Source organism: Calonectris borealis, chromosome 2 (genome assembly GCF_964195595.1).
Source record: "Calonectris borealis chromosome 2, bCalBor7.hap1.2, whole genome shotgun sequence".
Lineage (NCBI taxonomy): Eukaryota > Metazoa > Chordata > Aves > Procellariiformes > Procellariidae > Calonectris > Calonectris borealis.
In genome coordinates, this window is record NC_134313.1 from 124,306,067 (window position 1) to 124,377,081 (window position 71,015).

At 43.6% G+C, this 71,015-nt stretch overlaps 2 protein-coding genes across 13 annotated transcripts; both read right to left on the minus strand.

Moving 5' to 3' along the window:
• Nucleotides 1-722: 722 nt before the first annotated feature.
• NOD1 (nucleotide binding oligomerization domain containing 1) lies at nt 723-47,463 on the minus strand. 9 transcript variants are annotated; one of them, XM_075143327.1, is made up of 12 exons: nt 47,400-47,463; nt 22,318-22,656; nt 20,240-20,414; nt 17,175-18,978; nt 15,026-15,109; nt 13,874-13,957; nt 12,219-12,302; nt 10,088-10,171; nt 7,867-7,950; nt 7,161-7,244; nt 5,007-5,090; nt 723-3,608 (listed from the first exon to the last, which is right to left on the minus strand). In XM_075143327.1, the coding sequence occupies exons 2-12, from the start codon at nt 22,531-22,533 to the stop codon at nt 3,536-3,538; spliced, it is 2,856 nt and encodes a 951-aa protein (XP_074999428.1). In that variant the 5' UTR covers nt 22,534-22,656; nt 47,400-47,463; the 3' UTR covers nt 723-3,535. The 9 variants fall into 9 exon arrangements, 8 of the variants coding, with proteins under 8 accessions (XP_074999428.1, XP_074999426.1, XP_074999427.1 ...); XM_075143325.1 differs by lacking the exon at nt 47,400-47,463 and adding an exon at nt 30,633-30,744; XM_075143326.1 differs by lacking the exon at nt 47,400-47,463 and adding an exon at nt 24,801-24,912.
• Nucleotides 31,249-47,598, minus strand: GGCT (gamma-glutamylcyclotransferase). Of its 4 annotated transcripts, XR_012672607.1 has the most exons (5): nt 47,400-47,598; nt 43,783-43,928; nt 40,516-40,651; nt 39,546-40,058; nt 32,634-32,722 (listed from the first exon to the last, which is right to left on the minus strand). XR_012672607.1 is itself a non-coding variant. In XM_075143334.1 (4 exons), the coding sequence occupies exons 1-4, from the start codon at nt 47,544-47,546 to the stop codon at nt 32,573-32,575; spliced, it is 579 nt and encodes a 192-aa protein (XP_074999435.1). In that variant the 5' UTR covers nt 47,547-47,596; the 3' UTR covers nt 31,249-32,572. The 4 variants fall into 4 exon arrangements, 3 of the variants coding, with proteins under 3 accessions (XP_074999435.1, XP_074999436.1, XP_074999437.1); XM_075143334.1 differs by lacking the exon at nt 39,546-40,058 and having other exon boundaries at nt 31,249-32,722; nt 47,400-47,596; XM_075143335.1 differs by lacking the exons at nt 39,546-40,058; nt 47,400-47,598 and adding an exon at nt 44,311-46,416 and having other exon boundaries at nt 31,249-32,722.
• Between the last annotated feature and the right edge of the window lie 23,417 nt (nt 47,599-71,015).

Here is a 71,015-nt window from a genome sequence, read left to right on the forward strand (position 1 = left end):
GTGCAGCCATTTCTACAGTTTTGCCACAGGCTCCTGTTTTCCTCTGCCAAACCAAGGAAAGGGAACAGAATGAAACTACAGGGAAGCAGGTGTGGGTCTGTCGCTGCCTTTCAGCCTCAGTGCTGCTCCTACGGCATGGGACGGAGGAATTAGGATCCTGCGCTGGCTGTGGTTGAAGAGCAAAGGCTGCGTGGCCTTACGCCACCCCGCGAGTCTTGAACTGGGGTCTGACAGCTGGAGATGCGGGTCTGACACGCAGTTAGCGGCACAGGCTCAGAAAAGCATCCTTTCCTGACGACCTGGCGCTGTGTGACCAGAGCAGGACAGCTCTGCATTGCAGCAAGGCTCTCTTGGGGGCCGCTATTACCTGCCACCACCAGTAAGCGCACACAGCTTGCACCAGCCAAATGCAAGTGTTGCACTTCAAGCCAGCAAGTTTGCCCCCAGCAGTGGGTAGAAACACAGAGTGTGGCAGGAGCACTATAGGGGCACAGCACGGCAGCAGCGTGTCCCTGAGCCACTGTCACGGTTTCCCTCGCTGCCCCTAACTGGCTTGGCACCCGCTGCCGGAAAGGTCCCTCATGGACAGTGGCAGCTGTGAGTGCCCTTCTCCAGCAGCTCCCCTCTCTCGTCTGCAGCCACAATTAGGCTGTCACGGGCCCATCTCGATCTAGCCAAACGTCTGCTTGACAGGGCTTCAGCAAAGCCAAAGCACTTTCAAGTTCTTTAAAAAGCTGTTTATTATCACAGTGGACAAGTGGAAAAAACATAACGCCGCGTACAGAGAATGTCTTAACAAACTACAAACAAGTCTTTAAAAAGTTACAGTTGTCTCTGAATTCGAGTAAACAAAGCACTTGCTGCAAGCTGCAAATGTGCTGCTCTCATGCGCCCTACAAATAGTCCAGTAAGACTACAAAGAACTGCAGCCTGAAATGCTGTTCCAATAGCAGCTCCCAGAGCAGCAACCAGTTTCCCCAGCATGATTCCCAAAGCCGTGACGTGCTCTGTGAAGCAGACCCTCTGCCCTGAGTGAGTTGGGAGCAGGACGCTGTGAAACCCCTCAGTTTTGTCAAAGCCAGACTGACCTCTGCTCAGATCTTCAGCCCAGCCTAAATGAGTACTCGCAGCCCAAAAATCACCTCTGAAATGAGTGGCTATGACTGGCACGGTCACTGGCACCGTAATCAGTGCCAAACTCTGTCCTACGTGGAGCTGGGCTTGATCCTGCCACTTACTCTGAGGCCATGTTTAGCTGCTGCAGCCCCTTAGATGCTCCTGTCCCTGAAAACACTGCCCTGGATGCCTGGTTTGTAACTGTCGGGCGTGTAACGGGATTTGCAACAGGGTTGAGGTTTTTGTCATGCTACAAATAGCTCCAAAGGCTGCTCTAAACTAAAAAAGGGGCAGAAGTGTCTGCATTGGAAAGCTTGGAGGGAGCTGTCAGGGACACGTTGTACTGCTTTAGTCTATCAATGAAATGAGGACAGGAGCTGGAGTTTTTAACTATATTTTCTGCCGGTAAATGAGCAAATAATTCAGTGATTAGAGCAAACTGGGAGCACACTTCTCTCCAACACAGGCAAATGACATCTCTGGTGAAGTCCCTTCCTACACGAGTGTCTCCTCTCCTCCGTAAGGGCAGGCTGGCAAAACAGGAACATTTTGACAAGGTGTATGGGTGTCCAATTTGTTGAAGTCGCTGAGAAGTCTTTAAAGGTCTTGCTTTGGCAGATGTTTTTGCAATTGAAATCCAGCTCATCTGTAACTGTGTGCCCTTTTGCTTCAGTAAATAAAAGGCCTAGGTGCAGAAATCATTCGAGTTAGCTGACTTTCCTCTGGCACGGTCTAAAAGCCTCATCTGTCTCCCTGTGAAAAATCAGTGCTGATATCATGGACAGGGAGGAAAAGCCACTGAAAAATCATGAACGCTAAGCTGGTTTTCTTCTCTTTTTTTTTTTGTTTAACTGCTGGTTTTGTGAAAAGCTTTATAAGTATTTTAAAATGTGTTAGTGAGCTGAAGTGAATAGACAGAATTGGGGACTTGGAAAGGTCTGCTACCACACAGGAAACAGAGAAACTCTGGCCTGCAAAGCAAGCCTTTTTTCATATTTTGCTTTATGAAATGGGAAGGTGAGGGTTCATTGGTTTGGCATTTTAACTGGAGATTCTTCTTCCAGCCTACCAAGGTTTTGTGGGTTAGTCAGCAACTGGAGAACTGTTTCTCAAAGTTTTGGGGAGAAGGAAGGAAAATAGGTCATGCTTTTCCATTTTATGTTATGTTCCTTGTACACACTGTGGGGTAGAATTTGAGTTTACCTTTATAAAGCATGCCTAATTTGTACACAAAAAAATAATCAAATACCCCACTCCTTTGCAAACTGGTTTCTTTTAAGGGCATCTAAAGTTACACTCCCTAAACACTAATTATTTTGGGGGGGATAATGTTTTCTTGCTGGTCCTTATCATTGCTACCTGTCTCTTGCCTTCACTTTCCACTAATTCAAGCATAAAATAAAAGCTTTCCAAGCAAATCTCAATCCTTCTCTGTGCTTACATGTTGCTGGGAGAAGGGATTTCTACTTGACACAATTGATTTTCAATCGTTCTTTCTCCCCACTGAAGCTAGGCAACTTAATATTGGTGTATTGCCACCAGCACAGTGTCTAGGCCAAGAGCCAAGGCGATGAACAGCCTGCTAATTAATTTTTCACATTTATCTCCAGACCCCCTCCTCAGAATAAACACTGTGAAAACAGGAGGTGGCAGTTTCTATGCAACCCTCAGGAAATTTTAAGCAGAAGTGTTTTACTGCCAGTTTTATGTTTTTACAGTGATGGCAGTAAGGACTTCTGTTGTATAAAAGAAAATGTATTGGCTTCAATATGGAAAAAAAGATTATTGAAAGTATAATCTGAGCCTGATGTATCCATTTCTCAAAAAAAAAAAAAAAAGTAGTAGTCAGAGAATTAAGGGCCTAATTTCTAGGCAGGAGAAAGGTATTCATGTTGAAAACGTTGGTACCATGCAACTACTATAGACGGATCATGTTTTCAGTAAAGCTACATATGTTCATTTTCAGTTATGAGGCAAATAATACTGTGAGCTTGTGGAGTTTGTTCATCTTGCACCCTTTCTTGCATATATATGGGGGGGTATGTGTGTGTATATTTATGTATATAAATAAGTTAGAGATTATTTACACCAGTGTACAGAATAAATCTAAACTCAGTTATCAAAATGCATAGACCTGCCAGTGGATTTGGTCTGTTAACACCTTGCATTTCATCTTCAAAGCACCATACAAACATTAATTATTTTACCCAGGCAACTTCCCACTCACCAAAAGGATTAAGAATAACAGACAGGTTAAGGGATGGAGCCGAGGGAGCGCAGCATGTTCATTACAAGGCAGCTAATCATGTATCTTTCTCCTGCCACGAGCACTGCAGATTTACGCCTTTATAAACTCTGCAGTCCACATGCAGAAGGAACCTTTGTAACACGAAGCTTGTCAAAATGGGAAAGTCCTCATTCAAAAGCAAATGATCCGTTCTTCATTTTCAAAAGCTTTGGCCTCTTCTTGGCTTATCAGGTTCCCGTTCAAACTGGAGAGGAAAAATAAGAGGGATATGAAAGTAAGGTATTGACTGTTGCCCATCTTCTATTTTTCCAAGGTTTTGGAGCGGAGATCACAGCTTTGCAATGCCGTGTGCTTTTCAAAGGCACACAGTTGGGAACTGGCCTCAGACAGGCACTGCTGTTCCCACGGCACATATGAGGAACAAGGCTACTTCTTCAGAAATAAAAAACGAACTTCATTGAACTAAAATCAGTGCTGGATACCCAGCTGTTTGCATTTCAGCAAGCAGCATATAGCAGACGAAGGTTCTCACCATGCAGTGGGCTAGTTTAAAGAAATTTAAGTAGTCTTCAGAGCATTTTGTGTCTTCCATGACAACATGGGAAGAAAACTCTGTTAAGTATTCAGGCATTTTTAATGTGAAATTACTTAAAGCAAAAATTTTCAAGTCTGGCCACATAAAGTTAATCTACATTGATATTTACACCCCTGAAAATGAGCAGCCTGGTAAGTGCAGCTTTCAGAAATGTTGAAATCTATTAAACCATTTAGATTTATGAAATTATTGGGGTTAACGAACACCTCTAAAAATCCAGGCAAGAATCAAAAGACAGACTTTGGTCTGAAGATTCGAGTGGGAATTGATGCCTCTTCCATAGACAAAAGCTGACAGTGGCCTTTGAAAGAAGCATCTCTTCCATATCTCCAGGGAACCCACTAGTCAGTGAGTCATTGTCTTTCTAAGCAAGAATTCAGTGTCCTTTCACTAAAACATATATATTTAAAAATAAATTTCATGTTCAATAATAAAGAAGCAGCAGTGCTAAAACCAGCACAGTTCTATTGACTCCTGAGCTCCCCGAGGTGAGGGAAGGAATGTGGTATTTGGCCTTACAATGCACATGTCTGACTATGTGATGCCTACCTAATCTAAAACAAGCAAATCTTACAAAAAGGTAATCTTCTTGTAGCTTAGCACTTTCAGTGTGTTTGGAGCACCGCCCAAAGAAAAACCAAGCACAAATTCTATGAACCAAATTAGTAATGCTAATTAAATTTAACCATCTCCTGCTTGTTGGGATTTAGCTCCTGAAAAGCATAAACATGTTCAAAAGTTTAAAAATAAATCAGGATACGCAAAACTTAGTCTATAAATTTAGGCCCCAACTCTGTGAACATACACGTCCTGCGAGCCAGTGGTACAGACAGATGTGAACTAACAAAACTGCTTGACATTCATAACACACAGGGAAGTGTTTCAATGACAGAGGCTTTTTACCTATTTGAAACCCGGAGCTGGAACTACAACCCCTGCCTCACATAAACTTGCTCTGAATTTTTTAGGCTGGAAAGTAGTAATGTCAAAAGTGTTTTAAAGGGAAAGAAAGTTTACAAAGTGAGCCTTTGAGGAGGGGATCTTTACCAGACTTCTTTAATAGCTGTGTTCTCCTTGAGAGCTTCGCTGAGGTACTTCACCCCTTTGGCTGTAATTTGATTCTGGATAAGCCTAAAAAGAAAGCACATCATGTCAAACTAACATGCAAACTAATTTACAGCGCATGCACAACCTGCGCTTAGCTTGATGTCAAGGAGCAAAGCTGTCTGCCACAAGACAACAGTTGTGATTTCTATCTCTGAGGATGGTACAGAGTATTGGTCAAATGCCCCACATGCACTTTCAGAAACAGAGCCCAGAGTATCAGTCTTTTCCTTTTAATCTTGCATGTGGTTGCATTCTGGAGATACTGAGCTTAATTACATAGCTGACAAATTTCTGCTGAGAACCGTTTACTATTGGTATGGGATTGGGATATTTGGACTCCGAGACAGACTAACCTCTTAGCTCTGTTTTCTTGTTAAGAACACCGTGAGACATTTTTAAGTGATGTACAGAAAATTCTGAGTACAGAACCTGTTTAGCAGTTATGATCTAGAGGTTGCCAAATCCTCCTGTCTTGTTTATCAGACCAGTGAGATCTTTGAAAAATAAGGCATTGAATTTGACTCTGGTATGAGCAGGTGCAAGCCCCAGTGAAGCCACCTTAGCAGCTATAAAGTATGTCTAATCTGAGCTGAGGGGGGAAAAAAAGAAACAAAAGATCCTCAAGTAGCACAACTGAAGAAGCATTAGGTAATTCTTATTAACCGCTGTAGACCATGCCCCTAGCTAAAAATGAACAAAGCCCCCTCATCTGCATGAGTATGAAAATGCTCATCAGCCTAGCCTAATTCAATACTTACCTTTCAAGTCTACCATAGTGTGCCCCATACCATGTGACCGCCTGCATGAATCCCACAGGATTCAGGATGAGGCTGAAAACTGGAATGAATTGAATGATCTCTTAAGGGAGGGAGGGAACGAAGGACGCAGGGACGCATTCCTATTAAAGGACTTTCTGCGCTTGGTAAATTAATCAAAATGCAAAGGGATCCAGTAGATTCTTTCAGCTACTGGAAAAACACTTTAATTCTGCCTCAAGTTCAACTATCTGTATAGGTCACCACCTTTTGGGGGTACCCACTGGTATAACCAACAAAGTAGGATATAAATTTGTCTACTGGCAGAAACCCTTGGACAATACTGAGCCATGGTAAAGACATGTATCTGGATTACTACGCCTGCTTTGGATGGGGAAAGTTTTATTATGAATTCAAACCAAACTGCTCAGTGAAGCGTATCTGCAGCTGTGCGCAAAGAAATCAAGCCCTCCCCCGCCCCTCTTTTTATTTTCAGGGTGATGGGCACCAGAGCTTCTACTGCTTTCAAAAAGGCTACAAGTACTTGGCACCTCTGACAACCGGCACGTTTCCTAGGGGCGGGAACTATGGTTAATACAGGGAATGCTAGAGCGTGGTTAGCAAAGTCTTTGTATAAGCTTGTAATGGGACTCCATTTATTATGTTCTCTTGATCGCTTGGAATGAATGGACGGCTATTTGTTTCACAGCCCACATCTGCCTAACCCCATCCATGGACAAATTCTTCTGAACCTCTGGATTAGAACAGCCAATGCTGTGTTTTCTTAGAAGTTTAACAAGTCTCTTTGTGATTGCTAGAAATAATCTTGGGTTTCCTGGGGATTTATGTCTTATAGATGAGTACCTCGCATGAGTGAAAGTGCTAGCCCTAGAAGAAAACACCAGGAAAACGGGACATGCATTTAAGTGTCTGTCATGTGGGTTCTTGGTTGAAGAGTAAGAGTTGAGCTTGCTACTTTCATAGTATGATGATAAATAGTAAGAATCATAATAAGGTTATTCTGTTCTAGCTGTCTGCCTGTATTTTTTTTGAAACTTTTGTGTTTGAGACCAGAACTGTTCCCCCTAAGGAGAAATGAAATCAATTAGTAGTTCGAAAGTTACCAGGCCACACAAACAGCGTAAACTTTTCCCTGTATGAAAGCAGGTTCAAAATGCTAGACAGCAGCTTTATTAACTTTCCATTAGAACTGTCTACAACCAGTCAGCTGCATCCAGACCATGCACAGAAAGCTTACTGTGACCTACATAGACTTGGAAGGTGAAGCTTTAATGCAGTGACTGCCAAAGAGCCTGTGCCTCTGTGGAATGTAACTCACCATAAATGCACCAGTTTCTTGTTGACCTTCAGCATCTCTGCAAAACTCATTGCTGCCTCATCATCCAGCTCATTTTTAGTCAACCTAAGTGGGAAAGAAAATGTTCACTTCGGATGTTATCATTATTTTTCAGCCCCCTGTTTTTCCAGCTTGTCTATGACTTAGCTTTAGACAGCTGAACGGGGATGTGCTGTTCCTGCCCTGAGCAATTTCTAAAGGCTGGGCACAAAGAGATACTGAAGAGAAGCCCTGGAGGTAAAAGAGACAAGAGAATCATATCTTTATTTCTCAGAGCAATGTTCCAATGATACTTTCTAATGATGTTTTAGTGTCTAAAAGATGGATGGTGTGGTGGAAAAAGGTAGAGAGGTAGGGACAACACTGAAGAGGTGCAAAAACTGAGAACAAAGAACTTGACTTCAGATGATGGAAGTGAGAGAAGATGGGGAAAGCAAGATGGAGGGAGCAGAGCAAAGCATGACATTGGGACATTGGAATGTGTCCTAAAGGACACAAGTGCTGCTGATCCATTACTCATGTCCACATTCTTCCAGAGGGATATATCTTATACCTTGCTGGTAGTGAAAGCACAGGGAATGGGGGGAGGGAGATAAGGAGGAGGCAAGAGGATTGGAGGAAATAAAATTAGGCTGCAGCTTTCTCTGGAGAAAGAAGAGGAGGAAAAGTAGACCACACTGTCAATTACCAGAATATTTTCACAGAGTTGTTGTGTTGCATAGCTTCAGCAATACTTTTGCCTCCCTCTGTCGTGATGCCATTGAACGCGAGACTGTGAAGTAACGATACAAAGGTGTAAGAAACAGCTAGCATTGCTTGGCCCTTCCGCTGCCAAATACTAATGAATATCCTGGATAATCTGTTTCCCAGTTGTACAGTTCAGCATTTGGGTGTTTCAAAGGCTCATGTTCTTTGCAAACCAGTAAGTCCTTATGACTTTTACAAGTGAGAACAGTTCACAGGCTGCAGCCTGAGTGCAGGTCTATCATACAGGCCATAAGGTTTGCTGGCAGTGAGTTGTACTCCTGGGATGGACAGCAGAGTTGTACCCAGTGATTTGCGAGTCGAGGCTTTTAACAAGGACAAAGAATTGTACTTAGTCGTACACAGGTTTCTACATGCATTTGTCATCCCAACTCCCTGTACAAACTGGGCACTTTGTCCTTTAAGTCCTTCAGACGCCTGAATACCTCATTCTTCTTCCAAACACAACACCTTCTGTTGTGTATCGAGAGATGGGCTTGTAAATGCATGCTTTCCATTACAAACCACAAACATTTCTTAGTCTGCCCTTCATTCTTTGAATAGACATTGGCAAAATCATCCAGCTACAGTTATGCTCCGGGCTTTGAGAGTTCAAAAGCGTTTCCCCCTTAAAAGCCAGGCCAGAGCCTGAAAATAACGGCTGCAAAAAAAGGTAGAAAGGGGGGATCAAGTAGGGCAATGGCACAAATATGTGTTAGCATGAGTCCCTCCTAGCTTCAGCTGAAACTAGATATTCTCAGTCCATCATGACTAGGCCTAAAAATGGCAAATATGCTGAAGTAAACTGATGTAGTAGGGACTATCATCTTCCCTTAATCTTCGCCTAAAGCTACCACTGGTGCTAACTATAAATTCAAACCATGAAGCAAGATTAACCAGTGGAAGATAGGAAATGAACCCAAGTGCAAGTACACTGCAGAGCAGAAGATTCACTCTGCACAGGTGCCAGCAAAATCTAGCCCTAGCCAGCACAGTTACTCCTCCTTATTTTTGCAAGCACATTCATCAGCACATTTGTTCCCATCTGAGAATCCCCGGTGTAAACCAGTTTGGATTCAGGTTCAAAATGTTTTCTTTCAAGTCTGATGTGTCTGGATGCATTCTGCAATTATGGGAAGACGGCTATGTCAGATAGCTTTTAAGTTTAAGTATATCTAGGTCACTGCACCTGTTCAGCTTTTAATTTTTTAAGCCCGGCTATCCACTCGCAGAAAGCAGGACAAGGCACCAGCTCTGAAATGCCTGGGTCTGAAGTGGCAGCAATAAGCTCTCCAGACATCCCCAAACTCCCCGAGTACCGTACTTCTGAAGAAACTAGTGCCATGTGCCACCTTGTGGGGAAACCAAGGAGCCTTGTCTGCTCTCTCTTTGTGGAGGCCAGTGGAACTGGGAGACAAATCGAAAGGATCACCATGAACCCAGTGCTCCAGCTGTGTGGAGGAACTCAAAACAGCACCAGCTGCCACAATATGCATCTTTAAATCCCTAGCCAGCATTTGAAAGTCTGGCAGGGGATGGACTGTTTTACACTGCTGGCTTCTCCCCGAGCTGTGCTACCAACTTCACCCATGCTAGGGCTTCCAGAAGGCTAGTTTGACATGAATCACTGAACTCCAGTGAGAACTATATCTCATTAGCACTGAATGTGTGGTGGTGTAGCTCCACTGGAGTACAGGATGAGCCTGAATTTAAGAATGCCCCAGTCCCTACCCAAACAGTTTATCATCTTAAAATTACTTTGGTAATTTCGTACCTTCGCAACAAAAACTGTTAACACTGAGCTCACTGGGAGCCTGATTCTGTGACAGCTGGTCCATCCTTCTGCTAATGCTCCCAGATCAAAATGGCACCCACTGACCATGTGCTTTCACAAATGCCAGTAACTCTGTGCAGCATGAGGGGAGGAGGTGCAGACAGAGGAAAGGATGCCAGCCCTGCAATATTTTTAACTTGCTTAATGGCTGCACAGGGCTTTTTGATTCAATCTGGCCTCTTGCTTGCACCAGGAGCCTGTCGGTTACACAGCGAAGGCTGCAATACCAGATGGCGTTCCAAGCTAACGCTTGGTGGGAAGAGTCATCACTTTAAAGCACGATGGGAAAGCCAGCACTACGCCGAGCTGCCTGGCTCCGCTGGTGTTTTACCTCACGTTTGTTAACCTGGGGTGGTTCCTCAGGGCCTCTGCAAATGCCTTTGCTCCTTCGTCTCCAACTTGATTACCCCACATCCTGGTGAAGAGAGGAAACCAGGAGATATCAGGTGTGCTGCCCTGCTGCCCCTCGGCATTGCCTTCTCCCTTTTTCTCTTCCCTCCTCTCCCCCCAATTACTTCACATTCTTTCAGGCTTGTGAGAAACCTGGCGGGTGCCCTCCCCGCTGCGCCAGGCACGTTCCAACTCCCAGCGCACCACACCACCGGCCTCTGCCGGCTCACCAGTGCCCTAGGGCCACAGCACAGAAGCAGCTCTAGGAGACAGCCTGCTGCAGCAGGAATGCTTTTGGGATCACCTTCCTGTGCTGGGCAAACCCTCCGCAGCCCTGTACCCTTATGGGGTAAAGGAGTCTTGTGGTCCTGTAGAGTGAGCTGCCGTGGGAAATATACACCAAGTCCTAAATCCTATCATTTTACTGCTCAGCATTTCCTCCCCATACCCCCGCTGCAGTTTTCCTGTTACCAGTTGGGCACGGACTGGCCTTTACACTATGCAAAGTACAGGTCTTGGGAAAGACTCCCCAGATGCACAACTGCACAGGGACCCACACCCAAATGGGTGACTTTCTGAAGGGAACTGCTCTACAAGCTCCCCCTCTACTTCAGAATAGTCTGGCAAAACCGTTACAATTCCTTCAGTGTTACACCCAAGTGGTATCTCCTCTCTCTCCAGCTGCCAAGAGAAAGATCAAAATCTCACAGTATGACCCTGGGCTCTTCCACACATTTGTAAGGAATAGTATTTCCAATGGCAAAACAATCCACAAAGGGTTAGGAGAAGGTAATGTGGTAAAAGCTGCAGAGATTTGATCAACATTTAATAGCAGTATCTGGTCAAATCTTTTCTATGCAGACCAACCACTTCGAAAATTCACCCTATATTATGAGGCTTGAAAGCGCCTCTGCTGAGGTATAACTTTTTTTTTTTTTACAGGGATCACGGCTTGATGACTCAGAGCCACACTCAGCTTGATGGGTAATTAGTTGGCAGCTCTTTTAAAATCAATTGAGCTTTGTGGTATAAACACATCCACTTCCAGTAAGTTCCCTAGAATTTCCTTGTCCTTCAGTCTCAATGCAGTTTGTTATGTAAATGCTGAACATATCTGTTTAAGCATTTCTGTCCAAGCTATCCTAAATCCATTTGGAGTGATTATTTCATCCACAGGAGAAAACAGGAGTCCTTCGCTGAAATTACAGCAAGTACAGCACAGCAGACCCAGCTATATGACAATGGAAGTGTGCATGCTGTTGACTGTATTTGTGAAATGTTGTAGAACAACAAAATTAAAGGCTAAAAATCTGATTGTTCAAATCTGATTTTCATATTGCAGGGTTATTGTGATATTCACAATGGCAAACCAGAGGTTTTATTTCCATGTATTTGAGTATTAGATTCTGAGAAAAATGTTCTTCTGTAGAGTGGAAACAGAAACTGGGATTTGTCAGAGGGGAAAAAAAAAAACAAAATCAAACCCTCAAGTCTAGCATCTCTCCTGAGAAAGAGGACAGGGATTAAAGATTTACAGTACATTCAGACCTCTCTCCAATGATGGCAGACTCTGCAGTTTGGGACAGACTAGAGAGAAGGATGGTAGGAATTCCTTCTTATGCTCCCAGCTCACAATTTTATCAGGACTTGATGCAGAAGATTTGACAATTATAGCATGACACTCAATAACCAGGTACATTGCCAGTAGTCATAAAACCACCCAGACTCTTAAAAATGACCAAATATCTCTAGAACAGCTGTGTTGCCGTGAGGAAAGTGGCTATTTTTACATACTGTCCTCTTGTTAGTTTGTCTCTCCTTTAAGGTTCTGTCAGAACAGGGGGAAAAAAACCCAAAACAAACATTGTGTGAACTGGAGAACAATAAAGCAGCCCTCCTTTTCCCTCTGAGTGGAAAATGTGGCTACGCTTCTGCACCAGTTTGTTCTAATGCCACCATGGGGAGGAATGGCAGAAGGAAAGAAGGTAAGAATGAAAGAAGGAAGCCTAAGGGATTTACAGATGCCTTGACAAGACCAAGCCCTGAGCTCTGCTCCTTAGCACTGAACTTACCCAATTTCAAACATTGTCTTGCTCTTCTGGATGGCCTGGGCAAGGCACTTCCCTCCTTCGCTCGTTATTTTGTTTGCTCCTATTCTGCACAAAATAGATGGATTGATGAGGTACATCACTTACAACAGTACAGCTATTAGAACACCAGTTCAGAAAGCAATACAACTATTTAAGGCTAATTAACTCTGGAGGTTAACTACAGTTATCAAAGATTAACCTAGAGTAAAAAAATACGGCAGGCATTTGACCTTTGACTACAAGACATCATTTTATGTTGTCTTTTACATATTTTGCATGTCAGCCCTCCAAATCAGCAGTATCACTGTAGAGTCTTCACTTTTTGATGCTCAGTATGTCAGAAATGAGCTTTAAGAACTCATCCTCAAGACAAGGACCCCTGCCTAGTTTTTAATATAGTTCATAATATCAGCAGTTGCTACAGAATACATGAATTACATGCAGCATATTTCATGATGCCACAGGGAACAGAGTATTTCTTGGTTGTGTGGCTCCAGAGGAGACTGCAGCTGATAAGCACAGATTGTAATAATTTCAAGTCTTTCTGTTCTAAGCATAGGCTATAGGTAGTGGCATAGGTCAGTGCAGCAGTGAGTGTCTCTGGCTGGCACTCTACAGAAGACCTTTTCTTTTTTTTGGCCTATGTGGGGATATCAAATGGCTGGAGTTCAAGGAAGAAATGAGTCTCAATTGCATATACAGTGATGTAAAGAACAAACCAAAACCAAAACCCCCTGAACCCACTACATTTACATAAAGTAAAACTGGCTTGTTTGACTGACTTCAGGCACATGAATATGCAGTCTACCTCAAAATAATCTCTGGGGTCGCTACATAGCCTGAAAGTAACCATCTTCCAACAGGCTTTTTTGTGAAAGTTAGATTAAGTTAAAGCAAAGCACTGTGTCAAAGCAGTGAAAGAACCAGAGTGCTCTTGGGTTTCAAAACTCTGCAAATATTTCGAGTGGGAAGGATGTGGCTAGTGTGGGGTTTCAGGGCAAGTTAGTGGTAGAACAATGACTAGAACCCAAGAGTCCCTGGCTGAATGGTTGCTACATTCATACCAGCAGCTGACGTTGCTGTAGTTACCTCTATTTTCTGCTATGGTCACAATTAAACCATTGGTTAATGATCTACCTTTATGTCAAACCAGGGTTGTGCATGGCCAGACACTCTTATCTGGGGAAGTTCCAGGAATTAAAGGGAACAACTCACCAAGTGAATTTGGGGAATTCCAGAGTTGAGGTATGACACCAGCACAGTCTGACTCCAATGGCCCGTAAAAGACGAGATGTAAAGAAGCTTGGTACTAAATCTAAGTGAATTCGCCTATTGCAAGGGGCAGCAAGGTTCATGCACCACTTAAGCCTCACTCGGGTGCTCTGATTGGATTTAGGTAAAGAACAGGTCTCATGCTCTCCTTTTGCTTACTACTATATTCCAGTAAAGACTATGGATTCAAGAGTTTCACCTGCTGCCATTCACTGCTAGACTACTGTAAAAGAATATATAACTGCAACCTAAGTTATATTTTATTTGAAACATAATTTTTGTCCTTTTTCCACTCTCCCTCCTGTTTCAAGTTGCTTTACCTTAATTAGGATACTGAGGAAGGGAAAAAAAAAAATCCAACATACTTAACGTATTCAAGGCTTGAACACTCTTCAATTAGTTTTGCAACATATTTGGCTCCAACGTCAGTGATTTGATTGTTGTATAAGCTTAAAGAAAAATCAGATTGGTAAAAACAGGTTATTCCTGCTGTTACTTTAATATTTACAACCTGAATGTTTTATAATGCACACATAGCATCTATCTTTTTTGTATGGCTTTGCACACAATCACAGTTGCTTGTACTTCTTTTTTGATATACAATTCATATCGTGTAGGGCTAGATATAAAATACACGGAGACCAGACAGTAAATCATGGGAAAATATTTATATGATTTTTTTAATAAATGCTCTCCCCAAGCAAACAAAGCTTCCCTTTATTCCTGTGTTAGTACAGAAATAATATTGCCAGAAGAGAAGTCAGAAGAGAAAACACCAGAAGAACGTATTTTTGGTCTTCTAAAAGTCATAAAATCCCCTTGCAAATATTACTGAGGATCAGATACCTGAGCAGATGTACTTACATTAGGGCACTGGAGGAAGGAGGCGATTCTTGATATTCATGTTCATTTCTCAAAAAGCCATTTTTATGTAGCTACTTAACCAAGAGCAGGAAGTCAGAGCTAACATGCCTTCCAGCTTCAACATCATTAAGAACTAATTAAGGTCTTAAAGAAATTGGTATCATGAACATGACACTTGAAACTCTATGTTTCTAATACTAGTCTCTACCAAGCTGTATCTGCTTTGCATAGTTGAAATAACTCAGTTTACAGCAGAGAAAACAGGAGGCTCTAGCCATAAAGCGCACGGTCTCTTGCTCACGCTCTCTCTCCCCGCTCCACAGCTAGCAGAAGGCTTTAGGTATAAAACTAGCATGCCCACACAGCTCAGTAACCTGACAGTGGTCCGCACGGTGTTACAGAAGGGCTTGATGTCAGCGGAGGCCACCCTGTGAGGCAGTGCAATGAGAGAGGAAGCTGTGGTCCTTTTCCCAGTGAACTGTTACAGGACGGCAGCTGAACCATTTCTGACACAAAATGCTGCTTTGCTTATGTTCAGTAAATGAGGAGGTGACTGTGGTTTCCACCCCACCTTTCCTGTGTCACTACTGTCAGCATTGCAGTTTTATTTTCTGGTATCAATATCTAGTGTTTTGCTCCCAGTTGGTACCTACCCCAAGAAAGTCACAATTTGGTACTTGGAGAGTTCTTCATACAAGACCCTTACTCCGTGATCTGTGACTTGATTTACACTGAGCCTGGAATGAAGGGAAAGAAAAGAAAGTTTGAATCAATACAGATTACAAGTGTTCATCACCCATGAGTTAACGAATAACAGGAGGTCTATGCATTTTCCTCTGATATTTTAACAGGTCCTTATGTCATATATTAAAAGCTATTAAGGGAAATGTGAGCTTAGCTTCGTAAGGCTCACTTCAAAAACAATAGAAAACAAAAAGCCCCAAATCTCCAAGGTAATGTTCTGGAAGCTGTCCATAGAACTGAAAACAATAAAATGTAGAACTCAGAAACCAGAGACAAACACCTCATCCTCTTCCTGTGTTTACTGTGATTGCAGGAAGAAATTCTGCTTGACACCCTAGCAAAAGCAAGCTTTCGAAACTACTCTTCTTGCAACCTTCTCTCCGAGTACCTAGTGAAAGCCAGGCATCTTGAAAGTCACAACACATTCAGGCTCCACTGAATAAAGGTTGTGAAAAGCCCTGGCCAGGAAATAGAACTACAGTCCCATGGGTGTGCTAGATATTTCTAATTTTATTGTCCCAACTAAACACGAAACAAATCAATGTCAGTCATTCACAGAATAAAAATACTTCTTTTCACAGTTGTTTAGGGGTTTTTGGAGGGTTTTTTTTGTTGGTTTTTGTTTTGTTTTGTTTTAAACTTCTCAAGCTTTTTCACCTTGCCTAAATAGACAGATTCCTGTGAAGCATTCCAATTCTGATGAATCACATTTTCTGGGTAAAGCTGTCCCTGTGAAAACATTTTGACCAGCTTTAGTTTCTACACAAACTCTGAAGCTGAACATTCACTGCTCAGAGTCCCTTATCACCAACAGCCTCCCTGACTCTTGCTAGTTAGTAACTTGGTCACTTTGGAATGCACTAGCACATCGGAAAAATCGGAGCCGATTTCTACAGGTCAGAACAGTCTGCTTCTTTGAAAGGGATGGTTAAGTTGTTAGAAACAACGTTTCCTGACCGGCAGAAATTGGTCATTAGAAATCAAAGTCCTAACCTCAGAACAGCCATAAAGACAAAAAGGCAACCTAACAGACAGGTTTGGTGCTGGGGATGGTGTTAAGATCATACTGCGTATGGCATGATCACATGATAGGCACAAAGAATGAAAGTCTGTCCTTTTCTTCTTTGTTTTGTCTTACATACTCATGCATTTTCCCCCCAGGTTTCCGTCTTGCTTTCTCTTGGGAGGTCAGTTGATTTGCAACTAACTGGAAAAAACAAGTGTCACTTGCTTTGATTTAGTCCTAGAGGAAAACAAGGCAGAGCACAGCCAATCAGGAGGAATAAATCCGTTCATTAAAAAAAATTCTCATGAGGCTGAAGGAGCTTTAAAAAAGGTGTATTTGAAGTTCCTGGTTTTCTGCACCTAAATGTTTGGACAAATAAGGTATAGCTACATGGCACAACCTCAAAGGACTGGAGGTGGAACAATCTGGCCTGTGATGTTAGAGGTGGAGTTAGTTCTCCCTGATCACAGCAAGCCATGTCCTCCCTCCACATCACCTCAGGGAAACACCACATCTAAAGACTTCAACTACATCCTTTCATGGAGTACTACATATTAGCTTTTGTCCTGTGAAAGCCAGACATCTTGGCAGGATGTAAAAGCAAGAAATTCAGAGCTTTTGATCAAGGATTATTGTGAATAGTAGATCCTCCCTTACCCTGTATGACCAAGGGCAGAGACAGGCTCAGGCAATCTTCAGATAATGGAGGAAGCACTTCTGTTTCCTTTCTTTTCCATCAAGCACTTTCTCCCATAAAAATCCTCTTTCGAGACAAGACAGTTTAAGATGTTTAAGGAGTTTAACTAAACCTACAGGTTTAAACAGACCTGGCTTCTAAGGACTTCTTATCACCCTTTCCATCTGGGTTTCCAAATTCACAGCTTGTCCCTGCTCCTGTGACTGGCTGAACAAAGGTTTCAGAAGATCTGAAATTAATTTCCAGCAGCAGTAAGAATCCTCATCTTTCTCCACTTTCAAGATCAATTCCTCCAGCCCAGCAGTTTATGGAATAAACCAAGGATAAGCAAGGACCTGCTTGAACAGATTCCTACCTGATCACTGCAAGCTTGCTGAAACAAGGTAGCAGCTCTTTTACTCCATAGTCATTGATGTTGTTGTTGTCCAAATCCAGAGCCAGGCGCTTTTGAAAGTGATGCACAACAAAGGAGATAGCACTGCAGTCAGCAGAGTAGGCATTGCAGTATGTGAGCTTGATGTAATTGGCATGCATGCGTTTGGCAGCCAACTTCCCCACTTTCTCGCTCTGAGTCTCGTAAAGGCACCTCAGCATCCAAACAAAATTGGGCTGGACCTGGATCTGATTGTAGTTTGGAAACCTGGACCGAGTGAGGCCTTTCAGGTGGGATTTCATGCTCTCCCCAAGGTATGTGATAAGCGCCTTTCTCTTCCTTTTAATGACTGCAGGCAAAACTAAATGTCTGAAGAGCTTCTGCTTGGATCTAGAAAGCAGGCCACAAAGAAACAGGTTGGTAAAATGAAAGTGTTCATTATTTCGGAAGGGATCCTTCCCTGCTAGTTGTTTCTTCAACCAAGGAATACGAAGGCAAGTAGGCTGGGCAGTCTCAGTGGAAGAACATTCATTGAAAAACTGAAGCAACTCCTTGGCACCCACTTTCTCTTCAATAACCAGGAACAAAGCTGTGAAAAAAGACTGAAGGGTTAAGTGCAAGAACTCATAAGTGGACTGATTGTCACAGCCACTGTAACCTTTAACTGTCCTGAGAAAGCCCAACTGCAAATCTTCTTCAGAGATATTCGCTGATGAGACCTCCTCCTGCTCAAAGATAAAGAAAGAGTTCTCCATCCCCTTGTATGCCATTTTACCCAAAGCTAGAAGAGTTTCCTTTCTGGATTTGAACATCTCTGCTTGGCTTCTGGTGTCGTTCTTCAGCAAACTTGTTTTCAGAGATCGGTTCAGATGGACTTCGATCATGAGCAAAAATACATCTGTCAATGTAACAGAACAGTCTGGAAGCTCGTGGCTGTCAAACATGGAATGGAAGTGTTCATAGCATTTAAAGATAATCCAGCAAAATAAAGGCACTGAACACAAACTGCAGAGATTGGGGTTAGCTTCCAACTGGTTCAACACCAGTGTTCGTTGCCCCTCGTCTTTGAAAAACATGGCAGTGTATTCCTTCAGGTTATTGCTGGAGAAACCACGGAGCAACACTTTCTTTCTAATGATGTTTCTTTGGATCTCAGTTCCTGTCCTTGCTGTAAGAATTTTCTTGGATCCCTTAAGAAGCTTTCCTCTGAGAAGGCTTACCAGCAGCACCAGGGGATGGATGGGTTCATTGGGTGAACACATCTCAGGAACGCTACTGAGATCGAAGTTGGAATAGATCTCATCGAAGCCATCAAATGTAAAAAGAACGGTATGAGGGAATTGCAAGATGTGATGGAACACCTCTGTGGGGTCCTGGTCTGGGTAGCAATTGTATTTGAAGAGTAGGTCTTTCAAACATATGGCTTCATCTTCCTTAAAGCAACTAAACATCCTACATTTAAAACGGAAGAAAAATTTGGCCCCTATGTCCAATTCTTTTCTGGCCCAAAGGCTTTGTATCTTTTGCAGCAAGATGGATTTTCCAATTCCTGCATCACCAAAGACATAAATAGTCTCTCCATCTTCATTAATTAGCCCAACTGCATCATCAAAAAGGGCTTCTAATTGACACACTTTGCCTAAACTCTCATTGGTAAAACTGACCAGCTCCATAATACTGTTAGAGTAGATTTCTTCAAGCAGCATCTCTTCCCTTTGAGCGTATGACATAACAAACTTGGAGTCACGTCCCAGTTCATATCTGAGTTTCTGGCAATACCTGCTAACTAGAAAGACAGTGAACTATTATTAAAAAGACTACTATTAAAAAGCCTATGTATATGATGACCCACCTCTTTGGGAACTGAGAGGGGGTAATAAACTAAAAAAATTCTTATGTAAAATTGGTTCTTTGGCAGATTACTTCTATTTATTTGTGCTGCCATCATCACTCTGCTGGGAAATTCAGGTGCTAATGAAAGAGGTAACGCGGGAGCCACCATTTCCTGAAAGCCAGTACTGACACTGCATTGCTTTAAGGGGCTGCTATCTTTCAGCTGAGACTCAAAGCCAAGCCCCTGACCTTTTGTTAAAAGACTGTTTTACTCTCTGCAAAAGCAGGGATTGGTAGTTGCTGATTAGCTTTCGCATCTGCCTTTTCATTATATTTATATTCTACCTGCAATTTCTATCAGGTAGGTGGTTATTCTTTCCTAACTTGTTTGGTAATGTTTATTATTGTAAATAGAAGTAAATAGAAGTCATGCGTTTTAGAAACTGGGTGCCAGGCACTGAAAAGATTTTTTTAAGGTGACAAAAAAAAAAAAAAGAGTGTCTCAGTTGTTGTGCCACGTTGGCTTGTGTTTTTACTGTAACAGAAACTTCGCTTCAGATGGGGGCAAAGTAATTCTTGTATTTATGTAGTATGAAAAAAACCTCTCAAGAGGAAAACATTTATTTCTGCAATACTTTAACTCTGACTTTTGGTATAACTCATCATTTAGGATCATAGAATAATTCAGGTTGAAAGGGACTTCAGAAGGTCTCTAGTCCAACCTCCTTCTCAGAACAGGGTCATTTATAAGATCAGATGAGGTTACTCAGGGCTTTACCTACTTGGATCTTGAAAACCTCCAAGTATGGAGACTGCGCAGCCTCTCTGGGCAACCTGCCTCATTGCTTGACTGTTCTCATCATGAAATACTGGCTATTCCATTGCCAAAACATCACAGTGTTGCCAATAAATTGTAGCAGAGGCCTAGAAAATACTACAGCTGGCACAAGGTGGTTATGCCATTATGCTACATATCCACAAACAAATGCAGAAAGAGCTTGACGTTAGCAAAACAAGATGTAATATATTAACATGACTGTTGTGTTATACAGTGCGCCTTTTAATTATCTGGCTACTACTGCTAGCAAGCACAGCATGTGCACATTTATTTTCCGTGGCTGTGCCTACCTAGACTCTCTTACTCTCACAGCTGGTTAGAGGTTCCTACATAGCCAGGTAGTTCTAAGGAAAGGGATACAGATGCATGACCTTACCTGGATCTGTATTTACCACAGGTTTACTACAAATATTCTCTGAAGGCTCGTAACCTATTTCATCCAGCCAAGGCTGAAGCTCATAGTAAGCGTCAGTGACTTTCTGCAGGACACGGATGAAATATTCTGAGACTTCTTCTCCCTTGCTCTGAACCAAGTCTAGAATTTTGCGAACCTGAAAAAAACCATGTGAAAGATCATTGATGCACAGCATTTTATCACAGTTACCATTGTAGACAGCTTTAGGATCCTTTTTGGACTGGAACAGGGCACCAAAATCAAAACTGGTGCTTTAAAAACTTGAATTCAAAATCTAGCTCTGAATTTGAACCATCACAAAACTGACTTTCTATTTGTATTTGGATGTTGCAAGAAAGTTGACTCTGCAAGTTAAGGGCTGAACTTGTAGCTAAATCGTACTCTAACCAGAAACAAAATGGATAAATACTGCTTCTCAACAGGGAACCCAAAGGATTTCCTCAGCCTGGCTAGACAGTATATTTTAAATCTCGTGCTGGTTAAAATAAAAAAGAAAAGGGTGGTTTCTCAATGCCCTAAATTCACCCTCTGGTTTGTAAATATTCCAGACACGTTTAGATTTACCTCAGGACCCAGCCAGATCCAGAGCAGGGTAGGCAGAATCTCTCTCAGATCTTAATGCGGATCCAAAACCTACAACTCCTCCTTTTAACACAGCGACCCAGTTCTGCAGGCTCTCGCTGTACAACGGACTCGTTGCCTGCAACTGTTACTAAAACTAATGGCTACCAGGCAGTGGCTGGAGCAGTTCAAGACTAAGCGTTACCTCTAAAGGCAAGGCAGAATCTGATCTCTGTGCAACCAATACAGGGCAACCCTAGAACAAAACCCTCTGCAAGACAGAGCAATCATCTGGAGGCCCATTTTGAATGTCTGGATCCTCTTCTTGTGGGAAATGAATGAAGAATTCAGTTCTAAACCAGACAAAGGTTTCTAGAGACTGTGGTCTCTTGTGAGCTTAAAGCAGGGTGAGGTACACACAGCACAGCAAAAGCATGGTATTTTTTGACAATGTGTATGCTCTAAAAAGCATTTTTAAGCCTTCCAGAGAAGCTCCCACACAGTCCACTTCAGTTACTATTGTGGCCTGCTCTCTGTCTCTGCTTAGACTCCTGATGCACTGCCTCCCCCTCAGCTTTGTTACAACAATCACGTATATTATGCTGAACAATAAGAAATGGAGATGATCATACAGCGTGCATTTATTCAGCTTTGACCCTATGCACAGAGTGAGCACTGTGTTACCATTTCAACTTGGCAGCAAGGATTACTATTTTATGAAAATCTGCACTGTTAGTGAAGTCCAAGGTCTCTGAATTTTTTATGGTTTGCCTGCCCCTAACTGTGACACTGTTCTGAAGCTGCATGACTGGTTGGTCAGGGAAACAGATCAGGACTTTTTTTTAAGTCATGATCCAAAGAGCAACTGTGTACATGTGATAATTTTTTCCTATCAAAAGACCAGGAAATAGTTTTTGCTACCGATGTCCAAAGATGAATCAAAACACCAAATGTGTCAGGATATATCAATTTTCCATACAAACTTTTACAATGTACATAGGTCTTTGAAGAGAAGGGAAGGTGTGCACACGGACAACACACAATCATTAGCTTCTAAAATAATATTTAATTTCTGTCTCTCCTCCTCTAAAGCAGGATGATCTGTCCCACAGCATCCTGAAGCAGATTTTCCTTGCAATACTCTGCAAAATAATGAAGGCTTGCATGTAGCAAGCTGCACTCTAACAGCCACTGTGGTCACCTCCTTATCAGAGGACAAAGCTGCAGCTGGGGGGACAGAACAACAATTATCACCCTGCTCGTACTTACAGCTGCCAACGGGCATTACAAGCAGTGCCAGCCGTGCCGAAAGAGATGTGCTGGAGACACTTGTCCAGAAGGAACAGGGTGGGGAAACTCCAAAATAACAAAGATTAGAAAAGACACTAGATGTAAAATTGCCACATAAGCCCATAAAACCCAGTGGCAAATTGAAAGTAACAAAAAGCTTATGCTGGCTAGCGAAATAAAAAGAATACCTTATCTGCTTGAGTTGGAAATTGGACAACAATCTCTGCATCTTCAGTGGAGAAGTAGTCATTCTTAATCAAGTTGTCAATCAAACACTGCGTGTTTCTTATTCTACTGACCAGAAGTTCTCGGTATACTTTCAGCAAAGCAATGAAGGACAGAGGACTTGTTCCTGGAGGTTTTTCCACAGAAATCTCCAAGTTAGCACAAAGTTGGCCTTCCATAGTTGAGATAGCAAGAAGCTGCTCCGCCTAGCCTCATCTTTGACAAACTGTCCATTTGCAGCGTGACGTCAGCTTGGAGTTAACTTCGGGGAAACAGGCAATCTGTCCTTCACATCACCGAGCCTGTAAAAAGCAATTGTATAGAACCTCAATTTAAACCTTATCCTATGCAGATACATCCTTCAATTAGCCATCAAAGAATACTTCCAACATCTGCATAATATCATGGCCAACTTTATTAAAAGGTTTCTGCCTCAGGTACTTCCATTTATTTGTTCAGGTTTTGGAAAAAAAATTTCTACAGCAGGCAGTCTCCCTTCTGTACCAGTACTTTACTGTAGCTTGCCTCAAACACCACCACTGGCATCTGCCTTTAACTGCCTCTTCTTAGTGCGTAATTTAATATTTTTTATTAGCTTTTCGTGTTTCAATAGACAAAGCAGGGCATCTGTCCAAACATATCTGGACAAGGAAATAAACAGAATAAAATTATATTTCATAGCAATTAATTTTGTAGGAGGAATTAATTTATAGTAGCAATTCACTTTGCTTTTTCTTTGTTACAACAACAGACCTTGTAGAAAATGTTGCCAATATGATAACTGTCCCTGTAAGCGAGGCCTTGTGAACTCCGACACAGTTTTAGCTAAACTAGGAAAAAGTGTTTAGCTTCAGGACACCAGGTTTGAGAGGCAGTAGTGAGACTGTGGGAAAACCACTGATCAGATGTTTCTGTTAAGAAAGCCAAGAGTAAAACGATGCTAACAGTGAAAATGCTGCTGTAGATTTCAGAGCTAACACACCACTTAGAGGCATAGAGCACTTCATACCTCCTAAAGCTATTGGTTCAGACAGCATGTAAAACAGGGAAAATATCATTGCATTGGTTTAATTTGGTTAATCTTACCAAATTCAGGTGAGTAACCATAAAAGTTAAAAATACAGTTTTTCAGAATCTGAAAAATAACGTTATAGAAAGGACTGAAATAAGTGATTGTAAATATACAAGACTCCATCTCTAGTGATTCACACAAAAAATCTGGACCTCTCCTTGAGCAGGAATTGCACAGAATAACTGAATTCAGACTCTTTCCTCATATGATGAACTAGGCCTGGAAGATGGCATCACAATTCATGTTCATTACTGGACTGGGCATCCACCCCACCTCCATCTTCATAAAGGGAAAAGATTGCACACAATATAGCTTGTAATGAAGATCTGGATTTAAAGCCTGTGCAAACACTTTGGCTTGAATGCCTGACCTCAGCCCCTGTATGTACACCTAGAGACACAATGTGATCATTAACTCGGGCAGCTACAGGCTCAGGAAAACCTCTCATTGCTGTAGAGATGTTGTTTAGAAACTGTACTCTTTAGCATGAACGCTCTCTCCTTCTCTACAAATATATATGTTGTGTATGCCCTCGTTCTCTATACCAGCTCTTAAGAGATTTTTAGATGGCCATTTATTCCCATTTTTCTTTACAAAGCATAAAGCAGTAGGAATCAGGATCAGATTGCTCTCTATTGTATTACTACAGGTCTTTTTTTCATTGCAGTTAATATACCATATAGCAGGCATGAAGTTATATTGTAATTACAATTCAACAGTAAGTTCATTTAGGTACTATTTAGGTATGAACCTTGCACATATGATTTCCCATGCCAAAAGCAAAAAGCATGGGAAAAGCAAAAAGATTTTTTGCAAGATCACAACTGAATCACCTCCACATAGACAATCAGAATTTGCATGATCAATACAAATTACTGGCACCCTCCAGATAAGATAAGATAAGATAAGATAACAGATAAGATGTACTGTTGCTTCAGCAGGTCAAGGGATATTTGGAAGAATGTTCTTACATTCTTATTACAGTCATATTAGTAAAAACAAAAGACAAAGCCCTTCCTCAACAATTCGGTAAAGGTGCCAGTTCTGCTGCTACAAGATTCTCACAATTTCCCAAGACAGCAAATTTTCCAAAATGCTCCCCAGCACTCTCCTGACAGCTATAACTGAGCCCTGCCAGCTCACAAATTCTTCTAGGTGACCGCTACTGGAACAAACTCATTTCTATATGAAAGGTTTTCCATACTGGAAGCTGCAGTCTGCATCAGTGTAGCTTGTCCTGCTTGATGCTGGAGAAAGACACAGTTTATACTTCTGCATTTTGGTAGATACTACCTATCTACACTTACACAGGGCAAACCAGTTTAGCTCCTCTGATTTCAGGAGACCAGTAGGTCCTAACTTACGGTTGCTGACCTGCACACATGCAGATAACCGCATTAAGAGTTGAGCCCTCCAAAGGCTGAGACCAGGCAAATCCCCAGCACAACTGCTTTGGATCACAGCCAACTCCAAAACTGCAAAACTCTTTCAACCAAAGGGAATGTAACCAAGTGATCTGACTTTCTTACCACATGCGTAAGTGACTGCATCTACTCGGACAAATCAACCTTTCATTACGCCATTCACATGACCCACCAGATGAAGTGGGTGATTTCTGAGTCACTCAGCTTCCTAGAAGCCACACTGGCAAACCTCTTTGTTCAAGAAAGCTCATTCCATAAATGAACTCTATCATGAAGACCAAACAATGTTGAAAACATCATTTACTCTAAGGCTTTTGCAAGCTTGTAGTTAAAGAGATAGAGTCACCTTAAAACACATGCAATAGAAATATTAGCCCTTTTCTTTCAAGATACTGCATCTACCCAATGTTCCCTGCTTGCATTGGTTATTCTAGGACCGCATTACCCCAGTGCATTTTCTTTCTTCCCACTTTGTGAGAAGAACTGAGACAAACATCCAGGAAACCATAATAATGAACCAAAGTGCTGTCATGTGTACAAAACGAATAGAATTATTTTCTTCACTCTTTCAGATCCATCTGCAAAGAGGATAAGAAAAGAAAGAAGAAATACAGCAAAAGGACAAGAACGTGGGAAATATGGAAAGATCAGAAGGTCTCAACGATGCCTGCCCTGCATCTGACTAAGTCCAGTTCAGTACAGAATCTGGTTGCTATTGGAAGAGGAGTGCATATGTATGCTGCAGGAGAGTGCATGTTCCCTTTCACACAGGGTGATCTGCAAGAGAGTGGAGAAACAAGAGAGCAATCAAAAAAGAATATAAAGTGAGGCTAAGCATCAGGGGAGAAAAGGAGAAAGAGCAAAAATGCCGAGCAGGGAAGTCAGAGCTGGCAATATGAATTCTGTGCATGATGACGTACTCAGTGATATTTTCAGTGGCAATATTAACTTTAAGGCAAAAAACCACAGCACCCAGTACTGGAAAAACAGTAATTTTCATCAGTCTCTCTTAGTAAGAAAAAATTGAAATTTCCACCATCCATAGCCTAAGAAAATGTCACATCAGATGAGCGGCTGAACACCTTAAAAGGTGCCAAAACATTAAGAGTTCCTGCCACATGTAGTTTGTAGCAAAGTGTATCAGCTAGATGAAGAAACTTCAGGTCCTACTCAGACTAAAGTAAACAGAAAAATTTTCTACAGTAGCAGTTCTAGGTGCAACAGTAGCTAAAAGTCCTGATCAGCATGCGAAACATGCTTGTTCTCTTAGAGAAACACGCTGTGTGTAAGATTCTGGCACACATGAATCTGTTTTGCTAGGGCGGAGTTTGTTGTTGGTTTTGGTTTTTGTTTTTTGTTTCTTTTTTTTAAAACACGATGCCAATGTGTTGACATCATGAGGTCTCCAACCTATCTGCAAGTCCATCATTCTTTCTGGAAAGATTCCCAACTTCCATAGTGCTTTAACATTAGTCTTTTCAGTGAGGGATCACAGGGTTACAAAGTACTAAGCCTCTTCTTACAAGAATCTGTTAGTTTTACAATGCTAGGTTACACATCTGGTATGTTTAAAGGTAAATGCTTATGCAGCTTATAAATATGCATTGAAAGCATTTGCTTGCTAGAGTGCATATAGTGTTCTTTGCCTTATTTTGGGCACTCCAGATGCTGGATTCAATTCCAGTGCAATTCTTGTGACTGATGTGGCATCAGTCATGGGGATGCTGGTAGAAAAGACTGAGACATACATTAATGTGAGACACGTCAGTGCACTGACCAAGGTCTAAAAACATCCACTGTTGAGAACTACTGCCTCATTTCTGGAACTGTTCAATTTCTGGAAGGGCTAATGAATAAAATCATTTCCCTGAAAGCCACCTTGAGGCTTTTACAATCCTTTGTAAAACATTACTAAGTTATGATAAAAAGAGACCACCTGTTCTAATAGCAACAGTTTGTGAACACATCTATTTAGCGAAATGAACATTAGCATTGAGGTTTATACACAGAAAGCTATGTACATGGAGAGAAAGGGAAAGACTTTTCAAGTCTGAAACAGCAGAACACCTAAGGAGGAGTGGAGAGGGATGAGAGAGATGATACCTGGGCAAAGCAGGAGTCTAGTATGGGGAGACAACGGGAGAGATGCTTATGGGAAAAAGCTTCCTATCTGGGAACAGAATGGACTTCTTGTTCCTGAGAGGAAAAATAAAAAAACATGGTTTACTCAAGAGGCTGCCAATGATGTTGGAGAGGAAACTCACTTAGCCATTTTGAGGATAGCAGCTTCAGTCAAGTAAAGAAGACAGAAAACAGACTACGAGGAATTAAAAAGAACCAGAGAGCAGAGTGCTCACCCATCAATTGTAAAGGCAAGGAAGAGACAGAAGACAGGGCCTTAGCCAAATGAAGCGTCAATAGGGCTTGAAGGGATGTGAGAAGCAACAGCAAGTCTGGCAAGACATACATATCACAAGCCTGCATAACTGAGAATAAAGAGGAAGCAAGATGGGGATCAGGCCAGGGATAAGGAGGGAAATGAAAAAGGGAAATTAAATTTGTCATAAGAAGAGGCACAGCGAAAGTATCAGTGCTTACAGCAAGGTTTTGTATAATCCATGCCAATAAGCTGCAGTGGCACTGCTGGCCTCTGCATGAAGGCACTGGCATTTTTATCTAGTGATTCTTCTGACTTCCCTCTATTCTCAGCATTGTGCAAGCATGTATACATTTGTATCTTTCCTGGCCCTGCCCTTCTCACATCCTCTTTTCACTAAGATCTTCTTGCTCTTCTAACAAAACTGCTATGCCTGTTCAACTTCCAGTGCTGCAAGTCCTCTGGCAGTGAAGAATACTCTGGTTTATCGGTAGCACTAACATTTATCACAACAAGATCTTACTAAATGTAAATGCTGTAGATAAAGGGGCTGAAGGATCTTAAAGAATAGCTAAAAAAAGTTTTGGGTAAACTACAGAATTCACTCCTCATTGAGCTGGCTGCTCCCAAGGAGACTGCATAGGATGAAGCAGTAAAGGCAATGCAAGGAGCAAATTAATTAACAACTGTCCCTTAAAGCAGCTGATTTAAGAACCAAGTAGAATATTTCTGAAGAGCTGAAAACCCAGCCAATACTACTTCTTCTGTAGTCTTGCTCTTCTGACAAAAACTGTTCCTCTAAATTGCCTGTGAAAAAAAGTCCTATGCCACATACCTAGCTATCAGCAGCCCATAGCTGGAGTATCTTCGGGATTTTCACAGCACCTAGTAGCCAGCTCTGGCAGGACAACAGCAAAGCACACACACAAACCTCAGTGCCAGCCCAGGGCTAGTGGAGTCCCTGTTGGCACAGCCTTCTGTCTGTAGTATTCAAAATGCCATTACTCTTAGAGAGGTGGCTGTTTGAAAGTAGTGCCCTGTTTCACATGGAAGTCTGTGCACTTTGTGTCTCCAAGTCAGATTTGTTTCCTGAGAAAAGCTGAGGAAAAGCCACCCAACTGCAGAGTCATTACAGCAAGAGGAGAACTGGAGACTTCGACGTGCTTTTTCATTAATAATGGTAATCTAGACTCAGTCAGGCCAGTCTAAACTCAACTATTTGCTAACACCAGGAGAGACAGAAAAGAGACTGATTTTCCACATCTTATTTCATGTGTGCCAGAGGAGCCAGTCTTTGACTATAACAAATTAATAAAACAGAATGTATTTCCATACAGCAGCTCTCACCTTTAAAAGAACCTCAACTATTTTACATAGTTCAAGAACAGTAAAAAATGTGTAGAGATTAGAAGCAAATGGACACATATACTACACAAAAAGTCTGCATGTTTTGATGAGAAGCGATGCAATGTGTTTCCCAGAGGTAAGAAAAAATAGCCTTTTATTTTAATAGCACAAATGGTGCATGAGTAGAGCTCGTACAGAGTCTCTGTGCTGATCTTAAATGATATTCTATATGAGTTAAAACACACTTATCATACCCCAGTTTACTATCGTCATCGATACTACATATGTCAATAAATGCCCTGGGAGTCACATGTTAAAATCACACTAGTGTAAAGCTATTACAACTTGTGATTTTGCATTGCTCTGGGGTCACCGAGATCAGCATCTTTCAGTGATTTTTCCCCCCTCCCCTCTCTCTCTCTCTCTCCTTTGACTCTAGCATAAGCTTTTGTAGCCATCCCTAGTTGTTTGAAGAACAACAGAGATAAAATAACACAGAAGAAATTGTTTCTGCCTCCACCTGGTAAACTGACAAGCTTTTGTTTAAAAGGCACAGGCTTTTACAGAAATATTCATATCCCTCACAGGTTTTGCTGCTACACTTCCTAACAGCTCACTTTTAAAAAAACAGAACTTTATATATAATGTTTGGATGAATTAACAAGCCCCTGTCGAAAAGATTTTATGTGGCTTCCTGGTAAGTCCTTTCTGGTGGGAAAAGTTCAATAAATAAGAAGGAACCACTACTAAAAAGCAAAGAAGTTTTCTTCAATCAGAGAAATCTTGGGGATTTTTTTTAAGAGATGGAGGAGGAGGGGAACAATTTACTGGTATATCTAAAAAAATAGAACTGCTTTTCTACTATTATTTACTATTTTCACATCCAACCTGCAGTGAATTCTACAATTAAAATTGCAATTGTTGGAATCGCATATTCACAGCTCTCCTAATTCTATCTCCCAAGCTTTGCTCCGATCATGAACAGCAAACCTACTTAGCTACAGCCCCTTCACCTGCCAAAGACCACCGCTCGGTTATGCCTGCGCATCCATCGATCCAGCGGGGACTGCCCAGGTATCAATGGGGGAGAGCCTTAACTGCTGGTGCCAGCAACGCCCTGGCGTGGAGGAAGACCACCCTGCCGCCATGCCATGCCATGCCATGCCATGCCATGGCCTCCCCGCAGCCACGGGGCACCGACTCTGCCCAGGCAAACCGCTCCCGCCTCCCTCCCTTTCAGCTTCTTTCGCGTTCAGTGAGGAAAGCACCGAGGCCGAAACGACTCCCGCGTGAGTCAGCGCGTGGATACGGATCCTCACTCAGCTTTGCGCAAGTAAATGGCTTTTTTTTACTCTTTGAACCGTCGCTCACGGGAAAGGCGAGGCGGGCCCCACGGCAGGCAAGCGATGCCTTCCACCCGGCGCCTCCCGCCCGGCTGCGGGGCGCTCCCTCCCACCTCCTCCGCCCTTCATGACCTCGCCACCCTTCCCCAACGGCCTTCAGGAAAATGACATCACCGGCCAGCATCTGTAACAGTATTTATTCCTGGTAGCGTTGCTGTCTTTTGTATGAAGGCGCTGTTTCCCTCGCCGAGGAGCTGCGGGAGCACTGCTGCCTGTCCCGGCCCCGGCCCCGCTCCTCACTCTCTGCCTAACATCGCCTGTCACACGGCAACCTCCTCCCCGGAGCCGGGAGGGGCCCCTGCTGAAGAAACACGAAAAAGTCCCAAAATTTTCAATTCGGGAGGGTGAGAAGTTCACCAAGAGGCAGGCGCCAGCGGGAGCCCCCGGGCGCAGCCCTTCCCCTCCCACCCCGCAGCCTTTCCCAGAGAAACTTGGATATACAAGAAGCAGAAACTTTGCTTTACACCCTCACTCCCTCTCCCGGCGCCAGCCGCTGACCTGCTGCCTCACGCCCCCCTTCCCGCCTGCCCCGACCCTCCCCCTCCCTCCGCGCCACCCACCCCTCACGACATGGCGGCTGCCCCCGCGAGTGGTGAGCGGGGCGGGCAGCGGCCCGGCGACCCTCCTTCGCCCCTGGCCCTTTCCCTGCACTCACCGCGGCGGCGAAGGGACGGAGGCGAGGGGAGGAGCGGGGCGGCGGCCGGCCCACGGCTGCTTCCCCCCACCCCCGGCCCGCCGGGAAGGCGCTCCCGCCCCACACACGGTCTCTCCTCCCCGGCGGGAAGCGGCTCCTCCCCACACAGGCACGGCCGAAGGCCTCTTTCACGAACACCGCCTTTCCCTCCCCACCACCGGCATGGCGGAAGGCCTCCTCCCCCGAGAGTGGTGCCGGGGGTCCCGCGTCGGGGTAGGAGGCCTTCCTCCGGCCCTCAGGAGCTCCCACCATTTTCCTCAACAGGAGGCATCAAGTACCTCCTGTCAACTCCCTCCAAGGAGGCTGTCAGGGTATTATTTTCCCTTTTCTTTCAACAGTAAAATACCTATTTAAAAGTTCAAAAGCCCAAAGGAGCCTGGTAAGGGTAAAGCAAAAGAAGTGATGCTGGTGTTGAAGAGTGTGTTCATGCACAGTTTTGCCCTCCATACCGAAATTACATCCATTAAAAATGCAAATAGCCAATGGAAGTTTCAGTTGCATTTCCACATTGCCAGCTTTTGCTTACCTAAGCAACACTGATATTCTTGAAGCATGCATTGAACGGACACACGAGAGGTTTGGTAATCACGATTTTATTTACTCAGTTTCAGACTAGACAGTGCTAATACAGAAAGTACCATGTTTTACTGCAGACACAGTGCCCAGCTCTGGAAATCGGGCATATGACATCAGGACAGCACCTATACATCCCTGGCAGAAGTTTACAGAAAAATTTTATGCAGAGAAGACATGGTAGGTCTGTTACTTTGTCTATCTAAGCATTCATACAGTGACACCGGTTATGTCTTACACCCCTCTGTACATCAAGAGAGAAAAAAATACACCATACAGAAGATAAGCCAAAGTTTTGTTGTTTGACATCTTCCAGGTTGTCAAATTTTCCTTGTCTCCCACAGACTACCTACAGGGGTTGCCAAGTACCATAAAGTTAAGTACTCTAAACCTTACGAGAGCTTCCAGTTTTGCAGGAGATTGTCAAAGGTGGGGGGGGGGCGGGAAGAGGCCAAGTCTGTTCACCTGGGGTTTAATAGACAAACAAAACCATGAAACAAATGCGCTAGGACTCATAGCAGACTTCCTGATTTCTTGGACATGAGACCAAGGCCTAGATAAGCAACAAGCCAGTCAAAAAGGTAATTTAAAAAACCTTGGAATTATCTAACTAAAATGAATTCTTTAAAATCTGTTGGTTATACCTAACCAGTTCATCTATGATGATTACTAGACATTGAAAGGAGCAGGCCATTATGCTTTGAATGAGATCCTTTGCTGAATGTTGTCTTCAGGCCTTGGTTGCCTTTTGGACTAACACTTAAAAACATGGAGACAGTTAAAAAAATATTACTCTGCTTTCTTTACTAACTATATAAACAGAAACAGGAGCTCCATAGCTTCAGATAGGTTGGGCTTTAAACCATTAATAGAAGCAGCAGAGAAAAAAAGTTTAGTCTTGGTTGAGAGTCTTGAGTCTACTTTGCACTCTAACAAATCTTTGAAATTCTTGATAATTGTGTATACAAAATTTAAAAACGAAGGCCTGATCCTGCAGCCCTTATTCCTCAGAAGGCAACAGATGCCAATACCCAGCAAGATGGCCTTTTTCTTTTAAAAAGGTCTACAAACAGGACATGAAGCAGGAATGACAATTACAAAAAGATAATTTCCAAATCTCCAAAACCTTCAGCATGTACTCAATCTATACATACAAAGTGAAGAAGTTACCAATGTCAGGGTGTCTTCAGACTGCAAATTATGTCTAATGGCTTACTGTAGATGCACAGCAAACTCATCTTTTCTTGATAAATAAAGAAACTGCTGATCAGCACAGTGAGGAGAGGTATCTAAATCAAGGTGAACGGCCAAGCAAGTGCAGAGGTATTCTATGCAGAATCTATTTTCTTTGCTTTAATAGCAGCTTCAATCTCTTCCATGATTGGCACCGGCCCTGCATAGTTATTAGTTTCAATAGCTTCTAATTTCTTCTGATAGTCAGTTGGCAAGCCATTCTGTTTTGCACCCATGCAGATTACCTATAATCAAAAGGGGAAAAAAAAAAGCCTTCAATAATAGTGTTAGGAAGGACAGACCCCCTCCAAACATTTACTCGTACGGGAAGACCGATTTAAGGTAAAAGAGAATTAATCCCAAATAATGCTGTTTGTACCTAAAGATAGCTTCTGGAAGACCACTGAAGACCTTAATAGTGTCAACAAAATTACTCTGAAAAGGCTTCTAACTACCAAGGCATACCGCTAAGATTCTGAAATGTTACTAATGTGCACAAGACCGTACAATTAAGCTGTTGCTCAGTTATTCCATTCTTTCTTCCAGCAAGGATGAGAACTACTTTTTATGCCTTTAGCCAGGCTTAGTATCTCATCTGAGTGAGAAACAGCGTATATTATTGATGTTATTTTTAAAAATAAGCTGTTCAAACCCAAAACACAACATGAGTACGTAGACAGGTTACAGGAGTAACAGACACAGATACTTAGCTTAGTGAAAAAGCACAGATTCCTTAGAGTTTGTTACTGCAGCTTTCCTCCTACATAGAAAATAAACTTTATTGATGCAAGAGAAAATAAGTGGCAGAGAGAGGAAAAGAGGAGGCTGTAGGGGCTGAGGCTTGAAAGAGACAGCAGCAAGCTCCCATATAGAAATGAATAGATAAACACACAGATTTTAAAAGCTGACACTATTGTAAATATTCTTTCATGCATTCAACAGCCAGGAAATTCAAGGATGAGGTGTCTAGAAAGGATGAACTTTGCCACAAAAAGTACACAACAGTAGATGGATGTAGATCACTGTGTGCCAATGCAGTCACCTCTACTAAACTTTCAGCTCTCCTGCCTGGTTAACTTAAACAAATAAAACTAGGGGCAGGGGGGAAGAAGAGAACTAACAACTGACCCTGACAACAGCAAGAGGGAATGTTTAGCTAGATAAAGTTGCCAATATTGGAGGTCTGCTCTTACAGCATACTGGTGAGAGCTGACACACAGCAGCAGACTATGCGTTAACTCCCTGAAAAGCCCTGAAGATCTGTCTTGACAGGAAGCGGGTTGGCAGTGTGGCAGTCTGCTCCCCCCACCACGTAAGCAATAAGCACTAGTGGGGGCTTTGACGGCTGCATCCAGCTTATGCTGGACTTTGGGGCTGCCTGGAGCAGTGACCCAAACGTCTTGCTGGTATGCAAATATGACTATAAGTTAATCATCTTACTCTATAAATAGTGGACTGCCCAGGGCCTGTTGAGCTCTCCTGCACAGCAGCGGGCTGCACGCCAGGATCTCCCCTTGAGTAGGGACACCTCTCAAGGTCACTCTTCGAGGTTGAGAGATGCCTTGCCACAACAGATTCTCGGAAAGTGACCAATAGCATGCTAAACTTTGAAATCTTAGCTAAGTGATATAAAGGTGTGATTGCGCATATCTAGTCCTTTAGACATAAACCGCTGACCAAGTCTGGGACTAGGACTGGATCCAGCCGCACCTAGACTCCTCTCTGAGAAGGAGTTTAGAAAGCAAGGGGGTCCTTTCTGAACCTCGTGACTCAACGGGAGGGTCTCCCTGACAGTTTTGTCTGACCCTGTCCTCTATGCAGTAGATCATCAAGTGTACCTTGCCATCAAATCTTGTTAAACCACTGTCGCATTTACCATTGAACTTTGTTAACTCGCTGTTTTATATCAATAAAGTATATTGTTCCTTCGCTCTTGCAAGTGAAGTACACTTTCACTCCATCTGTGACAAATTGGCATAGTCAGCAGGATGGCAAGTAGTATCACCACCTATTTACAGAGGCATGGAGTGAATGAGTCCCAAATTCTCAGAAGAATGGGCTCAAGACAACTGGCATACTTGAGAAGCGGTTGAAGAGCACCTAAAGGTATGGAGGATGCGTTAGCCTTAGGCACTCCCAGAGCCGAGATTCAAGGTCAGCCTACTGGCATTATCTTGAGTCTGACTGAAGCATTCCAGAAATGAGATACGGTGAAAGGAAGGAGCGTATTTCAACTCCTCGGCACCAGTCTCCAGAGGGGAGACAACCCCTTCCTCCCACTTAGGGAGGAATTGCAGGGCATGAAGCTAAATAAACGAGTAGTGTCCAGAAGGCAATTGGGCCTGCTTGTCCGGAAAGTGGAGGCTTATCAGTGGATAAGTGATGATGGCCTATACATTTCAATTCCAGTTGGTCCTCGAGGACAACTGGTGAAGTTTTTAATAGATACGGGAGCACAAATTTCAATACTAACACAACAAGATGCTGAGAAGCTAGGTGTGCGATCTGGACGGCAAAGAGTTAAGATTACCGGTGTGAACAGAGCGAGTGTTGTGTGCCATACTGCCAAGGTCAATTTATGGCTCCCGGGCAAGAAGCGCATGGTGACTACTTGCTTTGCAATTAAAGATCATCGTGAAAATATTTTAGGTTTCTATGTTTTAAATGGACGAACCTGGCACCTGCTGAATGGCAGCTTGTCATCCTTTGGCTCAAACATCGACCCGGACCCCGGTAGAAATAGGGAGGCTCCAGTGGGTGCGCTTTGCGCAGCCCTTGCCCTTCCTGAGTCAAAAATCATTAACGTACCGCAATATCCAATTTCTGCTGCGGCACAAAATGGAATTTCTGAAGTCATAGTTGATTGGGAGAAACGACAAATTCTCTCCAGAACCCACTCCCCATATAACTCACCTGTCTGGCCAGTTGGGAAACCAGGCAGGAGGTGGCGTCTGACAATTGATTATGGCGCCTGAATGCCAATGCGGCCCTGTGAACAGCTGCTGTACCAAACATTGCAAACTTACAGCTACTTTGCAAACAGCTGCACACTGATGGATGGCGGTGCTAGATGTAAAGGATATGTTCTTTATGGTTCCCTTGAAAGAGGAGGATAAAGAGAAGTTTGCTTTCACTTGAGAGGGAATACAATATACCTTTAACAGACTCCCTCAGGGATGTGAACATTCACCCACAATTGTTCATGCCGCACTTGCTGAACTTTTACAGACAGGCTCACTCCCCCAAGAAGTGAAACTGTACCAATATATAGATGATACTCTGATTAGAGGAACTTCCCCTGAGAAGGTGGGGGAAGTGGCTGCAGCAGCATGGCAAGCGTTAAATAAAGCAGAAATTGAGATTCCACCTGGAAAATGTCAGGGACCAAGTAAAGAAGTAAAATTTTTAGGTACTTCGTGGAGAGCAGGCAGTGCAGTGATTCCTCCAGATACCTTAAGAAAATCCAAAGAGCTGCAAATGCCCCAATCAAGGAAGGAGTTACAACAATTAACGGGAACTTTAGGATATTGGAGGAAGTATGTACCTGGATTTTCTATCATTTCCCATCCATTATACTCACTCTTACAGAAAGGCAAGCCCTGGGAGTGGAAATTAGAACATAAAGAGGCCGTCAAAACTCTGATTGAAGAATTAAAAACGTATCAGTCACTGTACGGGACGAGTACACTCCTGCGACCCTATTATAGCCGAATGGGGTTTCGCACTACTTACTGTAACCTGTTCCAAACTGGCCCTGATGGGCCAAAAAGACCTTTATTCTTTAGCTCAACTGCATTTAAATAAACAGAACAACGATACTCTGAATGGGAAAAGGGACTTTTATCTTTAGTCTGAGTAGTTAAACAAGAAAATACATCAGGGACAACCTGTGCAAACTAGAGGACCATTTAATTTACTAGAAGCAATCCTAAAGGGGACTGCTCCCCTAGAAGGAGTTGCGCAAAAACCCGCTATCAGAAAACAGTATGCCTACCTAACAGGAGTTGCAGAAAATATGCAATTAACTGAAAGACACACTAAGGTTTTCAAATTGCAGATGCCCATAAACACAGACCCTTTAGCATTACAACAACCTTTAAAACCTTCACCTGTTCTGGATGCACCGCTCCTCACTGAGGGTACACCAACAGAACACATTTGGTTTACGGATGCTTCAGCAAAAAGGGTAAACAGTAAATGGCAATATAAGGCCTTTGCGTTAGATATTACCACCGGCAAACAAGTAATAGAGGAAGGTGAAGGCAGTGCACAAGTAGGAGAAATAAGAGCAGTTGTTTGGGCAGCACAGAATGGAGCAAAAATTATATATGTAGACTCTTACGCTGTGTGGGCCGGTGCCTCACAGTGGCTCTGTCAATGGGAAACCTTGAATTGGGAAGTAAATAGATCCCCAGTTTGGAGAAACAAAGATTGGCAATTATTACTAGATATAGCCAGGAAAACACCTTTCAAGATGGGATGGGTAAAAGCTCATGCTAAGGATAACCGATCAGCCACAAAGTAAATCAAAAGGTAGATGAGCTAACTAAAATTAAGAAAATCACCTTAAATCGTGAGTGGTATCAATTTGGAGAATGGTTACATCAAAACCTAGGCCACACAGGTAAAGAAGTACTTTGCTGCACAAAAGTACAGGCTGGCCTATAAACAGAAGAACTTGTGAAACTATTCTTACAGAATGTCCTCAGTGTAGATTGAAAGCACAAGCAGATCATCCTGCTAAAGCACCACTTCTACATATCAATGAAGGGAAAACTTTATGGTCTACATGGCAAATTTATTATATTGGACCATTCAAATCCTCTGCAGGATATCAATACATCCTCACAGGAGCGGAAGTAGTCTCAGGCTTGCTTATCGACTAAGTGTCCGAAAGCTGATGGGTGAAATACAGTGCAAGGGCTATCGTTTTGGTTCTCAAATCTACCTACTCCTGATGTTATCTAAAGTGGTAATGACTCACATTTTTCACGTAAGGAAATGCAAGACTGGGCAAAACAAGAGGGAATTAAACACATATTCCACACCCCATACTACCCTCAATCACATGGGATGGTAGAAAGAGCTAATGGCTTATTGAAGAGGAATCTCAAACCACATGAGGCTCAATGGGATACATGACTTCCCAAAGTACTCCATCAATTAAATAATGGATTCGGGCCCATTGGAAGCCCTGTAAGCCGAGTATGCTTTGTAAAAACTGAGTACTCATAAATAAACTGAGCACAACAACCAGTGATTTAACCAAATTAGAACACCCATTGCGATCTTCTCCATTAGCAGTGGGAACTAATCAATGGCTCTTATCTGATATATTGCCTCAGTGGGAAAGAATTAATGAAAGGGACCACCAATTGATTGTGGATGCACTTGGTGTAGCCCAAAATAATGTTTCTCTAGCTCTTAGTTGTATCTGAGTTGCATTTTGGATACAATCTATGGTAACAGCAATTATAAGGGAAGGTGAAGAGGGCACCTTACCCACTGAAATTCAAATGGTAATTTGGGATAATGCAACGAAGTTTGAGAAAGAATTCCAATCCTGGTGGTATTTAGTCAATTTCACTTACGACCCCACCACCAACAAGGCCACAGCTTTTGTCTTAACCATATGTAATGCTTCGGTATATACCATATTCCCAATCATTGCGTTAGGATTAAATCACAGTGGAGCTATACTCTATCCATTAGAAGATAGAGCATGGGCCCAATGAAACGGAAATAAATGGCAAACTGTTGATGTTAACGCATGCATTGTACAGGAACAACAAGGATTTATTTGTGAGAGTAACGCCATCAAAGCCCAAGACATTTGTCTTGACACTGAACAAAACATTTGTAATTTTGAAATACATCCTAATGAAGCCCCTGAAACCGTACTTGTGTATATTGGAAAAGGATGTGTCTATATGAGAACCTTTGTGATTTTATATTTGTAGATAAGGTTACTGTAGATACAAGCAATCACTCAAATATTTGTGTCTGTAACTTTACTGAAGTTATGGGATGCGACTTTAATTATTCAGCACCTGTTACGTCTTATCAATTGTTATAATGTAATTATACATTGAGTCAAGATTTATTGGCTACTCCCATTAGAATGAATCTTACATTGGTGAAGAAACTACTACAACACGATGACCTGTGTGCTGATTTTGGCTGAGATAGAGATAATTTTCTTCATAGTATCTATGTTTTGGATTTGTGCTGAAAACAGCATTGATAACACAGGGATGTTTTAGTTACTGCTGAGCAGTGCTTACACAGAGCCAAGGCCTTTTCTGCTTCTCACCCCACCACACCAGCGAGCAGGCTGGGGGTGCACAAGAAGTTGGGAGGGGACACAGCTGGGACAGCTGACCCCCACTGACCAAAGGGATATTCCACACCATAGGACGTCATGCTCAGCATATAAAGCTGGGGGGAGAAGAAGGAAGGGGGGGATGTTCAGAGTTACGGTGTTTTGTCTTCCCAAGTAACCGTTACATATGACGGAGCCCTGCTTTCCCGGCGATGGCTGAACACCTGCCGGCCCACGGGAAGTAGTGAATGAATTCCTTGTTTTGCTTTGCTTGCGTGCGCGGTTTTTGCTTTACCTGTTGAATTGTCTTTATCTCAACCCACGAGTTTTCTTTTACTCTTCTGATTCTCTCCCCATCCCACCGGGGGGAGTGAGCGAGCAACTGTGTGGTGCTTAGTTGCCAGCTGGGGTTAAACCATGACAGCATGCTAAACTTTGAAATCTTAGCTTCGTGATATAAAGGCGTGATTGCGCATATCTAGTCCTTTAGACCAAGTCTGGGACTAGGACTGGATCCAGCCGCACCTAGACTCCTCTCTGAGAAGGAGTTTAGAAAGCAAGGGGGTCCTTTCTGAACCTCGTGACTCAACGGGAGGGTCTCCCTGACAGTTTTGTCTGACCCTGTCCTCTATGCAGTAGATCATCAAGTGTACCTTGCCATCAAATCTTGTTAAACCACTGTCGCATTTACCATTTGTTAACTCACTGTTTTATATCAATAAAGTATATTGTTCCTTCGCTCTTACAAGTGAAGTGCACTCTCACTCCATCCACGACAGGCAGGGAGGAGGTTTGTGAAGTAGCAGAGCCTGCTTTCTAAGCAAGCTTTCTCTTCAGAAGCCTTGCAGCAGCTGGCCTTAGCTATGGTCCTGGAAGGTGATTCAGAGGAGCGAGTTCCTCAGTTAAGAGAAGGCGGCACACTTTGGATTTAACAAGCTCAAGTCCTGTTTCTTTGCTTTTGGTAGAAAAAGTCAACATGTTACAGTGATGTCTATCTGCAATTGCTAATAGCTGCACAGTTCCAGACATGCAGTCATGCCACCCGAGGCTAGGCCCGCATCGGATCTCACAAGCTAAGCAGGTCAGGCCTGCTGCGTGACTGGATCACGTGTCTCTATGGAGTCAGCGTGTTGCAGAACAGTGTTGAAATGCTTCTGCCTCACCAGCCATCAAGTGGGAACCCTGCAGTGCTCTGCAATGTTGCTGGAAGTCCTGTGATATACTGATGATGCATCTGGTAAAAGGAGGCAGGTGGACTCCTGTATTAAATGATAGTAAGATACTTCATAAGACAATAGGGATAATCCGTGTCCTTGAGACTACAAGCCAGGTGCTGTATTCTCCCCATAGAAGCTTCCCTCCGTCTTTTTAGTGGAGTACGTTATTTTTTCAAACAGAGAATTGCTGCATATATATAAACAACATCCTTCAGAAATCCTTGTGTCAGTCATAACTAATTCACAAGTTAAATAGAGGCTTCATGTAACGCATAACTACGCCAAAAAATAAACCTGACTTAGTAGGCCTTTCAGAGCTAGCAATCTTTTGCGAGCATCATTACACTATTACATTGCACAAGGATTAAGTTATACCTTTACATTAGAGTTACTCACACCTTCCATCCACTGTAAATAAAGTGCTTATTAAATAGGACAGAAGTACTGCATTATATATTTCTGTTCATTCTCTCCGAAATTACAGTGATGCGATACCTACCCTTTTATACTGAGGAGAAGGGGGACCACAGACATAGTCCTTCATCTGGTAGCTTCGACAGGTCAGTGCCTCTCCTGCTTGAGTGTGGACATTAACTTCTATTGGGACATAAATGCCATCTTCAACTCCCTCTTGCCTGCAAAGGACATATATTCCTTTCATGCCAAATAACTGATGCATCTTTCAAACTGTGCAATTACACATATGCATTTATTATAACAGAATTCAAGGCAGGACACTGGTCTGCGCTGTTAACAGACTTAAAGAAAAACAAATAAAGCAAAACATATGCCAGTGCTTTTTGTGCAAACTTGTTTCATACCCAAAAGCAAGTTTCTAAAGAAGCGGCAGCATTCACTTTTATCATTTCAGCTCTGTAAGAAAGATGACTAGTAGCCAACTTGCAAGGTTAGAGAGAGAATATTCCTTGTGAATTAACTACTGTCCAAATCTGATAATCTACAAGAGAAATACAACCAAGATTATCAGAATTAATGAGCCAGGCACATATCATTTATTGCCTTCTGCTCAGATAATGAAACAATTGCAAGGTTTTCTCTTGCCCATTGTGTTACATTTGAATAAGGGGAAACTCGCACAACTCTTGCAATGCACATTCCAATGAATAATCCAAGACACCCTTTAATTTGCGCAAGACATGTACATCAACAATGAACTAGATTAGGGGCAAAAACCATTTTGTTATTTTATAAGTGAAATCATGCTCTCTTAGGAAAACAAAACCAAACTCAAAAACAAGGCTACTTGTTGTCTTTAACCATTAGCATTTAGCCACCGATAAAAGTCTGAGGAAATAGTGAGAAGTAAACGAGAAGCTTAAGCAATACAAACAGACTTTATAGCACAATTAACTTTAGATATGCTTTAGATATGAGTGATAACATGGGTTTTAATGCTGCTCATCAAAATATCATTTTTGACAACTTATCTTTCTTTTAAAGACTTTACCATTTCAAGTTATTTAACGTACATAACACAGGCCATGTTATGTGAGTAACTAGGTTAAGTGCAAGTAGAGACTGGAAGCTAACTGCAGATTCAAGGCCAACAGACTGCAAAATAAGTCACACGGGTGTATGAGAGAAAGAAAAGTGTTACAGTTAAGTAATGTCCATTGCTAGGATATATGAAGACAAGTCATGATTTAGTCTGTAACTTACAGATTTGTGAAGTACATAGGACCTTGAAACACCACCAAAATGCATTTGAAGCCAAAAAGTTCAGCCATCTAAGCAAAAGATTCCCCTCCCATATTTGTTTTCTATATATTACATTGTTTTACTGGTATTTCAACCAACAACATGCAGCATCAATTACAGATTCCCTCCTCTGCTTCTGGATAACAAAGCACAGACTTCTTTATCCAGATTAGGGGGGAAAAAAGGGGCGGGGGGGCAAATAGTGAAAATTTTTTTTCTTAATACATGGAAATTCCAGGAAATAACTTGGTTGAGAACTTACATATCTGCTTACACACAGCCAAAGAATCCCAAGATCTTCAGCAGGAACACATGCAAGCTCTTTCGAGTTGCTTAGGAGCAATCCTTAGAAGAACACTATCGACTATCTTTAGAAAAGCCAAGAACACATCCTGTTGCCTTCCATTTCCAGTCCACCTTCACGGCATCAGTGAGGACCGGGAAGAAGCAATCTTTAATGCTAGTGTCCGTCCTGCAGTTTTTGTTGACGGTATAGCACTCAAGTCTCTAGCATCTTAGCCAGCATTAGTCAAACAAATGCCAGGGGTTTGCAATTCTATTGTATGTAAACAACCCTTTAGAAGTTAAAATTCAAAATGTTGTCCCCATAGGGCGAACACAGTGTTACTACCAACGCAGATGCTGCCAGACAGCATCTTTATACTTCTTTAGGAAGAGGACATGCTTTAGGACAGCATGGTAAATTAGGAGATTTCAGTAAAGGTCAGCAGAAAGGGGACCAGGAGGTAAGTGCCAGTGTAAGCAACAGTGGGGGAACTGAGGAGATAATAAAGCAGGGACACGTGAAGCTTTCCCCAACCAGAAGCATACCAGCTAGGTGCCCTCCTGCTTGGGACTAACACTTCCAACCAGGACTTGAGAGTGCTGAGAGTGCCCATTCCCATGATGTACTAATAGAAGTTGGGCAACAGTTTCTGTTGTATTTCAGGCTCACTGTAGGCAACGGAAAGCACAAACTTCAAGTTTCTTGGCTAAGATTATAAGGACATGTCTACACGGCACAGTGCAGCCATAACCAAAATTGCAACAGTACCAGAGGCAGAAGAACTGTATCACTGTAATGCTTTCCACGGGTTTAATATGCCCTGCTTCCTTCGCCTCACTAGCCCAGATTTCTACTGGAATTAATTGACAGTGATGAACTGCTCTGAACAAATGATCCTTGTGTACCAGAAGCACCATGCAGTGCAGGCGCATCCCGAAAGCTGCAATAAACACATAACACCAGCCAAAGTTTTGGAGATTAAGTTCTAAGCCCTGCCTCAGTCCCTACAAGAAGTTATGCTACTCCTTGATTTGTTTACCTAGGTATTCCTCCAGACTTCAGCCTAGAAACGACTTGCTCAGGTTGCCTTAAACTTGTCTTAGTTATCAGGCACAGGCAGAACATTCTCCGCCATGCATTGTAATAGTGCAGGCAGCCTCCCCTATTCAAAGGGAAAAACAAAACCACTCCAGCTCCCCACTTGGATCTACCTCAAGTTCACAAAAGTTTGAATCCTTAGAAAAGACGACATGCAAAATAACCTCCTCAAAAGGTCCCTTTGCCTGTATTAAAGATCTCCTTCTCTTCTGCAAAGTCTCGTCCTCATCTCTTCCTTTTCCACTACAACTGGAGTCTACAGATGTATAGAGACACAAGTTGATGTCAGTCTCAAAGGAAACTCTCCCTAAAGCAATGGAAAAAATGTCACAGGACAAATACAGAGTTTAGGGTAATTTAAGGGACAGGACATTGTGAAGACAGGGATTAAGAAAAAGGAGCCTGACCAATATATCGGCTCCAAAGCAAGGTCCACACCCTATTAAAATACCCCTAAGAAGCTGTAGCTTGAAGACAAACCCATTTTAATCACAAATGTGTTAGAAGTCAATATATGTACTGTGAAGTGAAATTCACATATTAAAACCCAAAGCATCTTCTTGATTCCAACACCAAAGCTTCCACACAGATCTTTACCAAAAATTAACTACTTTTCAATTGTTCTCTAAAACAGTAGAAGACAGCAAAAGTTAAGTCACCTACTTATCCAGTGAACTTAAATTGCTAGCGTTCATTTTCCACACTATTCCCCATACTTCGTCTCCAGGGCTCTGAACAACGGTAGCTGTACCTCCATGCCATACAGAACTTGTCCTGCCTTGATGATGGCCAAACTCGAGCTTAAAATCCTGCAAATGAAACCAATGCAGAGAATCAATTTCCACTTAAGATAAGGGCCGTTGGCTATTCTTGACATGAAAGGAGCAGCTAAAGGAGAGTCTACAAATAGTCAGTTGGAGCCACAGAAGGAGAAACAGACAGGCGGGATCCAATCTGGCTCCCATCTCACGAGGGGCTGAAGTCAGCCTTTTCCACCTCCTCATGAGAAACGGCAGCCTTGGGACAAAGGGAAGAGAGGTCTGGCAGAGAGCACTACTGATAAAAGTCTTGGTCTGCAGAGACCTGGATCAACATCCAAACCTCTTACTAGTCTGGTCTAAACATTAGCTAACAATTTCTAGCGGTGAGAAGAAAGTGGAGTCAGCCCTTTTTCAAGAGCAGCCCACATACCCAATTCTGCAGTAAACACAGTAGTGCTGAAGAAATGTCGGCTTGACTTTTGTCCAAGTTGGCAGTGACAGGATTGCTGATGTGCTTCCCGTTACACAATCTGAAAGGCCCTTGGCTGAGGTGTACCATGAAGGAGGGAACCGACTACTGCCTTCTTCTCATTCCTCAAAAGACATGCCTACGTGGTGCCCACTCCTTTGAGCTTTTGGTGCTGTTGTAAGACTTAAACGCTACCATGCAGGGTCCAGGAAAATAGTAAGGGTAAAGAAGCCTACAAGATAGTGAGCTTTGGGTCTTGTCCTCGTGCACTAATACAACTGCCCAATTATAAAATACCATCCTGTGTATTTTCCAGTGTTTTGCAGCACTCAACTGGAACATTCTTGGGTATTTTTAAGCCAAGGCGTATGCCTCCTTGAGTGAGCTTATTCAGGTTTTTGCAAATTGAAGATTCTTTTAGAAATCAAGTATCTCTTTTTCTTACAAGTAATATCAAATACTACTATATAGGCAAAAGAGAATATCAGGTTCTTGCATTTTTGCAGTGTAATCTCCCATCTGACTCCATACACTCAGTTTCCTCTCCTCCTTGTTAGCCAATTTGTGGATCCTTCCCTAGCAGTAGAGAAGGGAAAGAAAAAAAAAACCAAACAAAAAACTTTAAGGAAGACTACCTGCTTAACCACAACAATAAACTCTAACAAAGGCAAAAAGGATCAAGAACAACAACAAAAATAAAACCCAAACCTAAACAACCCCGCAGCTTTGCATATTTCTCATGATCACCCCCTTTAAGCTATAAGATAATTTTGATTTGAAATATATGTGTGTACATATTTATATTCACTTTCTGAGACACATTACCTTCTTGTAATATGTCCTAACAGATATGGGGAAAAGGTTGCAAAAGTTGAGCAACTAGAGGCTTAAACACAGAAGAACAGCACTGATCAGAACACTAATCTAATTTTTCTTTTTGGTGTAAGTCATAATCAGCAGCCTGGCAAAGCCATACTGTTTATTCCATCAATAGAGTCATCTTCCTTCCCCATAAAATGTCCCCCATTAAACGAATTTCACTAGAAGAAAGTGTACTTAGACACACTAGTCATCAACCATTCGACAAGCTGCTGCAAAATGGCTTTGCAATGTTTGGGTCACTGGATTACTGTGTGAGGAGGACTCTGGACTAGACCCTGCAGACAGTCAAGCCCGAGTAATTTGCACACAAGTAAATAGTCCAGTCAAGTCACAGACTGAAGTTACAGGTGTGAACAAGTGCTTGCAGGGCAGCCCCAAGGAAATAATCCTGTAGAGCCAAGTACACTCACAGCAGTCTAGCAAAAAGAAGAGGGAAAAAAAAAATCCACCAATTTTTACTTTATTCCTCTGGTTATATTTTCTTGGACCTGATCTGCACTGAATACCTGCAAGGAGGTGTATAAAACAGTCAGATACCACCCAAGAACGGCAACAGAGACCACACAGAAACAGCGTGTTTAGCTCCGGTTCTGGAGGCAGGAAACCCTATGTTAGGCCACGCGGGCAACTGCAGCAGCCACTGCAGGGAAGAGGGAACAAACACACTAGATACTTTCTTGGGTAAAGAGCTTGGCCTTTGGCCCTTCTTCTGAGTACCAGTGTAATACCCTTTCTGTGCTCGTTACACATCCCATTTCTTACAGCTTGTGATTGAAGATTAACAAAGCTTTAAAAAATAAAAACAGAGGGAAGCAAATTTAATATTCTAGTTTAGCATCCAAAGTATTCTGTTTACAGGCTATTCTCCCTTTTTTTAAGCCAACGTGGTACTACCATAGAGTAATTAACACAAATCAGCTCCAACCTCTGTGCGCTTCCTCACTCCCAAGGATCAGTGATTTTCCAGCTTGAAGCAAGGGAGTGAAGCCACCCGGTGTTAGGGAGCACAGCAACTGGCCAAAGGCCGGCTAGAAAGGCTAGCGCCTGACTGCCAGCTCTTGAACAGCTATCCTGCAGCGTGGCAAGAGACGCTTACTGCATAACCTGAAAATCCACCTGAAACCCAAAAGGAGAGCTGAAGCACAGGGCTTTGCTTTTATTCAAAGGTAAGCGCGCAATACTACCGCTTTCCTCCTCACCTCCAAGGTCTGATCCTGCAAGGTGCTGGGCTCTCGGCACGTTCAGCTCCTCCAGGGTATCTGTAAGCACCTCACACTTTACAGGAGCAGACCTTGGTTGCCAGATTGATGGTCCCAAGAGACACCAAGTATCTCACTATTGGGAGTTTAATTAATTACAAGTTTTTGGAACTTCTTAATACAATCTAACGTAGATCGTTTTCCTGCCAGTCACCCCAAGAGAACCTTCAAGTTGTCCTTAAGTGGTATCAATCAATGCTCTGCTCCTCCAAGGATCCTTCCAGTTGTACAGAGCTGTACATCAGCGGCTTAACGACCGTATTTTGGCTCGTATTTCCAAGCCTACATCAAAGCCAAGTCGACAGACTAACGTTTAATAACCCCGGGGGGGCAGGACTGCCAGGGCCCAGGACGGTGTCGGCCGCAGCTGGGCAGCACCGGCGGGGAGCTCGCACCCCGGCTGACAGGCGGCACGGGGGGGCTCCTCCTCACTTCTAACCAGCGTGGCAGAGGGCAAGGAGGAATTTTGATTTTTTTTAACGAAGCATCATCCCTTTCAAACTGCCAGAAACGCGTCCCATTAACCCAACTGCGCAGCCCCTACTTACATTTTCAGGTTCGTAACTCTTTACGCGTGGGGTCTTGGCTGGCAGCCTTACAGCCTTGGTTAAGCCCGGTACGATAAAACCCACAGAGGTGGGACTACCGCAAACACTTCCTTTGGCTGAGGGCAGCCCAGACACCGGCCCGAAGCGTCTCGGGTTCAGGGTGATGGGACCCCCCCGCGCCCCGTGCTACGGCCGCCCCCGTCACCCCCAGGAGGGACCGGCCGGCCCGCAGCACCGGACTCCACGCAGCAGAGCCATGCCCACGCGCGGCTCCACCGGGGCACGCGGACTTCCACAGGCCCCCCCTTCCCACCCGCGGCACCGCTACGCGCCGCCCCCCCCGCGCTTCTCCCCCACGCACCTGCAGGCGCGCCACGGCGCAGAGCGCCGCCGAGGGGTTGCTCAGCAGCAGCCGCTCCCGCAGCAGGTTGCTGCCGTACGCGTAGTACAGGAAACAGCAGCAGCAGCCGCCGCCGTCGCCCCGCTTCGTGCCGCCCCCCGGCTCCATCGCCCCGCACCGGGCCCGGCACCGCCGCGCCGCCGCTTTAACACCCCCCCCACCACGGCGGCGCTGCCTGGGCGGGGCCTGCGAGCGGAGCCGCCCGCCATTGGCCGCCGCCTGCGCGCCGCGCCCCCCTTCGCTACTTCCGCCGCCACGTGGGAGCCAGTAGGCAGCGGTGCTGTGACGTAGCAGCGGCGCGGAACGCCTTCGGCATACGTCACGCGGGCTCCTCGCGGGGCAGTGACGTAGAGGAAGGTGTATGCTTCTCGTCCAGCCAGCCGGGCAGGGGGAAGCACGCTGCCCCGGGTCCCTGCGGCCTCGGCACCGCATGACGGCAGGGAGCGGGAGCGCTGCACGTTTCAGCGCGTCAGCAGCTTCCTGCGGGGCATCATCCTCTGTGGGGAGGAGCACGCCGTCAGCCGGCAGCGCCTGCAGCCCCCCCCCGTACCAAAGCGGGGAGGGTTACAGTCCCCCTGCGAAATCCAGGCCGATGCATTTCGCTGGTGAGCACCCTGGCCGCCTCCGAGAGAAATGTAAACGGCGACGAATTGTAAATATATTCCGTGAGATGTAAAATAGTGCAACGTCTCCCAGCTGGGAGCGCTCGGAGCAGAGTAAGCTGGGAATATACAGGAGTAAAAGGCGGGAAGATGCTGGCGTGCGGTCAGGCCGAGCTGCGGACCCATGCACAGAGGCAGTTCCTCTCCTTCCCTGACATAAGCAATGCTCAAATGAGACAGGAGGAGGCCTTACTGCCGCTGAAGCAATATGTACATATATATACACATATAACACAGCAAAATAGCTACGGAAGGCTGTAATTAATAATGTAACAATTAATGGCGAGGCACCATTCATTAATGCTGTTACAGCAGCCCTCAGCCCGCGTGGGCTTCCTGAGGAGCGGCAGGTCATGCAGGATTCAGCACAGGATCCCTGGCAGCACCGTGCCCGGCCTCTCTGGGCACCTCCTCGCCCACGCAACACGGAGGGGAGAGCAGCGAGCGGGTGAGCTGAAGCAGCTCCTTCCTTTAATGATGTGAGAAGCACTCCATTGGAATCCCTGCTTTAGTTTTCCCAACACAGGCGTGGCAAAGTGAGATTCATCACAAAGCACATAAAGTGATAAATGTCGTTCTGATCCTTCCCGACTAGCAGTTTTCCATTTTTAGGGATTTTTTTCTTATGTAGGAATAAATATTTGAGGGTGAGAGGGAACGATCATGTTCACTTGTTACATAGGTCATAGAATTATATAGCAAGACTTCTGCACTCTTACTCCTTACAACAGCTAGTAGCTGAACATATCTTTTGACAATCTGCTTCTGGTATATGCTTTTAGTCCCCTTTCCCTAAAGAAATGTGAACTCCACGAGGAGAAGGTCTCTCTCTCCTCTTCCGGCAGCTTCTGGACCGTTGGCTAATTTCAACCAGAAAGCAAGAGGTTTCAAAGATAACTAAGTTTCTGCTGGTCTCAAGAAAAGAGGCAGAGATGGCCGTGAGATGGTGGGGATCCCGTGGGAGAGGCTTCTGGAGGGCCCCCTAAAGCCCCAGGGACCAAGCCTGCCAGAGGCGTTTTCCAGGCGTTGGTGCGTGCTGCGCTACCCGTTTGGGTTTTCTGCGAGCTGTCCCTTGTGAGCCAAGGTGGACATTTCTTTCTAAACTGAAAAATCTTACGTAGGAATTGTAATGAAGCATATAGCAATTGTTACTTTTTAATCTCAAAACGACCTCCTTCTTAAAAAAAGCCCAACCAGCCTTTCGTAACACTTCTTAAATTATTGAAACTTTTGACATTCTGCACAGAAAATGCCACTTTTTCTCAACACTCAGCGTTTCAACGATTGTGATGATTTTTCATTCAAAAATTGTGTATATTTTGAACACAGAGAAACAGTTTTCTCCTAAAACTTGTGTCCTTTTTCATGCTATTCAAATTGAGACTTAAACGTTACAAAGTCAGATGACTGACAAATGAGGAGACGAGTCCCTGATCTCATGGCTGGGTTTGTGCACATGAAAGTCTTTGTTAGCAAAGGCAGTTAGCAAAATTACAGTCAAATTTACGGAAGGACAGTCAGTTTAAAACATTGCCACTTGCAATTCTAAGTATTTAATCCCTCAAAAAGGCATTTTCAAATTAAAATCAGTTGAGGTTTCCATTTTTTGTAGTCTGCACTGAATTCCAAGCCTATTCTATGACCAAGGAGCAGTAGCCAGTATTTCCAGCAGCGTGGTTTTGGCGTGCATGGTGTAAGTTGGTCTTGCTTATTCTAGATATAGCATGATGCTAATTCAAATGCTATTGGGGTAAAACCTAGATTTATGGCGTTTAGATTAATTTTTAATTGAACTGAGTCAATCAATTCGCACTTCTGAAGCACATTTCTTCCCCAGCATGGCCCACGGCAATTTAGAAACAGCACATTGAGCCTCTCGACTATTCATCGGATGATAGACATGAGAGTTGAATTGGAAGGGCCGACACTGCTGGTGTGGGTCAGTGTCACAGTAAGCTTTGGCTTTAAACTATCTGGAAAATATAAACCTCTATTCCCAACAGCTTTTATTAAGCCCTTTTTTATTAAAGCCTTTATTAAAACCATAATTGATAGAGCACCCAAAAGTGCACTGCGTGCTCTGAGCCAGCAGGCAGTAAGATGGCCAATATCTATTGCGGAGCACTGAGCAGCTCATGGAAATGAGGCCTCCTGAGTCTACAGAGCACACAAAGCATCCTTTAAAGAAGGAATGTTAACTCTGAAACCTATCGTCTGAAAAAAAAAAAAAAGGTTTTCATTGCTAAAAAGATGTAAAGGCCAGGGTTCATGCCAGTTAGGAATCAGCCTCTGAATTGTCTGTAGCTTCTCACTGTAGCGCCAAGAGGTGGCACAGCTTAGATTGCTCTTTGTTTTCATACTCTCAGGCCTGAGATGGAAGAAAAATACTTCTGCCGTGAGCCAGAAAAGGGACAGAAAGCCCTGGGCAGGTCTGCTGAGGCATGCTGCAGGTATGACCCTTGGAGGGGACCCAGCCTGGGTCTCCCCGGTGCAGCGTGGCCAGTCTGATGGCGAGGCAGCACGGGAGGGAAGTGAGTTTGGTCTGGAGGGAAAGCTTTGCAAGTCTTTCCGCTGGTGTACGTCCAAATTGTGGCCAAATGGCTGTATGTGCATAGGAAAATACTTGGGCGCTATGGGAGTAGGCCCAAGGACCTTGCTTTGAAACAAGTTTCCGATTGAAAAAAGAGGGAGGAGGGCGGGAGGGCCTTTCCTGTAGCGATTGGAGTAGAAACATGCAGGGCTTTGGTGGCACTACTAGATTTTACACTTCTGCTGGTTCACGACCTTTTCAGGTGACAATTAACTCTCCTGGAGAGAAGGGTGTTAAATGAAACCCTGATTTTTTTGTAGTTAATTCAATTCTGAAGTCGCAAGCTATCTCCAGAGCTGCTGACATGAGACCTGTGTTAACTTGTTTGAAGCCCCAAACAATTTGGAGGCATTGTTTCCCCTTGGATGTAACTACAAAACCTGCACAGAGTAAGCAGTCAGGAGTACGCCTCCTGTTTGGGAGCTTCCCAAACATGGGGGAAAGCTCTGGATATCCACAGCAGTTTGTGCATTGTCCGTGGAGGAGATCAACAGGGTTATTTATGCAGAGAAAACAGGAATTTTTTTCCATCAGGTTTTTATCCCTAGATGCAATATATTCCTGAGCCTATCCTACTTAGGGTTTTACAGAAAAAATAAGGAAATTAGGAAAAAATAAGATGTAAGAGGATAAGTTAAACCTGCTGAAATGTCTGCCAGTCACTCAGTGTGCCTCCCCATCACTCCCTCTCCACCCCATGGTTGTCACAGCATGAGTTTTAATTAATATTGAAGAAAAAAAAAAGAACCTGCAGGAATAATAAGGGCAACTGATGCAAATGAATCGCGTGTGCAGTCCTCCCCGCAGCTTTTCTCTCTTCCCTGAGGAGCTGTAGTAGGATGTGCTCTGCAATTAGTATTTCATTGAAATTATACCTTTTTTTGCTGCAAGATGGTTACAGCTGGTGGTAGCTTCTTAATACAGTGTGCTAGGTCTGGGAGTCTCCAGAGATTTCATGTTCATGCAAATGAATGCAAATGATTTTACAATGTCTCGTGGTGTTGCAGTGCTTGTTCCTTCTGTACAAAACAGAGGCCACGATGTCCTGCAGAAACCCAGCCTCCTTCCCTGCCCTGCCTGACAGAATAGCCACTGGCCCACGGGGCTTGTGACCCCGCTGACCAGGAGGAACATCATCCATCGTTCATTTTGCAATTCTGTTTTTGCATGTTTCTGCAAATAGCATGTGCAGTCCTTTAGGAGAGATGAGTTATTAAAGTGGCTGTGCCTGTGCATGTAAACACCTGCCTTTTTTTTTGGCCCTGGCCAATGCCAAAATGATTTTTGGGCCCTTCCTGAGGCAGCCCCAAGCTCTCCTTGGCTGCTGCCCACTCAGCGTGGTCCTGAGATGTCACTGCGTGGTGTGTGCTGTTTGGGGTGGAGAAGTAGCAAAGGGAAAGGAGAGCCATGTGAGTCCCTCCTCCAGATCAGATATTGGAAAGAAGAGGGTGTGTATCTATGTCTTGCTTTTGCTCGTACTCCTGGAGCCCAGGTCTGTACAGACAGACTGTGACAGGCTTCTTGCCACCTGAGCTCCTTCTAACTCTTGGAGGGGCAAAACGTATGGGATCTATTTTAAAAAAAAAAAAAAAACAACAACTGAAAAAATGACGTGCATGAAATCTGGACACATGAAAAGTGGGAGAGAGCTTTTACAAACAGATCCCGGTGCCCGCAGTCCCGGCATGCAGGTGGCCTTAGTCACTTTGGCTTGTGAGGGCATCTGCTCTGCTCGCAGACCTACAGGTACTTGGGGGTGTGACTTCAGCAATTGGTTTGAAAATCTTGCCAAATATGACATCAGTTTTCAAAGGAAGAATGCTGGGTTGTACTGCACAGGCTGTACCTGGGGCCCAGTTTTTTGTCTTGTATATGAGTGTACAGCGGAAACAGCTTAATGCTGAATTTTTGCTCATCTTTGTGTAAGTAAATTCGAAATCTGGCTTCCTTCCTATGACCTAGTGTTTTACTTCTCTCACTATAAAGCTCTTCTGAATGATAACAATTTTCTAGTGATACAAAGCAAATGGTTACAGGAGATTTTGTCAAAATAGTTTCCCTTGTCACTGAAATCTCTTCGTTTGCTGCGTCAAGAGAATTTTGTCAGCGTGATGTTTCTGTGGCCTGTTGTCTCAGGGTGCATTAGTATCTCCCACCGCAGAAGCGATGCTCCTTTCAGAGGACCAGTTCGCATTGCCGTCCTCCTCTGGTGCGGACTTGTGTCTCACCAAACACCGAGCAGATTGTCTCTCCAGGCTATTGAGTACTTGAGAATTTCTTTTCTCCACAAATGTTACGACTATTGAATGTAGACTGGCAGATGAAAGGGATGTATCCTGCTGTCTTTAAGCAGCCCCGCTATTTAGGGTCCATTTACAATTTATTTCTGATTTTTTATTATATCTTAAATTCATTATTATTTACAGGTTAATGTTAGTTTGCTTTCTTCCCATCCTTTTACCTTCTATAGGCTGGGAGCACTCTTGTTTTCTTCCTCCATTTATTCTCTTTCAGCACAGGAAAACTATCGAATAAATTCAGTTCCGGATGGTGTTTTCCAATCCTGTATTAACCCTATGGCTTTACATTTGAAACGTGCAGTGTATTTCACATGAAGTAGGTTGGTACTTCTTCTTTTGCACTGCCGTGTCTGTAACCATTTCTGTGCTGCTAACCTTCAGCCTGCAGAAGACATCGCGTAGCTCCAGCCACCGTGCCTCGTGCCTCGTGGCCACGTGCTTTCCCAGAAGCAGCACCGTGGCCCTTCTTGAGCTCTGAGGGCAGCTTTGGCCTGGGAGGTGTTGGGATGGAGAAAGGCAGTAGCATTTCCCTGTTTGCATGTGCAGTGCTAGCGCTGTGGCAGAAGCATGTGACAGGGATGCCGAAACAGGCCCTGGTTGTACCGCTCCTCCTGGTTCTGCACAGACCTTGCAAAACATGGTACAAGTCCCACTGAGTGATTCTGGGCAGAAATGTTTTAGCAATTACTGGTAGATTTAATTCAGTCCTTCCACTAGGCTGGTGGCCTGTGTGATGTATTTGTTGTGGAATAAAACTGGCACTTTTTTTTTCACCTGTTTTAAACTCATTTCAGCATGACATAAGCTAAACCAGAAAAATCCCCGTGTGTCAGAAAAAGAGGTCGATCCTCAGCATTGCATTGGTGTGACAACAGCCGTTTGAGCTCACACTGTGGCTTACCGTTGCTCTGCTCTTCAGTGTAAGCAGATCTTTGAACCAGCGGCAAGACCTGGTCCAGCTCAGCTGCACGGGACTTGATGGTGGTTAGGAGGTCGGCAGTGTTTTCCTCACTCTGGCTGCATGATTGCAAACCAGGAGGGGAAGAGAGGAGCCTGAGGGCAAGCTCTGTATCTCTGGAGAAGATGGGGCAAGAATATTAATGCTCCTCTGCCATCTGTGGGCAGATCTCAAGGAGGAACAAGAAAGAATGAAGCCTTTGTCCCTCAAAGCTGTTTTTCTTTCCATCTTGCACTCCTATGTTGTCTTTGAATGATCATATTCTTAGCACTTGTTCCCAGTGATGGAGCGCTCTGCCTACCGTTTATCTCCCTTCATTCACCTCTTTCTTCCACAGCCTCTGCCATTGCATCAGGGATGCAACCCTCGGAGCAGGACAGGAGAAGAAACTTGCCGGAGGGAAGGGTGCTAGTATTCCTTTGCTTTCTTCACCAGATGAACCTTCCAGGATACATCAGAGATGCATCATGTACTATCACATTTCTCTCAAGGGTCTCTCGGGTAAAAAAGCCAGAGAAGCCGTCCACAGGCTGTACCTGCAGATCGCAGTCTTCATTAAAATCGATTGTGGTGCTCACATAAAGTCACCCTTTCTTTGGTTTCTACCTGTGTTAGGTTACGGTGCAGTTACGGTGCCCAGGAAGGTCAGCCTGGCACATAGAAAAGTCAACCCCAGTAGCTTTTGATCTGTGGCAGTTGCTATATAATTTCTTCAGCTTTGCTCTCATCATTTTGTTGCAGAACAACAGCTATGGAGAGCTGGATTTTTTTTCATGCAGCCCCAGACTTTGTAGTCTGTTGTCCTAAGGAAGCGCAGCTCGCTCTGTCACATCGTGTGCCTACGCCACTGTGTGCGCATCCAACGTGACTGCTGAACACGTTGGGCAACTCTTACCAAGCCTGCAGAGAGGTACACATCTCTGAAACCGTATGTTCCTGTGAATTTTAGGAAAAGGGGCAGACTGGGCAAAAAATAAGTCTCAAACAGGGAAAGGCAGCAGTTTGAGTACCGCTGCTCTTAGACAGCAAATACCCTGCCCAGGAGAGAGACAGTGGCCCAGCTGCAGAAAAACTTCCAGTAGGATTTTATGTTTGTCAGAAGTAAGGGGACAGACAACCCCTCAGTCTCTGATCTCTAATGAAGCACTCATGCTCCAGCCATACAAAAATCACTCAGCGGCGAGATCTGAATTCAATGAAAACAGGCTGTCTCAGGTTCAGTGCTTTGTGTGGGCTTGTTTTAATGTTCATCTCTCAGAAAGAGCCCTTCTGCACCAAAAGTTCATCTTGCCAGACAAGTCAGTGATGTGAGGAGCACTCCTGGCAGAAGTTCTGCCTCAGAGCACATCTATTATTCACAGGGTTTGCAGAGTGCAGGGAGTTACAGAAGTCATATCCTGCCGAGGCACAGAATGTCTCAGAGCCAGACAGAAGGAGAATAACAACATTTTCTTCCGAGGCACATGTGGCCCTAAGCATCTCTAGGGATGCACATTTGGTAGCTGATTGGAAACAGGCTTATTTTATCTCTGCCCCCATAGGAAGCCCTGATTTTTTTTTTTTTTTTAAGCAGTCAGGAAAAAAATAATACATGTTTTCAGCAAGCTAGGACAGGTCCTCATTCCTTCCTTCCCACTCACAGGAGCATAGCGATGTGGGTAGGGAGGCTCGTGCAGCGGGCGTGCTGCAACGACAGGTTGTGAATTGGTGCTACTTGCATGATGAGGGACGTCGAAAAATAGTGAGTTACAGGAATAATTGCAGTAGTCACTGATCTAGTTAATCAGGACTACTTTATACAAAATGCTCCCCTGTCATTTCCACTGTACCGAGCATTCAAAAAAATAGTAATAAAAATCAGTTTGTGGCTAGTCCGAGGGAGATGTGACCACCAGGTGCCACTCTCGCTCCACGGGGAATACAGGGTGGCTGTAAGGCCGGGCGTAGTTTGCAGGAAAAGCCAAAACAGGCAGCCATCATTCATTTTGTCCATCTCTGGATTTTCCTATAGGCTCTAGCTGGGACAGCAGCCTCTCCTCACTCTCCAGTAAGGGCTACACTGGAAAAACCCCGACGCTGGAAAACCGTGGGTACTGCTCACCCTGGTCTAAGTTTCAGTTTGCCGGCAGCGTTTTTGTGCAGGAAGGGAGGGATGTAGAGGGAAAGCTGCTGCTTGGGAAGGCTGTGGCATCTTTCACCATCTCCTCATTCTGCCGTACGTGGGAAAAGTTGGTTCTTCCTCCAGCCCATGTCCCCTCTGGGAGGGATGAATACCCTGTGGTGTTATTTAGCACTGAACAGAGATTTTGTAGTTGCTATAAGCACAATAGTCACCCCTTCAGTTTCGGCCATGGAATTCAAGCCGAAGGTTTCCACAGCGTAGCCTCCCTGGTTTTGCTCATCTTCTGGGCACAGTTTTCTGTGTTCTAGGGAACAGGGTCCGGGCATTTCCTGGTCCTCATGTTCACTTGTGAATGAAATCAATCCCGTCTGGAGCCACAGCCACTGCCAGACTTTCTGGGGCCCCAAGTACACTTTGGTTTTCATGGAGGGAAGCAGGCATTCCTACCTGCTTGCCATCACAAGAGTTGCCCTGAAGGCTGACCAGTGATACCCGTGGCCCCAGGGGACGGCTCATGATGGGGTGCCATAACCGCTCTCATTTTTCAAGATGAAGAGGGTGGGAAGGCACAATTTCCACTCTTGGTTTTCTGATCTTGGTGTTCTCGCTGATGTTTGCGTGCAGCGGTGTTTGAGAAGCAAAGGGCTTCTAGACCTCTTAGGTTCAGGTGGGCATCATGTGTACTTCTCACATGACCCTAAATCACATCAATAAACTCAATTTTTGCTCTGCATCTGCTTGCCTGCTCTCCCATTCCACAACCCTCCATTCTGTTCTGCCCTTAAATGACTCATCAGACTTGGTTTTTGATGTAGCCTATAACATCTCACTTAAGTTCTGTAATCAGATCTCTTTCTATTTGAGTTCCCCATGGACTAAACAAACCTGACATTGCCAGCCTCTGCTTCAGTTGAAGGCCCTTCTTGTCTACTGGTTTATCCTTTATGCTGTTTACCTTTTCTTTTCCTAGATCATGAATAAAGATGTTAAATACAAGGTCACTGGGGACTGCTGATTTCCAAACCCTGGAGCTAGTGATATTTCAAGACCAATTCCATTATGTGATTATGTTTCACTTACTGGGTTTTCTCAGGGAAATCATTTGTCACAGAACAGCAGGCTCCAGCTTCCTGTAGCCCTCTTAAATCAATCCCATCATATCGCAGAAGCCTTATTTTAATATCTTCCATTCTAATTGTTTAATTGTTTGCTTGAAGAGGCCTTCCTTGTGCATTTAGTAGCAATCGGGTTTTTCAACAGATTACCATTTTAAAACACAAGAGCTAAAAAAAACCAACAAAGAAACCCCCAAACAAATCCAGATTTCCTGGAAAAATGATGAACTGAAAAATGTGTTGAAAAATGTCAGCCTCGCATTGATGCTGGCCAGCTCTTTGGGGTTCTTCAAGTGGTGGGTGAGTACCTCATATAGGGCTGATAGGGATTTACAACGTCTGACAGGGCGGAGAGTGGGGAATGCAACACCCTTATTTGAATGTAGGGTGGTTAACCCCATGGAGACTTTTGCAAGCGTATCTTTATGTTCCTGTTCTGATGTGCTCCCTGGAGGAAAGTGGATCAGCTGATCTGCAGAACCGTATTTAATCTGCTGTCTTATGTTTTACGTGCATGTCCTGCAGAACCTATGCTTCTGTTAGGACAGGGTGATGTGTTTGTTAAGCTCGAAATGGTATTTCCTGGGAAAAAAGAAGCATAGTCTCAAGAAGTCCAAGTTGCTGGCTTGGGATCCTGCTTCACATGTGATGTGAAGCACAGGGGAGAAGCAAATATCTTGTGCCCTTGCAAACAATGTCCAACTGCAACTGTTTGTACAAGGATGAGAAGTTGCTGCTATTTCTAAAATAGCTGTACTTTCTTGGGTTTGGAGGCAGCTGTTATCTGCACATCTGTGCCAGTGATAAGGACTCTATCCTGGCTCTGGCAGGTTTTGGTTAGCTAGAACATTTCACTCTTCAGTGAACACTTTCTTTTTTCATATCCAGTGTCAAAATCCTTCCACAGGCTAGCCTACTGGCATGTTTCAGTATAGACAACAGGAATCTATAGATTTGTCTGCACCTGCAGACGGCCCTACCTGTTCTGCAGAACAAGTTCTTCCTGCAGTGATAAACACATCAGGGACTTTAAAATGCAAAGCTATTGCTAGAATAATCACAACGACCGATCAAAATTTGCACCTTGTTTTCCCCATTTCCCTCTTTTGTTGATAGAAATGTGCTGGTGCAAACGAGAAAGAAAAGATATCTAATTGTTTTTTGCACCTCTAGTCCACCTTGCCTCCTTGGAAAGGCTCTTTGCTCATTTCTGAGTCAGGAACCAGGATCTCCTGCTCCTTTATAGACTTCTGATCTCATCTTCCACCCCTGCTCCATGTGCTAACAAGTTGGGTGAGCCAACCCTGGTATGTGCCATCACCGTTTTGGTTTTTCACACGGTGTGGTCCCTCAGTGTGGTGAAAGAAAGGCAGCAATGGAAAGAACTGGTCATGCCCCACTGTCTCAGGGCTGGGGGAAATGCAGTATGCCATCACTGGAAGGACACAGCCGGGGTGTTCTTTCTAGTTCTCATGTTGTATGAAGGTAATACAGGGTTGTCAAAAGTATCTTTTTTGTCCAGGCAAAAATCCAAGCTCAGATCACATCACAGCGAAAAAAACTGTGACTGTAACTCCAGAAAGGACCAACAGGCACTGTCTGCAAAAAAATAAAATAAAAACTGATGCATTTAAGTGACCAGCTGTGCATCCAATGATGCCTTGGTCTACCTGGTTGAATGCCTTTCCTAAAGCAGAGCTTTCCCTCAAACTATTCTGAATTAACTGCAGTCATTGTCCTTTGCTCTCTTGAGGGCTATACCTATTCCTAGAGCTAATTTAAATTAGCTGTCCCAACTAATTAAAGCATCTTAATTAATGGAAAAATATTGAGTCTTTATCAGGCACTCCTTGGCTGGAATACAGACCAAGATACCAGAGCTCAGCAGAAGAGAGATGTTTTCTCTTACGCTTTAAATGGCTTGCTAATATGAAAACATGCTTATAACCAAACTCTTATCAGGATGAAGTTATTTTCCCACAGCTATAACCCAAATCTGGATTGTTACTCCATTTCCACTCAAACTCCCACTGAAGGTAGAGTGGTGTTACCTGAGGAAAGGCTGTTTTCGTATGGGATGGCTCGCAGAGCAAGCGCAAGGCGGGGTATAAGCCAGGGAGAGCGTGAAAGCAGTACTACTCCCTTCCCTGCGAGAGGAGCGAGAGGCTGACTCACTGGAAGTGGCTGGCATCTCCCCCCTCTGCCCTCCCAGCCCCGTGGTCATCAGTTGGGTCAAATATGGCAAGGAGGAGGACAGGGGCAAGCCATGGTCTTCCCCTGCTCAGACGCCTGCTCCAGGCACAGGGTGTGCAGGCCAGAGGTGCCACCCAAATAATGCCACGTGAGCCCTGCAGTTGCACGGGTCAGGCGGTTGAAGCCACTAGCTGACTTTACACCAGGACTTTTGTTACCTGCCTCCTTGTGGAGACAATATTCCTGTCTTGCTGTTTCCAGATTCACCAGCTGAACAGGAGAATTTTCTTTGGTCACCGAACTTCCTTCTCTTCAGGTTTCCTGGGGGTTTCTCTGTTCCTGAACGTCTGGTGCTCATTGTTTCTCTGCTGCCCAGGGACATCTGGCTCCCAGCAGAAGCGGGTCTGAGCAGCGATGGATGTGAATGTTGGAGCCCCCAGGAGCTCTTTGTGACGACCAACAGCAAAAAAGAGAAGTATTTAATAAGCACTCACAAGTCTGACAACTATGATGATACAAAGTTTTTAGAGGGCACATTAAAACAAGCAAAGTAATTATTATCCAGTTTAATTAGTTCAGAATTTAATCACCCTTGCAATTGAGGAAAAAGGCCAGAGTCTGTCTGTTTCTAATTTAAGCAGTACAAAATTTCTCGGTACATGTCCTGGAACACCAAATAGGTGAATCTATGTATCTTTTATCTTTCAAATGAGTGACCCTACCATCCTTTAAATTCTCCATTCCACCAGTAATTGCAGTAATCCAATGGATCATTTAAAACAATCGTACTAAACAAGAGTGATCGTGAAGCCCCCAAAGTCCTAGTTTGTGTGATACTTTCTCCAGCACTCATTTTTTTCTGCTGCCACGGATAAAGTGTTCTTGACTGACGGAAAGGAGAATCCCATTTCTGCTCCTGCAGTGTTTGCAGGAGAGTGCCCCCATCCATTCTATTTTAGAGAGGGAGGAGAAATGTTCCCCTTGTGAACACTTTGCTGTGCAAACACCATTCCAGATTAATGATTTTTGGTCCATTAAATCAACAAAGCAGATAATTTCTTCCATTCTTCTTCAAGTCGTTGTGAGCTTCTTAATGCCTGACTCAGACCAGATCCCTCTCTTCTAGTTTGCCTTCATTTTTCTTTCCTATATTGGCTTTTGCTAGGACTGGAAAGTTATCTGATAGCCAGTTGGTGCCCCACTCAGGTGTGTTAGGAAGGGAGAGTGAGAAATTTCTGAATGGCTGAACACATTGTGTTTTGCAGTATTAGGGGCAAGGCCCTGGAAGGTAGGAGTACAACTGCACTAAGGTTTCCTAGGTCCAGCTACTCTTACGTATAGCTAGGCAAGAGGAGTACCATAAGAATATAGGTAAGTTAGAATGCAGATCTGCAGAGTGTAATGGAGGTAGCTAGAGCTGCTATGAATTAAAAAAAAACCAACCAGCTGATGAGAGTCATTAATGTAAAATTACATGAAAGTATAAAGTCAGAAAGTTGTATGTAGAAGCAGAGTGGACTTTAGCAAAATGTTAAGAAAAACGAGTATAATGAAGAATGAAATCAAGTGAAGGATGATTTAATCCAAGAGAGCTGTGTGTGATACGCTGCTTGTTGGTATCTGCTTTTGAGTATTGGCCATGATTCAAGGTGTCTTGACTTACTGGTAAGTATGTGCCACTTCTGGGGCTGTATAAAAGAACTTTGTCCAAGACTGCACTCCATGCCATATGGGTCTTCTAGCGAGCTGATTTCTTTCTCTTGCAGAAACCTTCATTGTGGTCATGTAGCCATTCATATTACATTATAAATGGCTACATATCCAAGCTCTGCCTAACGATGCTTCTGACTCTTACCATTTGTCCTTTTCAAGGGAGTGGAGGAGGAAGAAATCCCTCAGGTAATACCACATTGCACGGACTGTACGTGTCATTCACACTTAAACCTTGTATCATAAGGTCAAGAGCTTATCTTGCCTTGGGAGGGCTCCCTGGCAGGGAGATCAAAAGAGACTTTCTTCTGAATCACAGTTAACTATGGGGTGGCCATTGCTAGCAGCCAGCCACGGGCTTTCTACTAACGTTACAGCTCAGGCCTCTGAGCCTGTTAGACGTTTTGTGGGTGGTTATGAACCTGTTCAGCTCTAACTGCAAAACATTGCTCAAGAATCAGGAAAGCATCAGGGTGCCATTGCACCATCTTCTGCTCCAGCTTAATGCTGATTCTGCAATGGTATGGTTTGGCCATTTGTGATAAAAGTCTAACAAAACTAAGCAAAAGTTTAACAAAATCAAGTAGTTATTATAACTAACCTGTGGGCCAGTAAGGGAAGAATGAATGACCACAAAAAACCAGAAAGCGTGTAAAAGTAACGCTAAGTGGACACCAAACCAAGGAGGAACAGATGCCCCTGCCCACACACACGTATCGAGCAGACACCAGCCAACAAAAAACTTGGGACACTGGTGGCTCTCTTTAAACCTTCCCTCTTAATTCTGGCACTGTTGACTTTAGGACCCAGGAGGGCATGGAAAGGGTGAGCATTAACACCAGAGAAAGGACTGAATACCAGAAAGTCTGTGCATAACAATTTTAACTAGAGAATTAATAGGAGTGAGCAATAATGGAATAGCTTGCTCTGTATGTGTCAGTATTGTTGTAATTGGATTAATAATACGTCTAGTCAGTATAGCGAAGATTTTTCCCTCAAGCTTATGTGCCATATGCATGGCATTTAGCGCAACACTGTCTTATGAGCCCTACTCCAGAAACACAGATGAGGAGACCCAATGCACACAAGAATATATATATCTATATGAAGAATATATGTATCTATATAAATATGCATGTGTGTGTATATATGTATGTAAGCATATATATGTATGAGATATACATGAGCTATTCTCTCATGATATTTCCAAGAACAGAGATTGCATGAACGTCAAAGGGTCTATGGAGAATTAAAGGCAACAGAGCAATGAACTCCCCCAGCCCTTCCACCCCGAACTATGTGGCATTGACACACAGGGAATATGCTCTCAAGAGTGGCTTGTGTTGCTTCCCTCCATGGCACACATGGCACACACCTCCGGGTGTTGAGAGTTGCCGTGTCTCAAGACCAAGTCAAACAGGCACAGTCACACAAACCCTGTCAATCTGGGTGAAGGAAGAAGGAATAGGCAATCTTCTCTTCCCAGGAATAGGCAATCTTCTCTTCTCTGGGTGAATGGTTAGAAGCTCCTTCTACTATGCTGGATTATTTAAAACCTGTTCAATTTTGCAGTAGGTTCCCTGGGATTAATATTTTAAGCGCTCCTGTGGTGAGCATAACAAAATTTGAGAGAGGTCATTGCTGCCTTGTTGGATATTGATTTCTGTCCAATGAGGAAGCATTTTAACTGGGTTACAAAGTGTTCTTCTCTAAGATGCTTAAAATAGGACCAAGGAACCATTATGATATAAATTAATCAGCTGGACATCAAATTCAGAGGTGATCCTGAAATTACTTAGGCATTGATTCTTTGTTATCTTTTCCTGTGAGCATATTGCTCAATTCTGTTACCATCGAACTGGTGTCAGAAGGAAATTTCAGTGAACAGCAGCAATACAGAAAACTTTTTTTTTTTCCTACAGAAGATTTTGGTCTTTTCACTATTTTAACGGTAAGGGTGTGTGATCAGAGAAATTGCAGCTTTTGTATATTTTTACTGCTTCTCAATGGAACAAATGTTATCACTCATGACTACTAAGCCAGTCAGGCATGAGAGAATGGGTGTTGCAAGTATAGCATGGTACTCCTCTCAAAATTGTAAAAAAAAGACATCAAATTAAAAGACATCAGACAGTTGATCTACCTCCTGAAAGTCCCACTGTCCATGCAAAAAAAGGGCATGGGACAAAAAAAAAAAACTGGGACCTTTCTTCCCCCTTTTAGGTTCATTCCTATTTGTTGAGTACTTTTGAGAGCCTAAGATGAGAGGAATAATCCACAGCATGCGCACTGTGGGCCTTAGCCAAACCCCATAGAAATCAATTGGAAAATAATCTTTCTCGGGAGGTGGTTAAGCTTGGTATTAATCAGAAGCTGCCAAACCTTAAGTACTTGTCTCTGTGCTAATGCAACATTGGCTCCCTTCACAGGCCCTGTTCTGATTTAAATCTCCTTTTTTTTCCTGGAAGGGGTAGGTTTGTTTTATATTTTAAAGTGCCACTGGTGTGAGGTTAGCAGAGGTTCCCAAGAGGTTCCCAAGAGCTTGTGGGAAAATGTTCTGAGATGCTTTTTGTATCTGAATATGGTCTCACGCTAAGGGAAGGTCGCAGCACTGATATGAGTGCACAAATACTCATACAAGTTGAGACATTGCAAAAATGTACAGATGAGACATTGCAAAAATAAACATAGGCGAAGAGGGCTGGTCCACTGATCCACTGTTCTTTAGACCTGAACATTGCTACTGTCTTCTGACAGTTCAGTGGGCAGTGGGGAGCTCTCCTGAGGTCCAAGGAGCACACAAGTTTCTAGGTGGAACACAAGACTGATGCAAGGGAAAATTGCCTCTTTCCTGGAGGGACGCAGGATTTCTCAAAATCAATCTGTGATCCATGTGGGGGCAGATCCTGTGCTGGTCTGAAGTGGCTGAGAGCTCTGCTGCTTAGTATCAATTGAGAATTTTGCCTACAAGTCTGATGCAGAATTTATTTCCAGGAGGTAGTGCTAGGAGCTCCATGATAGCTAACGGCTGCAATTGTCTATTAAGCCCTCTCACTGCAAGGATAGGGTTTTTTTTTTTTCCTTCATTCTGTTTTCTAGTTGTGTTTTCTAGCTTCTCCTCTTTGCCCTCTGTGGCTTCCTTTGCCCTGCTTTTCCAGCGGGTTAAAAAAAAAGAGTCTTTACATAGGATCAGTTCCTCTGTTGTGCTAGTTGACCACTGCGAAGTAGGATCCACTTCCTGTGTCAAGCTTTTGCACATTATTCCCAGTCTTCTTAGTACCTGCTGGCACATGTCAGGGAAGTGCTCTCTCAGTTTGTTTTCCCGACTGCATTGAGAATGCAAGTTAAATCCCCATAAGTGAACTGGCACACTGGAGGACCCCTCCGCCGAGCACCAGATAGATAGATGTGGAGACAGAGATACAGTGACTGGGATCTAAAAAGCACAGGGAGGGAGAACTAGAGTGGGGAAAAAGGCATGGGATGCTTCTCCTTTCCCATGTTCTGCAAGTAAACGGGAAATATAGAGAGATGCACACAAAGCAGGACTGGTCATATCCTCCCTTAAAATTCTGCCCTAAAAGTGAATGACAGTTTCTCCGTGTTTCTCAGTGTTAGTGCATCTGAGAGCACATTTCACCAGAGGAATGAGAGTCCACCAGTGGTTCAGTGCAAGACGTGGCAAATCCTTCACGTTGGGAGCATATCAAGGAAATGTTTGGGTTTTTTTTCAAATTGACCCCAACACCTTAGTCTAAATGACATTCCAAAACCAGCAAGGAAACTACTTGGAAAGAAGCAAAATCTTTGTGTTTCTTAGCTTGGCTCACTGTGCTACCTGTGTTTGCTCTTCCCACCTCTTGCCTTGAATGCATTAACCTTTTTTCTCCCCTCTTTTCAATCCCCAGCCTGGCCAGTCACAATGTAGGCAGTGTTGTGGATAGGTTGGCTGTATTTTAAGCACAGGAAGAGCTGGAATTACTGTTTTAAGTCTCTTCTGCTTTCCAAAGACTACGAAATAACTGATCTCCTGGGTGTTCACAGAGACACAGTTCTGTCCTGGCTACATGTAGTCTTCTACTGAAGATCTAGATATAAAAGCTAGGGCATTCACAAAAAGCCTCTGGGGATAAATGCTTGCAAGGCAAGTATTTGTTAAGAGACAAAATCTTGTTCACTTATTTAAAAATAGGTGGTTTTTCCTCTTTGCTCAGACCATGTTATCTTGCTTTTCAGGGTGGGACTAGCTGGCAAAACCAGTCTAAGAGCCTAGACCACAAGCCCTGGGAAGGAAATGAGGTTCTGCCATAGCTATTTCCTTACCACCTCTATCCAGAGAGAACATACTGTGGTGCCAACCTTTACTGTCCTTGCTCAGTCGGTGGTTAAGAGTGGAAGTCCAGACCCAGCAGAGAATATAGATATCTGCCACGCATTTGTCTCCTGGTGAAGTGCGCAGCCATCAGTTAGTCCCCATCGCTCTCTAGATTGTGCGTGGAGGCAGAGAAGTGCCTCCAAACAGGATTCGTGACAGAAATGTCAGCCACAGATAACAGAGGAGAAAATAGTGAGGAGTGAGTCTTGATTTCTGATTGTCTCTGGGAGGGAAGAGCCTTAGTTGGTGTCACGGAGAAGCACCTTGTTCCACTCGGGCTGAGTGGCTGGTCCTTCATTCCTGCAAGTGGGTGTCAAGGTCCTTTTTGGGAACTGGCAGAGGAAAATCACCCTTCAAAGCTAAGCAGATGGCAGGTGTGTTATCCTTTTTGCCAATAATAAGGTCTGTTAAAAGCTCTCTTTCATGACGTGGGAAACCCAGATCCAGTTCATGCCTCCTCCAGTGGGGATTCACATACACACTTTCCATTTCCTACAACAATGTTGGGACCAACAGGCTATAAACTATTGTGAGGGGAGGGCTCGGGGGGTACTTTTGGTCTCTCCTGTTGAACTGAGCCCATTTTCGCATTTTCACCGTTGTGTCTGTAGACTGATTTAATGTCATTCAGTGCTGAAATAAGCTGAAATGGGTATTTTTGTTCTGGAATGAAAGTTTTGATCGAAAATACCCATTCCATTGCCAAATTTTCATTTTCTAGCAGCAGACCGATTTTGAAAAACACTTTTAGGTGGGAAAGTTTTTAAAAGTCTCTGCAGAAAGCGGATTCCTAGTCAATAACTAAATTTTCAAATTATGGAGAGTCCCAGCGTGTTATTAATGTTATGAGTGAAGTGAAGAATGCATGAGACTCTTCCTTTATGTCTCATTTCCAGCCTTAGAAGGAGAGAATGTATCTTGAAGCAACCTTAACTCTCACTAAAGAAAAACAGTTATATGAATTTATTGCATGAACTAATCAGTTCACATTGTTATCTTCAATGTATGAAAAAATGCTGCAAAGAATTGGTGAATTTCAATTTTGTCTGTGAAGTTTAGCTTTGTAAAATTTATGACTGCGGAATTCAATTAAAGTCGGAGTTGAGCCAATAGAGAATTTGACCTCAAAAGAATAAATATCTCTCATGGTCTCAATAGACCAGTTTATTAGTGGGCTGTCAGTTCCTAGAAGTCAACTGCATTTGCTCTGGAAAAAAGGAATAACTGTAAACAACTCTAGCAGAGGCTTTAAAAAATATTATTTTCTTTCATGCCTGGATTTTCTGTTTCTTTGTGAGGTGAATGTAAAGAGTACCTAGCTCTGAATTAGGCAGAATTGCCCTTCTGACTTGGAAAGTGTATTGGGATGTCTCCAGGTAAAAGGGATGAGATGGGCATTACTTGGAAGAGGAGGGAAAAGGGACGAAATAACTAAGTGCAACAAATTTGCTGCGTATTTTCCATCGTTTTTATCTTAGAAATATTAGGTGCTTAATGAAAGCTGCTTCTCATATTACCATGTTTCCATGCCCTTGGCAGCAGTACAGAGGTCATATGTTCACACAGAACAATTCTTTGGTGACCTCTCTGATGTGCTGAGCACAAACACGCTTTTCTTTGCCCTGGGCGTGCTGTACTTCTTCTATTCCCACTTGTTTCTTCAATAAACATACGTATTGTGTCAGCTATAGAGAACTGGCACTGGCCTCGTTTCTGAAAGCTGCCTCTGTGTCTGTCTCAATGTATCTCACTGAGGAGCCTGGCAATTCAGGAGAGCACTTTTCATTTGAGTGGTCCCTTAATTTCCAGTCTATCACCTTTGGTGATTAGTGGACAACCCCTGTGGGCAGGCATGGCAGCAGTAGGTGCAATGTATATTAATTTTTGACCCTTCCCAGGTGACAGCAGCGAGCCCCTTTTTAAAAGACACCAGAATGGAATCATTGCAGTTTTGCTTTAATGTCTGAACTTTCTCTATTTTTTTTGGCTTGTAATTACGATAAGGTAGCACTAACAGTTACTTCTCCTGCTAGATTTTTCTTATGACTGTATGCAGGAATGGATGCAATTTCCTCATAGGGTCAGGTTGTTCTAAAAGTCTGTGCAGAGTCATGCAAATGTATATAAATTAATGCAAAAGTGAACCTTATGTTTCTCAGGGTGTACAGGCTGGTCTTTCACTCTTGTTGGTTGTTCTGACCCTGAAAGCCCCTAATTGACATAGTTTTCTCATGTGCTTCATTGGCCAAAAGCCTTGCAAAGCTATACCTAATGCATATTAAAGGTCTGCTAGAAACATGCAGGAGTGGCAGAAGGGACCTGCAGGAGATGGCCTGTGGGTCACAGATCAGGTCCAAGGCAAGCTGACAGTCAGACTCCTAAAAAGACATGAAGTTTCAAATTTATGTCTGGGTCAGAAAGCTCTGCCAAGGTCTGGCTGTAAGTGATACATGTAAACAAGCTGATTACGAGACAGTTTAGTAGTGATGAAATCAGCTTGTGCAGGGAGCCAGCAAAAAGCCTCTGTACGCCATCACGCTCCCATTAAGCTCTTCTTTTGACTGCTGTATGCACCCTGTGAACAGACATTTCACCCACAGCAAAGACCATATATACACACTGAGATTTTGTCTGTGATGCTGTCAGAGTCCAATATTCTCTGACCAAGCTCCTTCAGATATTCCACAAGGAGGGTTTAATGTTTAATATCAAATTGACTTCTTCGATTTATTTGCTTTCACATGGGATTTTGATTTAGAAGAGTGATAGTAGCAATGTACTGAAAGCACACCACAAGCATGGTATCACAATAGTAATACACAGTGGAGTCACAATACAAACGTGATTCCCTGTCTCTGCATGTTCCGCTGTCACCATGCTGGGTGTCCCTGGTCACCCAGCCTGTTTGGTGCTGCACTTTGCTGCACCCGCAGCCTGGCCTTCAGGCCTGTGTCGTGCTGCACAAATGCCTTGGCCGCAGGATAAACTTTGCAGTTAATTGTAGGCAGGCAGATCCCTCTTGGCATGGGTGATTAGGCCTCCTGTGTGTCCACCTGCCATTATCGAGGTGTGCAGCAGCAAGTTCTCAGGTGAACATTCTTTCTGTTTGGCAGTGGAAACAATGAATAGGGTTGTTTCTTGTAAGAAAATCCGATAGTAGCTCCAATGACCGAAATGGGGGAATATCTCCTCTACAGAAGGTGTCTCCCCAATATGCTGCATATGCGTCAGAGGACTGTTTGATGCTATACCACCTGTGGTTCCCACCACCTAATGGGACGTAAGATTATCTGTACCATTCTCTCCTTACAGAGTTAGCTATAATAAATAGCATTTTAAATGATACATTACAGAGTCTGCATGCCTTTTTTACTGTTACCGTAATGGACCTGCATCTCCTGGTGCAAAACAGGATGAAAGGCTGGGTGCCTGCAAATTTAGTAATTGCTATTATTACCATTATTACTGCCCAGGCTTTTCTAGTCCTATTTAGGCTTACATATGCAGACTTAGGAATTTGAAGCAGTAGCATTAAAGCATTTCATGTTTTCATTTTTCATCATTATACTAAAACTAATAACCTAATCATAAGCAGTAGGCAAGAATAAATATACCCTAAAAAACCCCCTACAGTTACAACACTGGATAAATATACCTCGGTTTATAAAAGAATTAAGCATGTCTCAGAGAATTAAAAAAAGACATTTTTGGACAAGGTTTCTTTGTGCAAGTCTGGAACTTACTGAGAGCGCCAAGCTGATTAAACCAGACTGCTTCTGGCATTGGAGCTGCTGTTGAACTTTGAAGAAACAGGCAGGCACCTTGTGGATTTGCCTGCTGCACATGCACATGCTCAAAACGGCATCAAATACATTCAGGGGCAGAGAGGTCCATCAGGGGCTATTAGAGCGGATGCGACATCTGGCTCAAGATGTCTCTAAGGCCTGAGGTGGCAGCAACTGAGAGAGTATTTCAGAGGAATTACCCGTGTGTGGTAGCCCAGTCCTGACAGCCTTCTTGTAGACATCTGTTCCTATCGATGTTTAGAGAGAAGACGCATCCACCTTCTGTCTGATCTAGTACATCCGTTAGTTCTTTTGTATTAGTCTTGGGAAAGCAGGGCTGAATTATTGAGGTGAAGACAGAGAAGCAAACTGAAAAATACACTATTAAAGTCTGCATAGCCATGCTCCCGAAATACAGTTAACCTTGCTCAGCAGATAGAAGCTATCTGTGAAAATGCCTGTCTGGCAGCCTCTCACATGTAAAGCTTTGCATATACAGGTTTATGTAAAAAGCTATATATATACAGTACAAGATGAAGCTAATTTGTTCTTGGCAAATAAAATAGCTTGGAAACCATAGAGAAGTGATTTGTTTTCCTGGGGGTGATAATCGTTTGCACTGATGTGAAGCGACCCCAGGGAGGTCAGCTTTTGTGCTCATGGATCGTAATCAAAGTCAGCTGGACTATGAGCATGTGCAGCTTCATGGAGCCCCGTTTCAGGTTTATGATGATTAATGTCTTTTGTCACAGTTCTGCCCTGTACCCTGGCCAAATGAGGGCTCCACTGTTCTTGGCACCATGCCTCTTCCACTTCAGAGATAATCCCTTCCTCAGAGAGCTCACAGGATAGACCATAACTGGGGGGAGATCAGAGGACAGTGCCCTGTCTGTTGTCACAGAGTATTCAATGCACACATACGCTTTTTTAAGGAGGGGATTTTTTTGTCCTGAATTTATTTAAAGGAATCTGCCATCACTGGTAGATGGAAACATTTTGGAGAGAGGACTTACATGTGTGAGTCATTTGAGGAGGAAAACCATTTCACCAGAACAGCGCAACCAGTGGGAAGAGCTGAAGAAGACTGAGCGAAGAGCAAAGCAAGACAGGTAAGAAGGTGCAGGATGACTGTCGTGCTGAGGAGCCAAAAGTGGATTTGGCTTTGAGGAGGAACGGTGGGACAGGATACCATTAGGATACATGACCTGGGGAGACAGAGGAAGAAACAAATACCTAGGCAGACTGACACCAGCTTTCAAAGTGTTCATATGAAATTATCACCCTTCTTACTTTGTGCTTATACTGCTGATATGGCCAAGCAAGTAACTGCAGTGTTTAAGAGGGACAGCACTCTTGGGTATGGCTGGTCCATACATCAGCTGCCTTTAATGTGTCTGGCTTTACTGTGCATGTACAACGAATCCTACGGTTGACAGGGCCTGTTGCTTAGGTCCAACATAACAGACTTAAGCTGCGGGCAGGATCTCTGTCACTTAGATTTTATGTTGTTTCTCATACTTACCCCAGGGCTGACTCAAGGCACAAACCTGCCTGACATAAGCCAGAGGCGCTGCCTTGAGAGGGTTCATAAACCCATCAGCCAATGCTAAAACTGTGTGTGTGATGTGCCCTTATGCAGGTCATAAATATTCAGGGAACCGAAAAGGAGACAAAAGGAATGAACAAAAGGAAAAATCACAGATATACGAAAACTGGATGCATTTTTCACATCAGTTGTATTATTTACCATTACTGTAATGAACTGGA

Excerpts from the sequence above, each read along its gene's own strand:
- NOD1 (XM_075143327.1), bottom strand. The coding sequence starts at position 22,533 with ATGGAAGGCCAACTTTGTGCTAACTTGGAGATTTCTGTGGAAAAACCT. Across the intron at positions 13,958-15,025 it reads CAAATTGTGACTTTCTTGGG|CTTATACAACAATCAAATCA; the intron begins GTAGGTACCAAC and ends TTTTTCTTTAAG. Across the intron at positions 7,951-10,087 it reads CCCAGGTTAACAAACGTGAG|TCTCGCGTTCAATGGCATCA; the intron begins GTAAAACACCAG and ends GTTACTTCACAG.
- GGCT (XM_075143334.1), bottom strand. The coding sequence starts at position 47,546 with ATGGAGCCGGGGGGCGGCACGAAGCGGGGCGACGGCGGCGGCTGCTGC. Across the intron at positions 40,652-43,782 it reads AATTTAAGTTCACTGGATAA|GCAAGAGGGAGTTGAAGATG; the intron begins GTAGGTGACTTA and ends TGTCCTTTGCAG. Across the intron at positions 32,723-40,515 it reads CTTCTCCTCAGTATAAAAGG|GTAATCTGCATGGGTGCAAA; the intron begins GTAGGTATCGCA and ends TTTTGATTATAG.